Source organism: Eurypyga helias, unplaced genomic scaffold (assembly GCF_000690775.1).
Source record: "Eurypyga helias isolate BGI_N326 unplaced genomic scaffold, ASM69077v1 scaffold28697, whole genome shotgun sequence".
Classification (NCBI taxonomy): domain Eukaryota; kingdom Metazoa; phylum Chordata; class Aves; order Eurypygiformes; family Eurypygidae; genus Eurypyga; species Eurypyga helias.
Genome location: NW_010261552.1, coordinates 1 through 58,650, shown reverse-complemented (window position 1 = coordinate 58,650; position 58,650 = coordinate 1). Strand labels below are relative to the sequence as shown.

General features: G+C 41.6%; 2 protein-coding genes across 4 annotated transcripts; one reads left to right on the top strand and one right to left on the bottom strand.

Annotated features, from left to right (window-relative positions):
• The first annotated feature begins 480 nt into the window (after positions 1 to 480).
• LOC104512442 (NAD-dependent protein deacetylase sirtuin-1-like) lies at positions 481 to 16,860 on the top strand. Its single transcript, XM_010155419.1, is given in 11 exon segments — positions 481 to 486; positions 1,697 to 1,815; positions 2,149 to 2,321; positions 3,670 to 3,911; positions 5,181 to 5,333; positions 6,094 to 6,241; positions 9,469 to 9,548; positions 13,145 to 13,160; positions 13,163 to 13,315; positions 14,881 to 15,441; positions 16,359 to 16,860. Coding segments are annotated over 11 exon segments (1,974 nt in total). The 3' UTR covers positions 16,682 to 16,860.
• Positions 16,861 to 25,254: 8,394 nt separating this feature from the next.
• HERC4 (HECT and RLD domain containing E3 ubiquitin protein ligase 4) lies at positions 25,255 to 56,741 on the bottom strand. Of its 3 annotated transcripts, XM_010155416.1 has the most exons (24): positions 56,516 to 56,741; positions 53,600 to 53,759; positions 52,549 to 52,625; positions 50,058 to 50,279; positions 48,496 to 48,587; positions 44,981 to 45,111; positions 43,822 to 43,982; positions 43,372 to 43,448; positions 41,361 to 41,485; positions 40,778 to 40,837; positions 40,401 to 40,512; positions 39,899 to 40,088; positions 38,618 to 38,790; positions 37,160 to 37,276; positions 34,552 to 34,575; positions 33,938 to 34,036; positions 32,107 to 32,274; positions 31,840 to 31,983; positions 30,733 to 30,899; positions 29,750 to 29,816; positions 29,454 to 29,536; positions 27,105 to 27,288; positions 26,433 to 26,535; positions 25,255 to 25,615 (listed from the first exon to the last, which is right to left on the bottom strand). In XM_010155416.1, exons 1-24 carry the CDS (start codon positions 56,739 to 56,741, stop codon positions 25,407 to 25,409), a joined length of 3,171 nt encoding a protein of 1,056 aa, XP_010153718.1. In that variant the 3' UTR covers positions 25,255 to 25,406. The 3 variants fall into 3 exon arrangements, with proteins under 3 accessions (XP_010153718.1, XP_010153719.1, XP_010153720.1); XM_010155417.1 differs by lacking the exon at positions 34,552 to 34,575; XM_010155418.1 differs by lacking the exons at positions 29,750 to 29,816; positions 30,733 to 30,899.
• Between the last annotated feature and the right edge of the window lie 1,909 nt (positions 56,742 to 58,650).

Sequence of the window (58,650 nt, the reverse complement as noted above, 5' to 3'; positions counted from 1 at the left end):
CAACCGGTCAGCTCCAGGCGGCCCTCGCCGGAGCCTCCCGGTTCCTGTGCTGGGCTTCCGAGAGGGACGTGGGCGCTTATTTCGCTGCTGCTGGCCACGCGTTATTAAAAACGAGAGACCGTAAGCCCTGTCTCCTTTTCACGATTCCTGCCGCGATAATTCCTGTTTCTGCTTCTTGGCAACTGGCAGAGACAGCAGAGGCGCAGCGGTCTCGAACAGCTCCTCAGATAACCCCGGGTCTCCGAGGAGCGCGCTCACTGAGCACAAGCCCCTCACCTCCCCAGGAGTCTCTCCAGGCCGTGTTGGAGCCTGTGCTTGGGATGTCTCGGCGCAGACGTGCCTCGCGTTGCCTTGCTGAAGCCGTTAGCTTGGGAGAGTCTCGATTGTTTCCGTTAGGTTTTGAATGTAGTGCTTGGGAAAGACTTTAAAAGGTGTAAGATTCTGTGTTCTGCCAGTAAAACCTGTATGTTTTATCCCGGAATGCCGGTACTGATACTTTGTCTTTAACCTAAAGACATTTTAACGCCATAGTAAAATTCGACGGAAGCCTTCCGCCCGTGCCCAGAAGGCAGCAGGGCTTTATGATGCGCTTGGAACCGCCTCAGCACTTTAAAACAGCCTCGCGACAGCACAAGAGTAAACTGATGGTCTCTCAGCAGCGTGCAACGCGGAGCCTTTTTGCTCGTTACTCGGGCCTCAGGCACGTTTTGCTGTAGATCGCTGAGTTGTGGCAAGTGTTCCCCGTAGTCCTTGCCGAATCCAGTGATAGCCAGGGGGTGATACAGTTTGAACTGTTCCTTCGGCCTGTTTGTGTCTGTCGCGGTGTTTCCGGAACACGAGAGGATGACCTGTCCGTGATCGGCGCTTAACGATGCGAAGCTTTGATTCTCCCCACAGCAGAAATAAGGTGGTTTTAGTAAAACGCACGCTTCTCGCTCGCCGATGCGTGCTAAGCCGCGTTTTCCTTCTTCGCCACGCTTTTCGCCTGGTACGTTGGCTGACCTCGTGCACAGCGAGACGGGAGCGAGAGGCTGCAAGTGCGTAGGTCCGTAGTGTCAGTGAGCACCTCTGCTCTGGGAGGAGCAAGGCAGCAAGGACAAACAGCGCATTCCTCTTCCCATTCTAATCAGAATAAAGGGTTTGCGCCAATGAGGGGAAGTGCAGGAGGACACAATCTGAATAAAAAAATAATGCTGTTTTGTGGCATTCTTTATTTAAGAGTGAAGTAGCTAGAATGTTGCAGGGGTCTGTGCAAGTAGAGACTGAAAACAGAGCGATTCCTCGCTTCCGAGAGCATGACTGAGATTTGTTGTGTTTGCAGTCTTAGATTTTTAAGAAGCTCAGCTCAGTTGCTGTGGCTATTTCTAATACAGCCAGCAAAAAAATAGATTGAGTAGTCTAAACTCCAGAAAGCTGCTGAGGTTCAAATGTAGATTTCCACTTAGTACTGCACGCTGTGGGAGGAGGATCGCGCTCTCTTTTGGGCTCCCTCGCCTGGATGTGCCGCGAGGTTGGGTTGAGTTTCTCTGGCTTCAGGGCCCAGGCTGAGCTGAAGCAACTGCGTGGTGCTGTAAGCCAAACCCTGCCGCAGGGCCAGGGGGGTGGGAGATGCTCGGAGAAGGGGGTTCGAAGGAGCACGTTTGGTGTCACAACTGAAATACCATAAAGTGTGTGTGTGTGTGGTCACCTGTTGCAGCTCAGCTGCCGGGAACAGCCGAACAGAATCCTGGAACTCGGTTGTATCCGCGTGTGTATTTGTGGGAGTCTTCGAAAGTGCCGTGCTCTCAGCACCCAGTCAAAGGGCTTTGGCCAGCGGTGACTCGTCGTCATTTTACCCGGGTTCTCAGGGAGCTGAATGAAGTGAGAGTTCTGAGAGGAATTTTTAGTTGTACTTTTAAAACATTTGGGTTTGGTTTCTAAGATTCGAAATCCTTAATGCCCAGCTTGTTACAGAATGAAAACGTCACCGAGGTCAACATCCAGCCCACTGGAGCCCAGTATTAAGGTAGCAAAGCCTGCAGGAAATCTGCTGGAGGCTGGAAAGCACACCTATAAACTCAAAAAATGGGATTTTTCTGTGTCTGGCTTTGTAATTCATTGCAATCAAGTCAAAGAGCATGCAGCTTTAGCTTTTATGATCTATTTCAGTAGGTTTCTGTGCGTTTGGCTGGAGTGTAACCTGTCACTGTTGTGCTGTCTTGCAGATAACTTCCTTCTTAGTGATGAAATCATAGCCAATGGCTTTCACTCCTGTGACAGTGACGAAGATGACAGAGCCTCCCACGCGAGTTCTAGTGACTGGACACCAAGACCACGTATAGGTAGAAGCCTGTGAAATGTTCTTGGATGCTGTTTGCCTTTCAACAGTCAATTCTTCCCCATCTTCAGATGACTTCTTTTGCAAAAAAAATGGGCAGTGGCTGCTGTTGAGCAGCCTAGAGTTGTTCACGGTATACTGTGTCTTGTTTAAGGAGTTTAAAAATGAACCTCTTTAAACTTGCTGTATTCTGATTAAAATTGTTCACGCTTTTTTTGTGTAGAAATGCTGCCCTGGTCCATATTAAAAGCGTACGCAGAGGCTCACTAAATGGGACAGATCTGTGGCATGTTTCTAGCCTGAAGGAGATGATTCGTGTATGATTTTAGGCAGTCTGCAGGGCTGACTGTCCTAAGTGTTACGTCCGTTTAGGAATTACTAGTCTGCGCATGTATCTATGTAGCACACTGGCAACAGCACGGCAGTTAGGGTCTCGGTAGAAAGTCCTGGCCTCGCGCAGAGGCAAGATAACGGCTGAGGTCACTGGTGATTTGTGTGGGACCGTGGCTTCTAGGGCACAGTGGGGCTGGGACTTGAGCTCTTTTGTCTTCCACAGGTGTGGAATACCACAGCATTCGTTTCTTGCTGCTATTCTTAGCACAGCTGGGAAAACCCCATTATGATAACACAGTATTCCACTGAAAATCTGTCCATACGTTGTCTTTGCAGATGCCTGGTTAAGAGGATCGCTGTTGGCACCTTTTGGGTAAATGTGCCTAAGAGCAGCTAGCCCTCAGCAATAGCTGTTTGGGTCCTTTCGGTCAGTCTAGCTTCGTAAGGCATACCTGGTTTTCTTCTACTGCTCTAAGCTTGTGTGTTTCTGGGAAGATTGATTTGAGGGCTTTAGGAGGTTATGTCCAAAATCGTTAAGAGTTAGGTGGCTAAAAGCAAACAAAAATCCATGGATCGGTGGGCCCTGTTTGTCTTTAGAGCGATGGCTTTTCAGACGTTTTTTTTATATTTGTTGTGTCTTGGCCTCACTACTGTAAACACCTTGGAAAACGTTGGAAACATACCAGCGAAGCCATAAAATGGAGATGGGTGGTGAAAATCTTGTTGCTGAGTAAGTGCACTGTTCAGAGCCATCAAGTTTGCTGTGATCTGGGATTTCTGCCTTGACTAACTTGCTGGGAAATCCTTCATGGGTTGCCATAAAGTAGTAAGAAATAAGTAAAAACCCCTGGCTACACTGTCACTTCAGAATTTAGACCGGAACATACAGGGGGCTTGATGAGTGTAGAATTACATGGATTAATATAATTGTAGCAGCAAGCATGAATGATGGGGTGGGGATTGTAACCATCTGAAATACTCAATTTTCTTTTCTTTTTTTTTTTTTTGTCATTCCCTAGGTCCCTACACTTTTGTTCAGCAGCATCTCATGTTAGGTACAGACCCACGGACAATTCTGAAAGACCTGCTACCAGAAACCATCCCTCCGCCAGAACTGGATGATATGACGCTGTGGCAAATCGTTATAAACATTCTTTCAGAACCACCAAAAAGAAAAAAACGGAAAGATATTAATACTATTGACGACGCTGTGAAACTTCTACAGGAATGCAAAAAAGTCATGGTCTTGACCGGAGCTGGGGTACGTACTGCCGCACGGCAGCGGGAGAACGTACGGGCGGGTGGGTGAAGGCTTCCCCAGTGCTTCGCAGCACGGGGCGATGGGACCCTCGCAGCCAGATAACCCCGCTGGGTGGGAAGAGGAGGCCCCGCTGCCCACTAGAGCGTTGCGTGCCGCGAGACTGGAGCTTAAGGTAGAAATCACGAGGTCTCTCTTGCTCCAGAACATTTTCTTACAAGATCTAAACTCTTAAACGGTTGCTTCCGTGCAAAAGAGTTGTGGAATAAGATCGCATCTGCCTGCTCCAGAACATCTTCTATCCTAGCCATTTTTTTCATTTGAAGAAAAGGTAATGATTTTTTAAGTCAGCGTCTCTTAAAACGCCTGGTGGAGCTAGAGGGCCTAGAAGAGTATGGCTCAAACAAGAGTGTGTGTGGGGAAGGATTCTAAGGAGAGTTTAATTAGATCTCCGTAGACTGACCCTGACTTCCACCATGTGTAAGACTGCTCTCTGTTTTACTAAGGGACGCTTTGAACCTGTTGTACGTTTCCAGCTTTGTACCTGCCTACCGCACGGCGGTACAGAATCCAACCGGTTCTTTGCTCCTGTTGCTCACAGGCAGAGGGTGACACCGCTTGCAAAGGATGAGGAATTCCAAGCAGCTTGCTAGAAAAGCACTGCTACTTCCATTACCGGCCTTACTGTCTAAAAGTGCTCTCAAACACCTGTTTCTCCTCCCCTTCCCACAGTATTTTGGGGTAGCCTGAGACAGTACGTCTGTGCCTTTACTGACTAGTGCAGTGTTTTGATGAACAGTGCTTGTTTATCAAAAGGGGTTTATTCATCCAAACTAAGGATCTGTTCTGCTCCTGTGTTAGCCTGGGGCAAAAAAATCAACCACCTTGCCCAAGCTGAAGTTGGCAGATAAATGAACATGCTGATCAAATCTAATGCAACAGGGTTTTTTTGTGTCTTACAAAACTTCCAGCAGGAAAAGTAAGTTCTGGTGTCCTTTTGCGGCCTGTACAGATTGGACTAAAGGGTTTCTTGTCCAGTCGTCAGACTGTGGTGCTGTGCTGCTTCTCCTGCTTGTGATTTGGGAATGGTTATGTTGGTCAAAAAAAAAGGAAAAGCGTAATAAATGCGGCGAACCCAGAGTGATTTTGTTCTTAATGTCTCTGAGTGCTGTGAGCACACGGAAATGCCGTTTCCCACGTGGTTTGTATCCCAGCAGCTCCTATAGCCGATTACGTAGCTTTGCTGATTCCCGGTGCACACATGTGTTTCAGGTGTCAGTGTCCTGCGGAATACCCGACTTCAGATCGAGGGACGGCATCTATGCGCGCCTTGCTGTAGACTTCCCAGACCTTCCGGATCCTCAGGCAATGTTTGATATAGAATACTTCAGAAAGGATCCCAGGCCGTTCTTTAAGTTTGCAAAGGTACGGTTTTCCAACAGTTCTTTCCTTGGTCAGTAAAGACAGGTAACAATATTGAAATGCTTGAATCGGATAGAGCACTGTTCTGTTAACAGTACATAAAAAAGGGTCCTTGTTTATAAACAAGATAGAAAAGTATGTTAATAAACTGAATTTACTTGAATGAAAGCCCTCAATTCAGTGGCACAGCAACTCCTTCCTTGGGCAGGTCTTCACATGTATCCGTTCTATATCCTCAGCTACTCCAGTCGTCTATGCAACCACATATTCACCTTATTAGAAATACTTAGCAACGTTCTCTTTTAAGCTCGGTTTTACTGTTTTTGTTACAAGTTCATTATAAACACAGCCACTCTGGACAGTGTCTCTAATTGCAGGGAGGATAAATAAAACTTGCAGTTATTTGGTCAAATCTCGGTAACCTCAGCTGCTGTTACTGTCCCTGAAAAATGGAAGTACAGGCAAAACCGTTGGCCAGCACATGAGTAATGTGGAAAGCTTTCCTGTGTCAGAATTCTCTAAACCTTGCTTTTCTGCTGTGTGAAGAACCAAGGACCGGTTTGCATGGAGCAATTCATGCCGATGTGATCAGAAGCTGAGCTGCTGGAAGAAGAGTTGGATCTAGAGAAATGGCAGAACGCAAAGGGCTCGCCAGCGTTAACTGCTGACGTTATCGTTACTGCTAACGTTTAGCTCAGTGTGAACTGGCATGAAGACACGGTGTATCCGTTTACGCTTTCTAATGCAGTTCTGAATTCCCTAGGAAATCTACCCAGGACAATTCCAGCCATCTCTCTGTCACAAGTTCATTGCCTTGATGGATAAGGAAGGAAAACTACTGCGCAACTACACTCAGAACATAGACACGTTGGAGCAGGTTGCAGGGATCCAAAGGATAATACAGTGCCACGGTGAGTGGGTTTGGTTTCACTTTTCTCGATTCACGTGTAGGAACGGTGTTTACTGGTGCATGTGACAAGGTAACTGCTGGTGGAGTTAAATTTCCTTCTATCTCTTGGCAACAGATATTCTGCTTTTAAAATGCTGATTTGGTTTGGTTTTTTTAAGGTAGTTTAAGTATTTAAGTAGTTTAAGTTTAAGTATTTAAATCTTTCAAGTGGAAATACTGCTTTTCAGAAATTAGGCTTGATATACGGTGGGTTTTGTGTATCAGTGAAAATCCACACCCTGTTTGCCCAAGCTTAGACTTCTAAAATGTATTTGGTGATGATTTTTTTTTTTTTTTTTTAAATATTAATGTCTGAGACCAGTATGGAAATCGGCCTTTCCATCAATCCCTCTCTCCGGCTGTAATGAAATGGAATTTGGCTGTTACTGATTCTTTATTTAGGGTATATTCCATGGAAATCTTAACGCATCCTGGCACTTCAGTGACTTTACCTCACATAAAAAATAACGTGGATTAATCACCAGTTCAGTTGAACTGAAGATCATCTTGCTACACCTTCAGTGTCATACACGTTCTGTAATTATGATGCCAAATGAAATGGAATCTCTTAATTAGTTGCTTGATAGGCTTTCCATTTCCCAAAGACTTGCTTACATCAAGCAAAAAGTCCAAGGATTCATTTTTAAGGAAAGGATGCAGAAAATTAGTTCTTGAAGTCCACGTCTGGACTATTTAGTAGCCTTCTGGCAAAGAAACAGGAATGTCGGCATGTTTGTAAGCTCTGTCTGTCCAATTCCCCCTTTTCCAGGGACCAAACTTACTTGGTTTCCTTCCCTAGAAAGTTCAGCTCAGTGCCACATTTGTCCATTCTCTCTTTCTCAGACAGAGCAAACACGGTGCTCTGTCGGGGTGACCAAGCAGTGCACGGTAGAATCCTGCCTGCCGGCTAACCCAGCCCTGGTGCCGGTTTCCACTTGCACGTGGCGTGTCGTGTTTTCTGTTGGTTGTCATTCTGCATGCGGTATTTATCATGGGCCTCTCGCATCGTTGTGTCTTTGTGCATCGCTGCCGCGCTCAAGCTTCCCGGTTTTTCAGCTGCACGCCGCAGCAGGTCGACTTCAGACCATCGTTAGTGTATGTCCTGTGTAAGTTGGTTTTAAATTAGTAAGATTCTTTAAAAACATGCTATCTGCGACTGTAAGGCCTCTGGAAGTTAGCAAGGGTTGTTCTGAGCACATCGAGCTTTACCTGACCTGCAGTTACGCTGCTCTGTAACACCGACACTGGTAGTAGCTAAAGAGAAACCGAAACTCCGTTACGTAAGGGCTCGGGCTGTGTATTTGTTCTGCCTTCGTTGTCCAGCTGTGGCGATGGCAATTTAGTCATGGGTGTGCCAAATGACAGGGAACCTTGTCATGATTCAGGGAGCGAGTATGAACCTCTGAACCCATTTCATGCTGCAGACCTACAGGGAAGTTGCTGCTGTGAAAAATACTGTATCTTGGATGCATTTTCTGAATTTAAAATGCCTTTTGCATTCAACCAGCATGTCTGGAATTGGATCATGGTCCTTGCTGTTGCTGTAGCTGAGTGAGCAGAGGCAGCGGCCTGCTGGCTACGCGTGACGTGCACGGGGCAGCGTAACTTCTTGATGGAGTCCTGTGGACAGCAACAGAGTTTCAGGGAGGTAGCAGCAGATGCCTTGGACAGGGTTAGGTCTGCTAGCCTGACAGACATGTCCCTAACACAGTGTGTAACAGACCACATTACTGCTATTAACAAATTACAATGAGCAGATGATAACTGGCATACTTCCTGTAGTCTCTGGGATCCCTCAAGTTCTGGGAGCTGCAGTGCTGAGCAAGCATTTCGGAAGTGGGGCGCTTTCCAGGCCAGCAGTGGTTAGCAGACCTGGACTGCTGTCATGGAATCATAAATTACCTCCTCCAAGGTCTGCTGGGCTTTCGCTCTGGTTTGCCCAGATAACAGTATCCCCAAAGCATATTTTGATACTGTACTTTGTCCCAGGATCCCTTCTCTCCGAGTGCTGGCTGTCCGCTGCGCGGAGGTGACGAGCAGAAAATACCTTTGGTTCGAGTGGCTTAAAATATTACTCCAGATAGAGTTTTGGTACTAGAGGCTTTTAGCTGTTCCTACGTTCTTCAAAGCTTTCAGCATCTTAATGGTTACCTTTCTAAAAGCTTCCTTTTGTGAGATACTTCTGCACCCCATGCACATTACTCGGTCACAGGGCTGTCTTTCTGCCCTCACGTAGCCATTACGGAGCTTCAGACTTCTAGCGTGTGACTGGCACGTTCCAATGCAGGGTCAAAAAAACCTCCAAATTATTATTGTTGTTACCCTTTTTTCATGGTTATGAGAAAATATGTCAGTTTTTCACTTCGTTCTTCAGCGTTCTGTCAACTTCCGGCATTATTTCTTCTGCAGAGAAAAGGCCTTGTGGGCCTGAACCTGTGTCTATCAACAGGCCACTCTAGTTTGCACAAAGGCTTCACACCCTGTATTTTTATGTGCGCCTGAGCCACCTGATAAGCTTTCCCTTTAGACAGGCAGAGACACAAATGCTCTACCAGATACTCGGGCATCACCTTCAGCTGCTGCAGAAACAGGCCAGTTGGAGCTACCACGTGGCTGGCGGGAGCAGCCAGCTTAACACCGCCTTGCCAAACAGCCAGCGGGGTGGCGAAGCTGGATACCAAGTTCAGAGCAGTATTTCAGTTTGAATCATGCAGCTGTAACAGCACTGCCATTCAGCTGCCTGTAGTGAAGTCTTTACTAATGTGTTTTCTTCCTTATTTTGCCCTTTGATAACTACAGTTTCTTGAGTTCGCGTGGGTTCGTGTCCTGCCGCCGCTGTTTGCGGAGCTGTCGGCACCACTCTTGGTTGTGTGAAGAGGGAAAGGGAAGGTCCTGTTCTCCCCTCCTTGTGTGTGCTGGCACAGGTTGGGGGAATGAGAGGATACAGTGTAATTGTTGTTGGCATGCGTGTGATGTATCCTACTCCTAAACCAAATTTCTGCTAACATCTAGAAGCACTACTTCTTGTACTACAAATATCTTAATTTAAAATGACTTTCTAATGACTGATTTTTATAGCGCTGCAACGTAACAGCCTGGGCTGTTTTGTGTCCAAACAGCCTGGGCAAAAAGAGCAACTCTGAAACGAATGAAAATCCTTATTTCTACCATACGGGTTTTTCCCCTCAGGTTCCTTTGCAACAGCTTCCTGCCTGATCTGTAAATACAAAGTTGATTGTGAAGTTGTTCGAGGAGATATTTTCAATCAGGTAAAAATTTACTTTTAACTCATTGCAGCTTTCTAATAAGTAACTCTCAAAAGAACCCCAAAACGCCACCCTCGGATTGCTTGAAATACCTGCTTTTAAAAGGCTCCGTATTGTTGCATGTATGTCATAAAAGTGCCTATCTGTATTTTAGCATTAAAAGTACGCTCGATTACTATACTGCAAAAAATAGGCAATGGGACAAAGCAGAACAAAACCCCAAGAGTCTGTTTTTAGTGGCACCTCCAAAAAAAAAGCCGAGGTTAAAATGGTAAGTAGAAGGTTGGATTTATACCTCTTTTCAGTTACTCTCACGGTCACACTGAGAAAGCAGGGTTAGCCCTTTATAACTTTGGTTACTCTTTGAGCGTCTACCTATGTTAAAAATATGTTGAAAGAGGAGGCGGTGCATGGAGAAATTGCTAACTGCAGAGCAGCCTCTGAGGAAGGAAGGGGATCAGTGGAAACGAGAAGTCTGACGTGTGCTTTCTAGGATTTTGGAACTATTCCATATTCCGAACTCCCCACATCTGGGTGGGAAGTTGCCCAGGGAACTCTTGCCCAGGGCCAAGGCAAGAGTTAGTTCTGCTCTGTCAGAGCAGATGAACCTTTGGCTTGGTGAGAGCCTCTTTGCTCTCCTTCCCTTCCTTTTGAATGAGCAGAAACGACTGTTCTCTGATCAAGAGGATATTGTTTATACAAAGGGAAGGGGACTCTCTGCAGGCTCAGGTGGTTTTGATGAATTTTCAGAGTCCACAGTTGCAACTTTCGATAAGAAATGTGGAGGGGATGTAAATTTTGTGGTATTACATTTGAAATGAAACTCGATGAAAGCCTTTCAGATGAGATATTTGAGTGAAAGATTTAAGAAGTGTGAACCTCGTAGGCCTGAGCTTTGTAACACTGACATGTTGTATGTGAAATCTGATTTACTTTGCTTGTAAGAATATTATTTGTGAGAACTCTTTATCGTACAGATGTTTGCTGCTCCTTTGCCCTCAAAGCTTCTCTAGAGACATAAGAAGCCTTTACCTTCTGTTGCCTCTCTAGAATGCAGAATTTGGTTCCTTAGACACCTTTTCTGTACTTAGGAAACAGAATGCTGTCTGTTTCAAACCTGTCTTCCCTAAGAAATCCTCCTTCCCAAACACGGTTTGGCACCTGGGTCCATCCCAGTTTCTAGTCCCTGCTGTCCTCCACTACTTGAAACCTCAGTTATACGTGGCCCCAGGTCCTTAGTTCTCCCTAAAAACACTACCTTTACTTTGCTGTGGTCCATCCCCTGATGGATGTAAGTGCTTCACAAGGAACTGAGTCCAGCTAGCATCTCTCTGCCAGGATTTCCTTTCAACACATTGTAGACAGAATTATCTGAGATCATCTGTTTAGAAAACTACCAATTTCTTGCTGCTCTTCATTCTTTCACCACTTCAAAGGTGACCAGTTCCCTGTAGCATGATTCTTTCTCTTGGTCACTGTACACAACCATCCTCCTGGACAAGGAGCAGCGGCAGTTATAAATCACCCATGGAACTTGAGTAAAATAATTGTCAGTCACTTCCAAAAATGCCACTTTTACTTTGCTTTTGACTATTTTAAGGTAGCTTGAAGAAACAGTGAAAGGGTCTCAGATTTAGGAAGAAAAGACCCAGGAATTGGAAAATGTGCACCAGTTCTTGGATATTCTTAAGCCAAGGTAATCTTTACTAATCTTGTTTTTTATATACCAATAACATCAGTAGTCAATGAGAAACTCCATTTCTCTCTCACTGGACAAATACATCAGCAGAGGCGGTGGGGTTTTGGAGGAGTGCTACTTCTGGAAGGAAAGAGGACCCTAGGCAATTGAGTGGCCAATTACCTAGCTTTAACTTCTTGGTATCAATTTCAGCTCTTGGAATAGATCTTCCCCCTTACTGATGACCTTTCTGAGGATTAGCAGAGAAGCTGGTGAGTAATGTAGCATTGAAACACATTTATGGGCCCTTTACAGTGGCCCAGATCATTTGGATAGGGACATCTGTTGCTCTACAGAGATTCATTCAGGCACAAGTCGTTGGACTTCCTGCGGGAGATGATGGAAACAGAGTTAATATTAGTCTCTTCAAATCCGAAGTGAGAGGTCTTCATTTCATCTTCCACTTAACGCAGAGCAAATCATCTCGTTAAGCTTCCAGCTGAAAGTGCAAAGGCATCACTAACGCTAACGGAAGTGACAGCAGGGCACAAAGCTTCAGAAAGGTTGAAGCTGTTTCTGTGTTCTGAGCTCTCTTGCTAGTCTGTAAAGATCCAAGGGCAAAATTCAAGATCCATTCTATCCATCTGCTCCATTTTCAGGAATTCTTTAGCTGGTTTCCCTTTAGCACGGGGTTACTAGATGCTCATTAGCATGGGTACGTGGTTAAGGTTTTCCCCATACCAGCTCCTAGTTCTTGTGCCATATTGCCTCTTACACATCCCTCCCACAAGGTTTTCTTCAAAGAAGGGCTGGATTCTTTGTCTAAAGACGTACATTTTTGGGAAAGATGCTTTGACATGAGAGGAAAGCCTTTTACCTGTGATTTTTTCTCTTTGGAAATCATTGTCTTTCACTCTACTGCAGGCAAGAACTGGTCCTTTGAGTTAAACTTTCTAATCTCTGTATTATTTTTTCTGCGTACGTCCTCTGTACAGGAGGGAGTTATATGAAAATTACATTTAAATGCATATTTTTCCTATTACAGTAGGTAATAGACCTCTCTTACACCTTTACGTAGCACTGATTTACTTGGGATGACTGTGGTAGGATTGCAGCTACATTTAGCTCCTTAGATTGATTCTGGGATATTGTATTTTAACACTGCAGCTGAGACAACCTGAAGTATTTGAAAGAAAAATTGCTCAGAAGTAATTGAAATATCGTTTGTACACGTATTGCTCACCTTCTTGCTTTTCTTCTGACTGAAAAGTCTTAATGTAGGAAAGAGTTGAAAGGTCCCAAAGATCAGAAAAAACCCTGCTTTGAGGAGGAAAGGGAGCCTACTTCTCCACAAATGTATCTCGTGCCCGCTTTTTTTAGCGAACAAGGTCTCTGCTCTGGTTTTGGAGGAACTGGAAGAGTTTCAAATGGGGACCAAACAAAAGTTCTTGCCTAGGTTCCTGTCCTGTATGCTTTTTGCTAGCCACCTGCTATGGTGCCACGCTGCTTTACGTATGTGACACAGATACCCCTTGGAAGGAGAGGAGAAAGCAGAGGGGTAAAGCTCTACAACATGCTCTTTGATTAGGAAGGGGTTTATGGATCCTATAATGGAAACTGCCAGCAAAATCTGAAGTTTTTGCTTTGCTGTCAGATAAGGACTGTGGTGCACATCTGCACAATTTCTCCCTTTCGACGTTGAGGACTCCCTCTTTATTCATGCTGTAGTTCCATTTCTGTGTGCAGTTGCTGCAGGCCAGAGTAAGAAATGTGCTTGTCTGCATATCCACAGAAAAATGAAATGAGGAAATGTCACCGCAACTTCCTTTTCTTTATGCCAGAATAAGTCACTGTGAATTGCTAAAAACAGGCTTTTGGGGCGCAGCCTTGAGCTGCAGTGATGGAAGCTGTTCTCGTGCAGGTCGTGCCTCGATGTCCCTACCGCTCGCTATCATGAAGCCAGACATAGTGTTCTTTGGGGAGAACTTACCCGAGCAGTTCCATCGTGCCATGAAGTACGACAAAAATGAAGTTGATCTCCTTATTGTCATTGGGTCTTCACTGAAAGTAAGACCAGTAGCATTGATTCCAAGTAAGTGACTCTCTCCGGTAATATTTTTTTCCAAAACTTTGGATCAAAAGTGAAATTCTCAGTTAAGGGCTCTAAGAAATGCTTTTGGCTTCATTCAGCGAAGAAACTAGATTGAGCAGCTAGTTTCCTAAGGTGAAAAACTGACTGCCGATGTAAAGCTGAAGTGCAAAACAGAGAAAGTAAGTGCTTTTGCTGCACTCAAGATAACGAAATGCTAAGCTGAAAAACTGCTCTCCTAAAACCAGAGTGACTTTGTTCTGAGATTCCATTCAGTTTTCTCTCTGCAGTATCCTTCAGAGTTACTTGGAAGATTTAGAAAGGAATCATCTTGGACCTCATCTGATTTATCTGTTTCATCAGGTGTCCGAGTTGTCGCTCACTTTAAAGGCAGTACCTAACACTCGATGATACGCAGTGGGCGTTACGTAGCATATCTAGGCAGAGCCTGGCGTTTAGGCTGATGGGAGATGCATGAGGACTGGAAAGTTAGGATCCACTACACAAACCACTGCTCCTTCTGTGTCCTAGAACTGGGTTTCATTAGTTGGTTGTCTGAGGAATCAGTGCTAGGCTACCAAACGGGTGGGTTTTGGAACGCTAAGTGTCAGAAATGCATTGAGCAACCCTGTGCGGTGTGGAAGGATGTAGACTGGTTGGAGCGAGTCCAGAGGAGGCCACAAAGATGCTCCGAGGGCTGGAGCCCCTCTGCTCTGGGGACAGGCTGAGAGAGTTGGGCTTGTTCAGCCTGGAGAAGAGAAGGCTCCGGGGAGACCTTATTGCACCTTCCAGTGCCTGAAGGGGCCACAAGGAAGCTGGGGGGGGACTTTTTACGAGGGCCTGTAGTGACAGGACAAGGGGGAATGGGTTTAAATTGAAAGCGGGGAGATTTAGATTGGATTTCAGGAAGAAATTCTTCCCAGAGAGGGTGGGGAGGCACTGGAACAGGTTGCCCAGAGGAGCTGTGGATGCCCCATCCCTGGAAGTGTTCAAGGCCAGGCTGGATGAGGCTTGGAGCAACCGGGTCTAGTGGAAGGTGTCCCTGCCCATGGCAGGGGGTTGGAACTGGATGATCTTTAAGGTCCCTTCCAACCCCAACCATTCTGGGATTCTATGATTGTGCCTGCAAATATTTTGACCTAATGAAGGGGGTGTCATTTACCAGCAGTTTCATGTGCACGTAAGTACGTAAAACGAATGCACAAAATCAATATAATTCATCTAAGAGGTGATAATACCAATTTTAATCCTCATCTTAACACTTGACAAAACATTGCTGAGGTCAGTATTTCTGTGCACGTATTTCTCAGTGATTGAGTAGAGGAATGCCTTCTTACTGGAAAAAAAATGGGGGGAGGGGAGCCTAGATAGATAGGACACAGGAGGCCCAGCAGCTCAACTGCGGCTGTCAAACTTGGGATTTGCTTGCTGCCTTCCTGTTCTGTCTGTCTGGGTTTTGTTGCAAGGGGAGGGAGGAAGAGAAGTCTGAGGAATTGGACTTTGTAAGCAGCTCTCTGCTGAAGGTAAAACTGAAGTGACTACCCTTACATTCTCTTTTCTGTATATAGGTTCCATCCCCCATGAAGTGCCTCAGATCTTAATTAATAGGGAACCTTTGCCTCATCTACACTTTGACGTGGAGCTGCTTGGAGACTGTGACGTTATAATTAATGAATTATGTCAAAGGCTAGGGAGCGAATATACAAAACTTTGCTACAACTCGGTAAAACTTTCCGAAATAACAGAAAAGCCTCCGCGAACGCACAAGGAGCTCGAAATGCACTCCTCTGAGCTACCGCCTACCCCCTTAAACATTTCCGAAGGCTCTAGTTCGCCAGAAGGAATGACTCCACCAGATGCATCGGAGGTGGCTTCCGAACACCCAGCTGAATGTAAGGTAGGAAACTCTGATCCTGCCTCCGAGACTAAAGGGACCTGCACGGAGGAGAAGCTTCAGGACACACAGACATCGTCAGAAAACCTTGAAAATACTACTAGTGAACTAATGAACTCTGAAACCATGAAGGAAAATGGCTCTAACAATGGAGAAAATAAAGAAAAAAATGAAATACTGAAGAAGTGCTGGGTAAACAGATCTGCAAAAGAACAGATTAGCAAGAGGCTGGATGGTAAGTGGTAACTCACTTCAGTACTTTGCATTTATTGGCCGAGATGTTTATGCTAGACTTACTTTAAAGCAGTTAGTAAGTTACCCTTGAGGGAATCGGTGGGTTTTGGGGGTTATTTTTGTTCAGACAAGTGGCTACATAACTCATCATTGTATCATTTCTTTCTTTTGAAGAACCTGATGGAAATATTTTTGTAATTTTATAATAGGGCTTGTAATCAGTGATCACACATTCCCTAAAATGTTTAGGAGGTTGGAGGGGGAGGAAATCAGTTTCTAACATTTTCAAATGCATTTTCAGAAAAACTAGTTTTTCTCGCAGCTGGTCACACTAGGCTGTGATTTGGTGTGGTAGTAGAACTGACAGACGAAGTCATGGTAGGAGTTGAAAAGCAAATCTCACAGCTGGAGCCAGGCATGGTTTGAAGGAGACTTTAGACTTTCCAAGGAGGTGTTCCAGTATGCAGTCTGCTTACTGATGTAAGGAGTTACCACACTAGGAAATCGGTGTGGATGAAGAACCAGGTATCAAATTGCCACTTTCCAGAGCAAAGGCTGTTTTTAAACCTTGGCAAATACTCTGTGCAGCAGGTTCCAGTTCTTTACAAGTAATGGAAATCTAGCTGTGAATATATGTACCCATGAAAAAACGCTGCAAAACGTTAAAGTTTAAATGCTCTTTAGTGTGAAAGGGACAGGGGAGAAGGAATGCTGAGCTTCCCAGTGACGTATTTGGTTTCTGCTTCATAATAAACACACAGATATTGCAATGAATGCGTTTCTATGTAATCCGATTTGTCAGTTAAGTTCCACTGTTGAAAACACATGTATGCAGGTACCTTCTAACCACAAGTCTGCAAGACCTTGTATGAATCACTTATTTTAGCCTTTTACTGACTCTTTAAAATTCCGTTTCAGGTACTCAGTATCTGTTTTTACCACCAAATCGCTATATTTTCCATGGTGCTGAGGTGTACTCAGATTCTGAAGATGATGTCATATCTTCTAGCTCTTGTGGGAGTAGTAGTGAAAGTGGTTCGTGTCGTAGTCAGAGCTTAGATGTGGAGGACGAGAGTGAGATGGAAGAGTTTTACAACGGCATAGAGGATGAAGATGCACCTGAAAGGGAAGGGGAACCCGGATTCGGGGAAGATGGGGCGGAACAGGATGAATTGGCAGCTGATGAACCAGCTTACGCGAATGAAGCTGCAGGGACTGATCATCCAGGCGACAAGTTCTAAGGTGATGGCTGACTGGTTACAGGAACTTTCCACCAGCATTAGGGGGCTTTGGCATGTCAGAATGAATGTTTACGTCTGAATTTAGAGCAACAAAAGCATAAGGATGTAGTGTTTATAAATAACTAAAACAGATTTTCATGCTTAGTTTTTTACCTTTTTCAATAAAATTCTATTACTGCACACTCAACACTAACTCATTTTTTTTTTAAGGTACTAGGAATATCTGAACAACTGTCACTCTGTTCACTTTTACGTTCATCGGTCTGATCAGGCATCCATGTATATAATACATAGTTTTGCTTAATGAATTTCAGCCTATATTATTTTTAAACAGTTTTGAAAAAGCCATTGGAATGTTAAACTAATATAAAGGGAACAGCTAATTTAGACCAAAGAATGGTATTTTCACACCTCTTGCTTTGTAACAGTTTATTTCAAACCTTCTTACGCTTCCGCTCAACCTTTCGTTCTCGCCTAGTCTGTCATTAAACACTGGCATTTTCTAAGACCTACTGTGGCAGCTAATTTTTTTTGCTTTAACAGTAACTTTGTATGTTTGAGACATACTTAAATGTGAGTAGATAGTTAAACGGAAACAAGACAGCGAGCACTGGAGAAAGGCGCTGTTTGAGGCTGGTCGAGAAGCGCTGTGACAGTGCTTAGATGACGGAGTTCAACACTTCCTGGTGGCAGTGATTACACTGGTGTTTCAAACAGAAGGGATCCCCCACAGTAGAAACTTGTTCATGTTGTACACAAAAGTCAAACACGGCGCAGCTTGCATTAAAACCAGCACTGGCCGAGCGGCCAGGGCCGCAGTGTGGAAGCTAGGCTGAGGTTAGAGAAACGTTGCTACCAGCATGGGAGACGGCACAAATACGTAAGCTCTTCCTTTATACTTTTTGATGCAACAGAACCAGGAAAACCAAACCGAAGTAGCCAGAGCCTGAGCAGTGGCCAAAAGCCACACCACCACCTAGCCTGGAAGCAGGCCGTTCCAAGGCTGCAGCTACACTTGGGAAAATAGTTGTCCACATGCTAGCTCCACCTTGCATAGTAAAAACAAAGCAGCTACTACATTGTGTTTCAAGTGCTGGGCTGCCTTAAAACTGGGTGTTGCACGTTTTCCAAGTGTGGGTCATTTCCAAGCCTTCGGAACAATTTTGTAAAATCGCACAGTGCAGTAGTAAGCGAAAGCGTGTTGTTCTAGAAACCACTTTTTCAACCTTGGCCCAAGTGAACTCTACAAGGTAGGTTATTCACATACTTTGCTTTAATATTTATTACAGTTTGGAAGATGTATAGTAGCTGTTCTTTGAACATAAGATACATAACTCTGAGTATTTAAGAACAGCCTCCTGTTTTCATCAGAAAATGCTGGCATGTTGTCTCATTGTCCAAATTCAATATAGCAATTATTTGGCTACACTAAAGACTGCAGTATGTTTAGTTTTCACTTGCATGTCACAATGTATTAGTTTGTGCTATAGGAGATATTTTAAATTGAAATACTTTGTTTTAAATTATTTTTACAGTGAGGATTGTTTTCTGCTCTTTTATATTGTATATAGTGTCTTTTATGTAATCTACTGGCCTATGTTTTGTAGAAGACTGTTTAAAATGACTGGCTATCTTCCTGCAACTTTTGAAATACAAAACCAGTGTTTTATACTCGTACACTCTGTTCTAAAGTCTATTAAAATTGTCATTTGAATTCTGGCTTCTGTTAATTTCTAGTTACATCTTAAAAACTTCCCAAAAGATGCCTTATAAAGTCAAGGCACGCCCTAGCTAACATCAGGCAGTAAGTAAATCACGTGGCGTCCTCACACCCCGGCCCAGCCACGGGCAAAGCCCAACAGCTGAAAGCCCTGTGCGGGTCGGCCCTTGGTGTGTCCCGTGGCTTCCTGGGGACTGCACGGACACCACCACACTGCAGACCCACTCCTGTGGGCCCTCGAAGGCCAGGGCCCAGGTTCATTGGTTGTCCACTATGTAACACCTTACTGTTTTGGTGACTGCACTCTACTTCCAAACAACCATCCCTCAAATATGTTACACTTAGGCAAAAAAAATTTGTTTATAAAACTCACACACTTGAGAGATGAAATAAAGTACTAAAAACACAAAGAATTTTTTACACAGATAATGCTTCCCTATCAATTACTATTGCTCTGAAAGGACTTGGAAACATTTTTCTTCCGGAATAAAGGAGTTGCACGTTTCTCTACACCTAGATAAAGCAGCTCTGCTTTTTGTTCTTGTATCTGCCAATGTTACCTGATCAGAACACCACCAGACTACAGTGTGTTGCCTTATTCCTCCATTTCACACACTGTCCTCTCCCCACACCAAAGCTGTCCACTTCAAAAACCGTTTAAAACAATCACATTAGAGGTATCACAGCTCCCTGTTATCCCCAAGCATTCAGCATCTTATATCAAAGTCATCTGGATGCGTGGGAGAGCGTGTTCTGTTCCGCCTGTGATATGTAAATCTCCCTAAGGGAGATACCTTCTTTTTCTCATCGTTTGCATCACTACCCTATGAACGCATCTTCACCCTCTTGGGATTTATATTAAACAGACGCACCGAAACACGCAAAGAACAAGCATTTGTTTCACAAGCCGGTGGCGTTCCTCAGCCCCCTTCGGCCTATCTCGATGCGTGAGACACAGCGATGACTTCGGAGAAGCATTTCAAGTGAGGTACAAAGTCCGCGTTTAAAAGCGCTGTCACGAGTTGTTCGTAATGGCCGTGTACTCTCTGTGGGTCTGTCTCGAATCCAGTGTATTTGTAATTCGTGAGTTTGATTGTGGAAAATACATGACATTTTTTAAATGCATGACAGCAGTGTCAAACAACATCCCATTGGGAGAGGCTGCAAGAGTACAAAGCCTGAATGAAACCAGCATTCACAATCAATCTGAAACGCCGAACAAAGTCAGGAAGATGCAGTTCAGTACCTCCGGTTCAATATCTGTGCTTACCTTGCGAACCAGAATGGTCAAATCTAAAGGCAGCTGCAATTATTTGCCTAATACACTTATCCACAGAGTGACTGGAGAATAAAATCCAGTTCAAAATGCAGAATTTCAGGCTAAACCAAGTGGCTGTATCTGTGTAACAACGGGTTCTAAACTAGCTACAGCTCATCAAGAGAAGTCACGGAGGCAGAACAGCACCCTCAGTACAGTCACTCTGCTTAGCAGTGTTGAGACGACGCACGGGCTGCTAAGACTCAGTAGGAAAAGTAATAGTATACTACTAATGGTGCCTGAAGGGAAAAGAGTTGCTCTTTACTCTCCCAACATGAGGCCCAAGGCCTATTCAGCTGAAGATGCAGAAAAGCAAAGGCAACAAGTAAACCATCGCACACCAACCATGGGACTCTCTGCCGCAGGATGCTGGGAGCTCAAAGCAGCCTCAAAAAAGAATTGGGCAAGTTGAGGTGGGACAGGACTACCAAAGCTCCCTGAGGAGGATTCCAAGAAAAGAGTATTTTCCTCTCCCTATGCTCCCCTCTAAGCACCTGGGTTAGCTACAGCGGGCGAGTTTGTACCTCAGATTAACGCAGAACGGCAGTTCTCCCGTGAAACAGAGGAGTGCTTCCGAGTGCTCTGTACAGCTGATTATACCGGCGCTTTTAAACAACAGGCTGAGCAACCCCTTGCAAGGTGCACCCTGAGCGTCTACTCACCCTGCCTTGGAGGCGGTGGAGGCAGATACGTGACCGCAGGCCTTTAAACGACTATGGCTCCTAAGAGGCAGAAACCAGAGTGCTCTGTGACTACGGGCCTGTTGTTCGTACGCTCTCAGAGCTAGAGATGCACTGCCGCCCCTGCAAATTAAGTTATAGATTCTTGATATTCCTAGCAAGTGAGCATGTTTTTGAAAGCCACAAAGAAAACACAATTCCAAAGGCCTGAAAACCAACATACAAACACATTCCAATGAGTTTCTGTTGGTTTTTTACTCTGTGCAATTATTCTTTCCAACAGCAAAACACCGCTGCCGCGCTCATGCCTCGGCTGACGGAACCCCTCTCCCCAGCAGCAGGTGGATGGCTTACGTGGAGCCCCGATACCTGGATCGCACCTGCAGCTGGTGTATTTGCCCAAAAAAGGGAAGGAAACTTAACTTTTGAACTCTACTCAAACCAAAGTCTTCATTTAATAGTATTCTCTTTCTTTACTGAAAATCAGGCATGTGGGGGGAAACAGTGAATACCTGTAGACATCCACAGCCCCCCCAGTGTAGGATTCACATGCTCTGGCCATGACCCGTTGACAAGACCAGGCTGGAGCCTTGGTGAGATAAAGATCGCCACTAGCACCATACACACCAACCATGCTGAATAATGTAATAGCTCCATAGTTCCTACTTGGAACACTATTCAAAACTTCATTTTTTCCTTTCTAAGGATCTGAGACTGATGCATATGCCTTTGGCTGGAGAAAAAAAATAACGCTGACTCCTACCCCAGCCCACCCAAGTTCTGTGATCACACTCCTGGCATCAGCACCACCTTACTGCGTTGTTTTGCAAAGATCAGTAATGTATGTTCAGACCCAAGGGATAGGCAGCAACTCAGACTGTTCAGTCTACTGGTAACGCAGACCAGTAGGTCCGTACACAGGTTACTTTGGCACAGTTCTAGCACGCCTATGGCACTGCCTCAGTTGGGTTTAGGTGACTTTTTTTTTTTTACATTATTTTTCCCCTTTAGTTTTCTTGTGGTCAGAAGACAAAAAGGCATCTTTCCCCTTCAACAGATCTGCATCAGTACAGAAACAGGGAAGCAAAGGTTTGCAGTTAGAAAGTTTAGCGCACTCCACTTGCAGAAAGGAAGTCAGCGTATGAACAGGCTCCTTATGAAAAAAAAATTGAGGACTCAGTCACACAGTCAGGAAACTCAAGTGTACAGAAGTTATGGCTGGTGGTGTTACTTATTGATTAAATGTGCATGTATTCCAGGAAATCAGTCAAGGGGATTTCTTGGGGGCTCTAAGGTGTAGTATTAAATCTGGCTAGGGCAGGTGATAGAAGATGGTCTAAGCAAGGTTTTGAAAGCTACTGCTCCAAACTTGATCAAAGCTGAACAGCACACTGAGAGACAGACATAGTAGCCTGATGATTAGCTGACCCAAACCCCACACTGACCTACCAATTAAGCAATACCCACGTGGTAAGTAATAATAACTGTCACTTACCAGGCAAAACAAATTTTGTTCCTCCTCTTTGTTTTCCTCGCCTCAACAACTGAGTAAGTTGCAAGCAGCACACAGAGACACATGGTTCTGGTTGCACAAAGGAGAAAGTGAGTGCAGCCATTCTTGTGGTGCTCACTATATGCCAGTTTATCGTGCTGAAAACTACATGAAAAGAAAGCTTTCATTCTATGTTTATCTTAACTGCATAACCTCACGTGCCTTTAAGTAAAGTGCTCTCTTCTGTAGTCGTTTATATTTGATTACACTAAGCCTCGTTTATTCCTGATCAAGCTTATCGCAGCAGAGAGCAGCGCAAAGAATTACAATTTAATTACTTTTTAAAGCAGCATATAAACCTTCTTGAAGGGAATAATGTGGCTCTACATTAATAACCACCTCACACGTAGTAACTCCCATGCAGTGCCAAAGGAGAAAGTCATTATCCTTAAGCAGGGCTCATGGCTTCAGTGGTTCTACACTGGCACAGAGCAACAGGGTTCAGATCACCCCGGGAAAACAAGGGACAAACCTCTGCTATACACAGAGGTGAAACAGCCTGTGTAGTTCTGTCACACAAATTCCATTTTCAGCCCTGTACTAACAGGACAGGTGCAATAAAGCCAGTACAACTGCACTGCTGTGACAAGTCCTCCTTCAGTATCCGTGATGGGAGACAGCTACAAGTTTGACACAAAACCAGCATTCTCCAGTGGTAGTTGTGAATCTTTATCGAAGAGCTAATCTAATTATCAAGTAAAAACACTTTCTTTAAAGATTTTTCATTATTGTAAAATGTTCCCACTGAAGCCCCAACTACTACTATCTCCCAATTGCTTCTATCATCCTTCTTCAAAAAGTGGTATGCAAGCTTTCCTGATCAGCTGGAGATTTGACCAGGAGGAAGGCCCTAGGTTCCATTAACACCACGGCTGTTTTAGTGAAGCATAGAATGGGGTTCTCACATGACACACATCATCAAATGTTGTATGCAAAGTGATATTTGATTGAGGAAAGAGAAAGCAGTTCCTGCTGCCCACCTTTTTCCAGCCAGAAGAAACACTTAAGAGTACAGCTCCTGCAGAGATCACTGACAGGGCCGCCATGGCTGTTGTGAACAGAACTAGTGGCAACATAAATATAGCAGGAAGCATAGAACTGCTTGACAGAAGTAACATAATGACTAGTAATTGTTCTAGTTACTACATAAAAGTCTTTTACCTTCTTATGTAGATGTCTGTTTTGCACAGGGCACCTGCCTCGCTGGACAGAATGAGCTAACACCTGTAAGATAATCAGGAGCATTTAGCAAACACCATCATGGCCTGTAGGCCCCAACGCCACTTCTTGCAGAGGTGGATAAAACCAAGGCCAAAATGGCAGAAAGAAGTGAATGCTGTCCTGAGGGAAGCGTCACTAGCCCTGCTCTGCCAGTGGGTTCTTAACGTGGCATTTAACCAACCATTCAACACCCCTCACCCTCCCAGTGCTTAGTAATGTCCACTAATGTTCCAAGAGAGTAAGAAACATGTTTTGCTGATGCCAGAAAAACTTTTGCAGCCACATGAAGTAGTTGCCACAGCAGTTTTAGTCAATGATAACCGCACTTCAGGGATAAAGAACATTTAAGTTCTCTGGCACATCCTAAATTGGGCACCAAAAATATTTGGACCTGTGCTACGGAGCATAAAACCTCCCTATTATTCAGTGAACACCATCAACTGTGTACACTGAATGAAGCAAGAGTCCCATAGGAAAAACCCCAGCACTTGATTATGTAATAATACACAAGGGAAAAGTAAGAAGACAGCTTTACATTAGCCACTTCCTAATTTTTGAGTATTTGCCTTTGCAATCTTGGGGTTTCATATAACTTAAAAATACTCTTTGACTACTACCTGGTAGAATGAAGGCATAATATTTCTTTTTTCCCCCCCTTCCTTTTCTCCTTTTCTTTCTTGCGTGTATAGTAAACTTAAGCTGCTTTAGCATTTGTTGGTTTCTTGCTTTGCACAAGAGGGAAAATTTCCCAGCCAGGGAACAAATGTTGGAAAAGGTGGCATGCAGGCTGCACACAAAGAAATTACTGAAGGTTACGCTGCATGAGAAAGCTGTGAGAAGCTGTGTTAAGGAAAACAGAATGGTTGCAATTGTGGTGACTGCTTTGTATTATCCCCAACTACCGCCAGCACAGAGATTGCATGTTATACAGCGTATTACAACGAATGGATTTCCCCCCTTTTCAATAGAGATCCTTGTATCCCAGCTATGCTCTCGATTTAATGCGTGCAACAGTTGCCCTCCAGCTGAAGAAACAGGCACGATGCAAGCATCCATACACATCACCCAACAAAGCTTTTCATTCAAGTCTTTTATTATAGCTTGAATTTTTTTTCACTGCATTTAAAAATCTAAAAAAAATAAATATTTGTTTCACAGCTGCAAGTCACATATGCATTAACACCACAAAATCTGGAATTTAACCAGAGAAGGAAAGTCAAATCCAAAAGTGTCCAGCTAAGCACAATCGTCTCAGGGCAATTATACTAAAAATAAAATCTTAAGAAAAGGGGAAAGGGGTGTTAAAGAGTTATTTCAAATGCATTTATCTGGAAAAAAGTGAAAATTCTATTAGAAACCATAAACTACGCTTTCAGCATTTAAAAATAAATGTTTAACCTCTTGACAGCAACAATTGTCTGGTGCATCTTTTCCTTTTAAGCTGTATTCTTGACACATGGCTGCAGAGGTTTCAAATGATAAATTAACCTCTTTTATAATTGTGTCCACTTAATTGCAGAATCAGTCCTTAAAAATAAAACAGTGTATTAAGTCAGCTTGTCCATCCACACATTAAAAATGCCATTGTATGCTGTTTAGTATCGGCACTAAGTGACTGCTCCATGGATTGTACATTGTGAAGACAAGAGTCTCAAACAATCACTTTTGTTATTAAGGTTCTTAAAACAAACCAGAAAAATATATATCTTCAGAAATCAGAGTAGTCACTTTTTTTTGTTAAAAGCCATAAAATAAGCTCATATTCAATTACAAGCAATAGAAACCATACTGCTATTGGAACATAATTATTTTATCACAAAAATTTATTATTTACAAAATGAAAAGTTACCAAGTGAATTTATCAGGGGAAAAGTTAAATGTTCTAAGTGACTTGGAAAACTTAAGCGAGTCTCTCATGCACTCACACGCCAAATCATTCGCATATTGTGGAACGTTAATTCATGTCAGTGACACTTGACTCCCAATCACAATACTCCCGTTTTTATTGTAAGATGGCAAAATCCACATGTTTCTGTACAAGAAAGTATGTATTAAGACAGTTCCTCACTTCTGTAAATGGGGTTTTTTTTGGCTCCCATGAATATCCGTACCACTGAACATTTTTGAAAGTAATCTGTTATATTATCAACTCCATCATTTAATCCACTGAATTTACCACCACAAGACACAAAAAGTTAATGATCCCACGTTACACAGAACTCTCATTTCTGAAGTTATACTAAACTGAAGCCTTCATAGTGATCTATAGCCTGGATGAGCTTAGATTTTAGGGTTTCTTTATCTGTGTATTTTGGAAGATCAAGAAGATTAAAGCAAGTGTGAGCTACCGGAAGGTAACCTTCTCCACCTCCTGTTGGTTGGATGACTAGTTTAAGACACTTCATTCCAAGAATTGGGATGCGATCACTGCCTGTCAGAAACACTGCCAAGAAAAAACAAATGAAAAAGATCTTGAAAGTAGTTTAAGACTACCACTGTATGTGTCATCTATGCAGCTCCAATCTGAAAAACAGGGAACAATGACTTAAGCCCATCTCCAGTTTGCACATATGGACTCTTAACTGTAACACAGCAAGTGCTATACAAAGGAAAAAAAATTCATTTTAGCATATATGAGAGAGAATTTCTTCATGCATCAGAATTTGTTATTTAAAATCCATTTGCTCTATCTTTATCGAGCATTTGCAAACATCTTTTAAAGACAGAGAATGAGTTTGTTCAATAAGAAATGTATCTGAATTGGAAACTACTTGTAAATGAGCTTTTGTTGAGTTTAGATCACAAGAAGCTTCGATAACTTGGATTTTTCCCTGTACATCTCCACTAATAGCATTACCCTGAGTATTTACAATGAGTTATAACTCCAAAATTCCATCTGTGTGCAATGAAAATAGCAGACATGAACCTTAGGTCAAAACACAGAAAAAGCCATCCTAGTCATCAGCTAAATGACATTAGCAATTCAGGCAGTTGGGGTTTTGTTTTTTTTTTTTTTTTTTTTAATGCTGCTCTGGTCCACTGTGATGTTGTAACTGCTCACGACCCAGAATTATCAGGGCAACTCCAGCAAAACCAGAGACAAATAATCAGTTTCTTCTGCTACAATTATTTTCTTCCAAATGAAGTTAATCACATTGTTATAGACAAATACTTAACATCTGTCCTCTTACAGCAAAAGCCTGAAATCACAGTGCTCCTGTTCAGTTAGCAACCTCTGCAAAGTAGCTTCAAATACTTACACAAAAACTGTTTTTTCTTCTCCAAAGACAACTCATGAAAAACCTCCCAGAATATTTTAATTGTAGGATGGTCCGCCCAGTATTCTCCTTTGTACTCTGTATTCTAAAATGAGCAGGAAATTAGGTTACTGTCTGCACACAGAACTAGCAGGATAACCTGATATTCAAGTAGAACAAAGTCAGCTGGTGTAAAGGGACACTGCAAGTGACCTATTACTGTTTTCCTTGGTCAATATCCTTCAGCAGATCAGTCTGACTTCAACTCCATAGACAGATGCATGTACTCCAAAGCATTTTCAATCCCAATAAAGTAGTGACAAAGCCTCATAGTTGAGTTTTGGCAAATCAAGAATACTGTCATTAACTGTGTGCATCGTTGTTCACTTCCCCCTTCTACCATAACATAGTGTACACAGCTGCCTTTTGGTTCCGTATGGGTTTTTTTCCTCTCCAAGTCTGATTTCCTTTAGAAATTAGATGGAAAAATTTTAAGCAAGAAGGTAACTAATGTTTTAGTGTCTTTATTCACTGACATTTTAAAAAAAACAGTTAGTCCAAACAAGGGTGGAAGTCACATGAATAAAAACAGAGCTCAAAATGAGACTTTAAGATCTTGTTTTTCCATCTTGAAATGTAAAAATGTATGTAACAAGTAGCAAAGTATGGTCTTACCTTCTCCAATTCTTTCCAATCATAATTTGTGTTCCCAATCACCATTGCCTGCAACTCGCTGGGTTGGAAGAGCTGAAGAACTTTACCCCCACATACTTTGTGGAAGCCTGCATGGAATGCACTGAATAAGGAAGCCACAGATTTATTGAAGATGTAATCCACATATGCATCTACGAAGTCTTGCCTACACGAAGAAAGAGAATTATGCTGAGGGGGGGGGGGAAAAAACCCCAACCAACCACCCAACATGTGTCACCCTTCACCAATAAGAGAGTAGCCATTTCTGTAGAGAACACACAAAGTTAAGCAAAAAGAATCATAATATGTTATATTCTCTGCTTCACGTTACAACCACAGTGAAGGTAACCTCAATGAAAATGGCACATAAATGTATTTCCTCACCACGCCCCCCAAGACAGAGTCCCTAATGTGCAACAGAAAACACTAAAGTTCAGCGTTATTTATGTCAGGCACTATAAACACATCTCTTATTTGTATGTGCTGCAGGGAATTGGACTGAATGGCAACAAGCTTCAAGGCTTGAACTCCACTGCAGTGCCAGGAAACCAACTGGTCAAACTCGCTGCTGTATTTTTTGAAATAAAAGGGATTACCATATTTGTGCTAAAAATGCAAATCAACTTCAAACAGACATTTGAGTCCTGTACAGTAGAAAGATCAGTGCATAGGAGCCGGGATACTGAAAAGCAGATGGCCTGTTATCTGTGCTTCAGTACAAGGAGTTCTCATACGATATTTACAGTTATAATCTTGGGTTTGTTCTTTTTTTTTTGGTAATTACCATTTTAATCAATCCTAGTTAACACTGTTCTTTTCTACACTGGCAGAGTGACTTCAGTCACAGATTAGTTATCCTCCAACATACATTTCCTGGTGGAAACCCACCGCTTTTCAACAACACCCACAGTATTTGAATGACACCACCAATCACTTAAAGAATCATCTAAACACATTCTAACAACAGATTTATTAAAGTTGTTGAACTGAAAATCCTGGAGTGGTAAATCACTCTCCTCCTCTTCCAGCACGCAATGAGACGTGCATTTTATGCATGCTACGGAATTAGCAGAGAAGCAGCTAACTTGCGTAATACCAACAGCGGAAGGAAAGGCTGCTCCAGAGAAAATTCACAGCAATAAAATAATTAGCGTTATTATACTCCATATTACTGTTTTTAAAACTGAACTAAAGCATCATGGAATATTTGGATCTTGAGAAACAGGAATACTTCACTGCTGCAAGACACCAGGTGACAACAGTACAACATATATTCCATGTTTAATACGAAGTATCACCACACCCCAGTATGAGTCAATGATTAAAAAAGCACAAGAGGTATAGGAGGTGATTGCAGTTGCTAATGGTAGGTCAGTCAGGAGGATAAAAATCACTTCGCTGTGGGAGGTACTGCGACTGCACATGGCTACATGTGGTTTATAACACCCTTGGGATCTTGTATCATCACTCTTCAACAGAGCAAGTTAGTTAGAGAAACGTTGCTCAAAACATCTGCCTTCTAGGAAACATGCCTACATGTTTCTCCCTCGTTCCTACCATGGACAGCATAAGCTCTTTCCATTCGATTCTCCCTTTACTGTGGGAGAAGTAAAAGCACGGAGAATTCATGAAGATTCAGGAACAGACAGGAATACATCAGAGGAATGGACAGAGAGAGCTAGGAAAATGGTAGTATTCTGCAAGAAGGGACAAAAGCACTACCAGTTACATTCTGCCTATCCTCCAGGAACAGAAAGAGAACTAAGTGTGGGAGAGCTGCTTTTATAAACAGAAGTAACAGAACCCATGACCAAGGGAAACCCCCCCCAACCCTCACACACTCTTCTGACAATAACACTCGATAACATTCAATTATCTGCTCTACAAAGGGTAGAATTCTCTGAAATAGTATTTCCTATATGAACAGTTGCCACACAACGGCATCGAGGTTGAAGTTTTCATCAATACTCACTAAATCCCAATAATATATAACTCCTGTAGAACCACAACCATTTTTAATCTTACAAAAAGTCAACCACTGTAGTAAAAAATGAGCCCCAAAGACCTTCAAAATACTTCCAAGTTCAAAGTGAAAAAAAGTATTACACATTCTGCATGGAGTTAGATACTCTCCACAGCTGAAAAATCCCTAAATACAATACCTACTTTAACAATATACACAAGAACAACTTGGAAAAACAACCCAAGACATAGTAGTAGTTTGGCCTCCACTGTTAGTGTAACAGCTTGGCAAAGGATATTTATAGTGGCCCAATTAGATTCCCAGGGCAGATAGTAACATCAAACTACCCTGTAATCCGTAACACTCACCTATTTTGTTTGACTACAGGAATGTCAGCACCGTTAGGAACAAGCTCTTTAATTTCTGTTGTACCAAAGTTTTCCACAGTGATCTATTTAAAACAAACAAAAATAGCACAAGTCTTATTTACTGTGCAGAGTACTTCTTCCCACCACTTAGCTAACAGCGACATGAATGGCAGACACAGATGCTAGAATTCAAGGGAATCGGCAGCTGATGCTTTTGCACAAACACTCCACAGGCAGTTATGGTACATGGCATGGGCTTGGTAAAGAAAACACTTGGAACACTATACAAAACTTACAGTAAAATTAAGACAAAATGCTTCTTCTATGTCATCCTCTGGATAGTCCAGTAACTGTTGCATTCCCCTGAAAAATAAGTTACAAAGTACGTGTACCATTTGGAGAGAAAGATAAACTTGTTTTCCTGAAGTATTCTTTATGCTTCCGTAATTCAAGTTTAAAAAACCAAAATGAAGTAACACTAGAAAGATTTATTAGCTCGCTGACTTGCACCTTGTGCGGTGTTGGGAATTCTCAAGCCATTGCTTGTAGTGGTATTTCCTTTTGATTATCGCCAGGTGTGAAGAGAAGATTCATACCTCACTCTTCAGCTACAGGGTTGCCAAACCAGAGGTGGCAAGTACTTAATAACCACTGATGGGCTCTTCCATTAACTGGTCTGACTTCTCCTTGAATCTATGAAAACTTCAGCATTCACAACCCTGAGACAATCAACCAGCCACCTCCGCTCGTTTGAACCTCCTACCTGCTAACCACTGATGGGCTCTTCCATTAACTGATCTGATTTCTCCTTGAATCTATGAAAGCTTCAGCATTCACAACACCAAGACAATCGACCAGCCACCTCCACTCGTTTGAACCTCCTACCTGCTAGTGCTATTCAAATCCCTACTCAATGGCAGTTATTTAGCATGTATTTGTGCCCAAAATGAGCAAAAACATTTCCTTGATAGACTAAACAACTAAAACTATGTTCACACTTAAATTAATGGCTAAAACTCAAAGGTTTTTCAATTTCAAATAGTATTTTCCTTTAAAATTCTTGTAGGACAATAAACCAGAAGAAAGATACTAAAACTAAGCCTTGAGAAGCAGGTGTCTAACAAGAGCACGTATCCTTTCTCAAGTGACAATGATGGCTGCAAGTTACTCTGAGCTGTTCATCCTGCTGATGTGAAAATAACACTTTTTCTTTATGCTCTTAAAGAAAAAGGCTGAATTAAAAATTTCCTAGTAACACTTGTTTTTCTTTCTTGCTTACCTGCCAACATCTGGCATCAACTCTTTTAAGTCCTCCAGGGATGGTTTCTTATTCAGTAACTTTTTGTACAAAGCCAAGGGGAAATGAAGGTCTACAATAGTAAAATTATATATTGCTAGCCCACAGACAACACCAATCAAATGAAACAAGTCACTGTCTTCAAAGGTCTAAGAACAGAAAACAGACAAGATGGTTTAAAATAAAAGAGTTACTTTAATCTCAGAGTCCAGAAAAGTGTACAGTGCAGAATAATGTGAGTTTCATTTACATTTTCTTTAAATATGCATGTTTCCATAAGTACTGAGGAAAACAAGATAAAGTTTTAACCAACTGAGGGAGACTGAAATCCAAGGACATAGAGCTCTTTCTACTTAAAAAAAAAGCTGAGCTACACCGTATGTTGTGTTACAAGTGATGCATACTGCTGGAACTACTGCAGGAAGGTTGTGGTGTTGTCAGTGACTTACTACATCACTACTCAGTGCCTAAATACATGTCTACTTATTTTAAGTTATTTGGAGGAGGAGGAGGGAGGAGCTCACTATTGACTTTAGGTGCTGAAAGACATGGTTCAGGGGCGGTATTATTGATGATCTTAAAGGTCTTTTCCCACCTAAAGATTCTATGATATTTGGATTCCCTGGGAGTTAATGCCAGGGCTTAAAACAGAACTGTGGAATTGTTAACATTCCTGTGCATGTGTTATAGCCACCCTAGTCAGTGTTTGCCTCTGAAAGACAACTATCTGATTTGAATGAAAAGTTCTCCTTTTTGAAAACTGAACACAGAAAGACTTGTCCAACATGCCACTTCAAGGATTTTTCTCTGCCACCTGGATTTACTGATTCTGCTCATGGAATCAGTTTACTCTGGATGGCACTTCTTCCTACCAAACTTGTCTGGAGTGGGGACAACTGGTAAGGAGGGAGGAAATGAAAAAAACAGAGGGGGAAAGTTTTGATCTAACAATGACAAAAATAAATGTTCTTTGAAAATTCGTTAGCTTCTCCTCTTGAAATATAACTACCACAAACTACAGCGTTCATACATTCTTAACATAAATATTGTAAGTTAAAAGAAAATCAATTACTAGAGATCACACCCTACCTTATCAGAGAACCAGATCAGCCTGGACTCTTCATAATACCTGAACATTCCATATTTCGGATCTAGCAACTCCCTCATGATGAGCAAAAAAAATTCTTTGCGAACACCTCCAGCATCAACAGCCTCTTCCCCTACAAAAATAACCTGAAACACACAGTCAGTTAGCACTGGATTAAAAAGTGATTGTCAAACAAGATTTGTCCAAAAACACTCTCAAGTACTTGCACGGCAGTGAAAGACACTTTGAGCAACATGTACTGATAATACCTTGAGTGGCTTCTTGTAGTCCACGTTCTTGGTTTTCCTTAGGACTTCCACAGCATCTCCTACAATATTGTCTCTCCGTACCATTAATATCAGGCATGGGTTGACCGATTCAAATACTGGCAGAAAGAGAGAAGACAAATTCTGCCTGTGAGCCTGATCAACAGCCATCTGGAAAAAAACAAAAGTGAAAGTGTCAGTAGGGAACACAAGAGCCCTGTCAACATTAAATATTCATCACTCTTGTTTTAAGTGCAGAAGCCCAGAATGGGAATAGCTACCATGAGAGCTACTGAACTTGCCCAGATTTTCTTCCTATTCCTTTTACCTCAGGAAATATTTTTCCTTTAACCATTAGCCTCATCAATGCTCTTGTGTGCAGAAGACTTAGAATACAGTTTTTGACATTCCAGTCAAAATACTTTGGATAACAAAAGGAAGCAAATATCCACTGCACTTGATCTAATGAAGAGTAAGCTGTTTTATAAAAACCTGGCACAAAAACATCCATTAAGAACTAATTCACAGAGGGAAAAGCAATTTGTTCCTCTATTTTATTTGTATTATAGTTTTTGTGTGACAATTGTTCAAAACCAAAATACTGCTGCAAATGTTACTAATATGGAGCAGAACTCTTGAAAGTTTGCGTGGTTTAATACTACTTAATATTGCTAGCAGAAACATTCAACATGAACATTTCCCCAAGTTCAAACATTTGTATTGACTCTGCACAGACATTTTAAAAGGCCTAACAAAGTATGTTTATTACTAACTACGGAAGAAAACTGGTATTTCTCTACAATCCCATTACTTGAGCATGACTTCTCTCTTCCGTTTAATTTCAGACTCAGAACAACAGCTTTTATTATGTTAAACATTAGAAACATGGGGAGGGGGGCTGGTGCTCTTACTGCTGTTACTTTTGCAGTAGCCCCCATTCTTCCCTTCTTTAAGAATGAGATTTATTATACCCTTACCGCAACTGAACAGGTATGCATTTTATGTACAAAAAGAACTGAAACCAGTGTGAATTTATCTAGAGAATCATGAAAACACTCAAGATCCTCTCAGCTACTTTAGGGTTGTCTAGTGTATCTCCAGACAAGAGATAGGGGTCAAGATACACAAGTGTTTGTATCAAGTACTTAATTTCTAGGAAAGTGTCTAGTTAAACCAGAAGGGAACAAATTAGGAGTAGCAGATAATTGCATATAACAGGAAAAAAGCCAAAAAACTACTGCAGACTGTAAGCTCAGGAAACCTACTCCCACTATCCCTAGCAGGTGCTAGATTGTCAAGACAAGCTTCTTTTCTACTGCCTTGCAGACACTGACCAGACCTCGGAGTCTAGCAGCATTTTGAAGGAGGTGTGACAGATGGGATGAGAAATTAGGCGTGCACTAGATATTCACATGGTGGCGAGATGTTTGCCTCTCTGATACCACCAATCTTAAGAACAACACTACCTCCTAAGATCCATCAAGGTACGAAATTAAAAGTAACTGTCACCGACTACTACTTCTAACAAGACAGATGATATCACTTCAAGTGTGCTCCTATGCAAGCGAGGGTTGTTTTTTTGGAGAGGGTTGGTGATTAGATTTGTGGTTTGGCTTGGGGTTCTTATCTCAAAAAAGTCATCTCGTTCACAGAAAGAAAATAAGTTCCCTAGAAATGTACGCAATTATTAAACAACCTAATTACAATGAGACCACAAATGCACAAAGCCACTAGATTCTATCATGTACATACCCTGAGATTAAAACTAGATCACTGAATCTTATGGAGGTTACACAGAGTAAAGATGCACAACATTAAAAACTGAGACTCTTACCTGCATCTGTATGACTGCATCTGTTTGTAGGAGAGTTGTCTTTGCCTGGGCATCAAATACAAAGGGGTATGTGCAAATTGTAACAGGAATATCTGTTATCTAGAATGGAAAGAACCACGTCATATGTCTGCTTATTTGAAAAATGCAGTCATGGTTATAGAAGCCACTGCAATAGCACTTATTTAATACATCTATTTCATTGGAAAAAGAAAGACATCTTTACTCATTGTCAATGCAGGACCAAAGCATCTTAGGAAAACTAAGTAGATTTTCAATTGTTTAGTAACTTCAGGAAGAAAAACAAACAAACAAAAAAAATCAAACAAGCCAACCCCAAACCAACCAAAACACACAAAAACCACACTCACTCAGTACATTTTGATTTCAGAACTTTTATTACAGCTAGTGGATAACATCAAAGCAGTCTTTCTCAAATGCTGCTCTGAATTTGCAATACAAGAATTATGTGCTTTTGCCCCACAGAAGCCTTTTCAGATTACAGCCATGCTAACTTAAAGCTTTACTCCCAACAGAACACATCAGACAACCCTTGATATTCATATTTCTGATTTCCTTACATTCTGCAAAAGAAATCAGATTGCAACCCATCTTACCTCAGTTAATCCATGGTTGACATCCTATGACAGCATTTGCACAAAGGTAGCAATAATTAAGATGAAAAAGCAGCATTAGTGTCTGCATTAAATATTCATCTCTAATGCAGAATTAAAAATACTTATCTACAGCTTCTCCCCTAAAGGGATGTTTACTGAAAAATTAATATCAACCATAAACATTCTAATAGCACCATACCTTTCAACACCCTATACATCAGCCTTTAAAAAAAGGACTATTAAAGTAACGTTTTCTCCAGTGCAAAAAAATTAAATGTTTTAAATGTTTACTTTCATACAATAATGACATCTGCTCTTACCTATGTATTTTCATTCTCAAATTACTGTAGCATGTCAAATTAAATGCAAAACATTTTTAATGAGTAAGAATTGAAAAATACAAAGGAACTCCATCGCTTTACATACAATATCATAGACCCAAATGATTCTTGAGAAGATACGACATGAGAAAAGCAGTTGACTCTTGAAATTTGAGACAGACCAATACATATGGCTGGGGCTGTGCGGAGAGTTGCCCAACAAGCTAGATTAACTTTGCTAAGAAACTAAGTTATCCATCTGGTGCTGTGTTACACTCCTTACCCTCTGCTGAAAGCTAAATTTATTTCCACCTAGCAGGCAGAAAACAAAAAAACAATAAAAAGTAATGACACGCTAATGAATTTTAAATTTGAATATATATATATTTGAATATATATAGATAGATGTAGGATGTCCATGGCTCACAGAAAGCCATGGTCAGAATACTTTGCTTTCTATCTGTATCCCTAATTCCTACAGGAAACATCAGATTTACCTCTCCCATTTGTCACAGGTAGTTTTATGTAATTTTTTATTGCTGCTCTATCTACAATTATTTATTCCTAATTCAAATGGTTTTCCTCAGCTCATTTAAGCCATGTCTCAGGAACACCTCTTCAAATCAACAGTTTGTTATTTAGTACATTCAGTTTTTCTACCACTCATTTTGTTGTTGTTAGAACATTTTTTCTTCCAAGTTTCTTTCTAAGAATACCCTGAATACTTCTGAGATTCAACTTTCTTCTGTATTTTCCCCTGCATGTTTTAATCAAGGAACTGAGCAAACAGTTCTACCCTAAGATATAACAATAAAAGTTATACTAGCAACAGAAATTTTGATTTATCATTATGGATTCAATAGGCAAGTAGGGTTTTTTCTTTTAAAAGCAAGAGCACTGGCAACCAGTGCATATGACGGCAGGAAAAGGCCATCAAAATAATTTACAAAGGAGATCTGACTAAGGCCATGGAGTTTCTTTCAGTCCTGTAATAAATCAAAATAACTTTTTCTGCTGAACTTGAAAACTGCACAGATGCATGACAAAATAATGATGATTAAAGGGAAACCCACTATCTAGTATTTTCTCAGTAATGTCAAGCTACTGCTCAATCTTACAATTTAATTAACAAATGGAGCTTAAGACTTTCATTACAAAGCCTTTTTCCAGTTCATTTTTCCATATTTAGTTTTGTTTTCTCTGATCATGACATAGGCAATCTGGGTTTGTTTACATCCATTTAAAGCAGTTGCAACGGTCATAATCTTCTAAATTCCACCTCTTCTGTACCCCTCACAGGCATACCCCTCTCTGTTTCAAACATACAGACCTGTCTCTAATTCCAAGGCCGTGCAATGCTTATCCCTACCTTCTACACCTCATTTAGCATGCCGCCCCACTCAGCTACCAGCACCAGCCTACATCACACCCCGGTTATCTTTTCAGACAAGCTTGGCTGAAACGACGTCTGTCACGACTGCGAAGACTGACTCATCATTTCTCTACGCCACCCCATCTCACTACTGTTGTTCTGCATCGCAAATTTAATTCTTTAGTAGACAGCATTGCTTGTTCTGTGTTCATAAAACACAGCAACAGTAGGGTTCGGGACCTTCCAGACACTGCTGCAGAAAAACACAGTCTAGGTGGCTAGAGAAAGCATATTCCTTTACTCAATATTCTTTCAAGGCATAAGTCAAAGAACTGCGTGGCAAAACCTGATCCAGCTCACTAATTCTCTGCACAGCCATGAATTTACTCCCACTTACCACTCTTCTGTTTACAGACCCATGAATTAATTACCTCAGTTCTTGTAGCTACACTCAAAGCAGAAAATTATCTTAATTATCTCTCCCCTGCAACTCCCTATTATGCTTCTAGGTGTAGTTTTCTGAAACAGTTCTAGCTTTATTTTCTGCACCTATCTTACATAGCAATTCAGGTTGTTTTCCTACACTAAATTATCATTTTCCTAACTTTTTTGGCATGGCAAGTCTCAAGTGACCACATTCTAAATCACTTTACAATTGATGGACTAGAATGTTGAACAGTGCCAGCCCTAAGAATACCTCCACACCCTACAAGAAGCACACCTATTTAACAATCCTACCTTAATTAATACCTAACATGAGCCTGTTCAGTGATCTGTGAGGGTATTTTTATGAAACAAAAGTGCCCATATTTAGAGAATCTACAGGCTTCTCTAAAGGGACAAAACCAAAACAAAATTAGGGGGAGGGGAGGAGTGTGGAACCCACAGAAATCAAATTAAATCCAACACAACTTACCATTCCAAATACCTGCTGCTGGACCCAGTTGACATAGTCATTTCTGATATCTATCAAATCTTGTATCTCATGAATGTAAAACTTGTCATACTGTATAACTTGTCCTCTTTCATTTACCTGAAGTGCAATTTATTTTTTATTAGCACTTTGTATAACAGTTTTCAAATGGCTATTTTCCATAATGTTCAAGCATTTGATACATCAGCCACAGATACCCAGCTACTAAAAAAAAGTCTAGAAAAACAACAGTGCCCACAAGAAGGTAAAAAAATCAACGTTAAAGATATGGACACATGGATTATTCACAATCCCACAAGATTAACTGAGCATGTATTATCACACAACACAGTGCTGCCACTTTGAAACATCGTATGATCTCAGAGGGACAATGACAAATATCCATGTTCATGTATGTAATGGAACAAATACTTGTTTCTGTACACTTGTATTCCCGGAATATCCAATCTAAACCGTGTCTGGTGCAACTTTAGGCTGCTTCCTCTTATCCTATCACTTTTTACTGAGAGAAGAGACCAACCCCTACCCCTCTGCATCCTCACTCTCCTGGCTGTAGACAGCGATAAGGTCTCCCTCAGCCTCCTCTTCTCCAGGCTGAACACGCCCAGATCCCTCAGCCGCTCCTCACAGGACTTGTGCTCCAGACCCTTCCCTGGACACACTCCAGCCCCTCAGTGTCTTTCTTGCAGCGAGGGGCCCAAAACAGAACACAGGATTTGAAATGTGGCCTCACCAGTACTCAGTGCAGGGGGACCATAGAATCACAGACTGATTTGGGTTGGAAGGGACCTTAAAGCTCATCTAGTTCCAACCCCCCTGCCATGGGCAGGGACACCTTGCACTAGACCAGGTTGCTCCAAGCCTCATCCAGCCTGGCCTTGTTGGCCACACTGTTCCCGATGCTGGCCAGGATGCCCTCAGCCTTCTTGGCCACACTGCTGACTCACTCAGCTGCTGTCAATCAACACCCTCGGGTCCTTTTCCGACCGGCAGCCTTCCAGCCCCTCGTCCCCAGGCCTGTAGTGCTGCCTGGCGTTGTTGTCGCCCAAGGACAGGACCTGGCATTTGGCCTTGTTGAACCTCACACAGTGGCCTCGGCCCACTGATCCAGCCTGTCCTGATCCCTCTGCAGAGCTGTCCTGCCCTCCAGGGCAAGGTATCATTTCAAGCCTAAGAGTCAATTATTTCCAACTCACAGATGCAATTGACTGGGCCAGCCTTTGTTCCCAAGAAAATAGGGAATTCCACCACCATGTCAGATTGGAACCCAAAATTCCAATGGTTCATAGGTCCAGATGGAACAACTAAAGATAACTCTGTAGATGTTAAGTCTAAGTATTTAAAACTCTCAAGTAACATCTTCTTTTAACAACTACACAGCACACTGACACTGACAAAAACAAACAGGTAAGTGATTGGTTAAAATTGGCGTAAACATACTCTATGAAGTATTTCCAGAACTCTGAAAGCCGTGTGTAGAAAATTGGTAAGTATTCTTCTTTCAGAAGCCGGAACACCCATCTTACACAGCTTCAAAAGGTGGACTACGACATCCTTGTAGAGTTCTACTATCTTGAGGAACAAGGGAGGTTCAAGTACAGACCACCAGTTTTCTGCCAACAAAGAGTGAACGCACAAACTTAGCACTTGCCACTACAATATTATTTTATGCTATCCTTTCAACTAAAAAACCCCATGGTTTTCTAGAGAGCATACTTCTCCATTACCAAAGGCTCTCAAAAAAACCCCAAACAAACCAACACGAACACAGCAAGAGTGGTGCAGACTTTTAAACAGCAAAATAGACTCTGTATAAATACATAATGAAACCTCTATTCAAACGCTCTATTGTTACACACCAACTCCTTAATAAAATCTGTTCATCCAGAGAACATGACAGCATCACAATGTAACATCTGACATAAAACCAGATGGCTCAAACCCTGAAACCCTGATTTAAGCAAACAGTCCTGAGAGCAATGGCAAAGAACAGGATCTACAGTTCAAAGAAATTATCAGTTTGTTTTTCTCTACAGCAGACAAAGCTCTTCACTCTCACCAAAACTACAGAAAACACAGACATAGGTTATAAGGAAAAAAAAAAAAGACTAAGAAGAAAGCACCCTCTCAAAAAGATATCAATTAAAAAGGAAATAATCTAAAATCTCAATTCTTTAAGCTGAATTTCAGGTGACAGGAGTCACAATAAGAAGGTATAAGTCAGTAGAGCTAAAAAAGCCAGAGCTATTCTCAGCAGCATATTTGAAGACCACATCTTAGGATCAGTGAGTAAAGATGAACTGCTCAGAAGCAACAAGACAGGTGTTGTAGTCAAAACAAAGATAATGTCACATCTGCTCTGCAACACTTGTTTAAATTGCTTAGAGCTTGTCAGCTGTCTGACCACGTAATTTTCACTTTAAAGTGCGAAGACACCTATCAAATACACTGAGCTACAGGGTGTAATTCCTCCCAAACGGAGTCAGTCCAAAAATTACAATACCAGGTGAATTCATAAGGACAGCCAGTTAACTCAACCCGAGGAAACAGAGTAGGTGTTTTCTTGCACATCAAGCCATGTTAACCCTTAACTTCCCCACCGAGGAAGTCTACAGAACAGTAAATACACAGCAGGTGCTGAGGTCATGTCTACACTGATGGAATTTCTATATATTCATCTGGAGATCCTTAGTTTTAACAGTAAAGAATTCAATTTCTTACCAAGAACTTTCAGAGGAGCTTTTTCTAGATTCAGAATAGCTGTTCCAAAAGGAATAGCTAACGTTGTGAAATTGTTTGCATCGCTCATCAGTGGGCATTCTGGTAGAGTGAGATAGAGCCTCAAAGCTTCAACATCTGGTAAGGAGCTGGTCAATTTGGGAATAAGGTACTTTTCCAAACTAGCTGCCACCTACAGTACATCATAAAACTCTGTTTATTTTAATGCAACTGTGAATTTAAACAAATACCCACCTAGATGAAAAATAATCTAGGAAACAATCACAAAGAGTTTGAATTAGACTGTTTTACATTCATTAACAAGACTGTATATTAAATATTAGAGCACAATATGCTGACGTACTACCTAACTGTCACAACACAATAGAGTTTTACATGTTTTCATTTGATATATTATTGAGTAAAGCAAGCTAATAATAGTATTTCTGCATAGCTGTAACGCAGAAAGATAATCATAAACATCAGGAAAACATGCAGCACAAACCTGTTGTGATATATGAGTGTGGTCAGGCTGTATAAGTTTGTGAAATAGTAGTCTAGCAGCATTCATATCAACCCCTGAGAATCTAGTGCTGGTTTTGTAATGATCATCATTGCTGCAGAAAGAAAACAAACCAAACATACAGAGAGAAAGACTGAATCCTGTATTCTCAGCAACTCAAGCAGGGGATGTGCTGCATTTGGGCCAGCTGGTAAACCATATGGCAGTGAAGTAGTCAGAAGTTTAAAGTGTGGGTATCATAGTAACAGGAAGATAGGGAAATACTAGGAAGGTGTTACAGTCAAAACAAGAGACACTAGGAAGGTAGCACCCATTAATTCTGTTCACAGGAATACCTGTTTAAAAGTCTGACCACTTACCTCAAAGCCAAAAAGCTCCCATTCAGGCACCCCGCTGAGGAGAACGTTCCATCAATTTCACTGAAATTGTTCACATGAAGTTACATTCATTTTGTTTTCTTCTTACAAATTAGCATTTACAATAAACAACTGTATTTAACCCCTACAGAATTACACTGTACACAGGATGGAACTCTGCCTTTAATATGACTAAACGACACTAGCTAGAACCTCCATTCAAGATCCAATGCTTTAGGCAGCTCAAATCTTGCAATCTGCTCTTAATTTCTTTACATCCACCTTTATTAAAGTAGAAGCAATAATCTTTGAGTTGTTCTCAGAATCCTTTACACATACTGTTATTTTTCAACATGCAGCTAGATACCTAATTTAATACTCTGTAGTAATCTGAACTGTGTCAGAGATGACAGACTAAGGGATCTAAACTGCCTGACAAGCATGACAATGAAAGCACACCAAAAGCTCTGCATGTAATAAAATCAGTATTTAAAAACCAGCTTTGCTATGTATGTACACAGCCCCATTAAAGCCTTATTCATAAGTGAAATTATGAAAGACAGCTTCTTCCTTCAATATCACTTACTTGGCTACCTCTACAGGAAGTCTTCCAGCTGGGAAAGTCAGCAATCTTTGAATAAATGTTTCATTCACAGTCCAGATCTGCTTCAAGAAGTCAGGATACCTAAAATCATCTGGCGGCACCATGCTCTAAATTTTAAAGAAAGCATAAGAAATCAGGCCCTTAAAACTGATTTCCAGAAAAATCAATCCTGTGGTTGAGCTCTTGATCTCTTCAATGCCTGACAATTTGCCTACCCAGACTACTGCTGGGAAAAAAGCCCAAGGATAAATTTACTGTACTCTAACAGCTCTGCACTCGCTATGAAAGCAGTGTACGCTAAAAACTACTAGATGAGCGTGTTAATTCCACACGTGTTAACAGCACAGCTTACTTAAGGGTAAACTCCCTAAACATACAGTGCTTTTCTTTATGATGAACACTACACAAGCCTTAGACAAGAGTAGCACGAATCTCCCTAGTCACTCAGAGACATTTAGCTCACTGCCAAGCTGTGAGCATGCAGAAAAGCAGGCATTCAATTTTTTGGACAGCTGCTCTCCCACCCCACTTCCATCAGACTCCTCTGAGAATGAGTCATGTTTCTCTGAACATTTACTGCATCATCAGGGAGCTGCACTTTGATGTGCTGCTCATACCAAATGAACCCCAGTACCATTTCTAATCGTAAACAGGAGCAGAACCAAGACCACCATTTGGAGTGGGAGCATTGGTTCAAAAAGAGAGGGCCAACAGCACCAAATAAAGGTTAAACTAGTAAAAGGAAACTTATTTCTCCTGAGGGTGCAGTCTGAACACATAGCCGACTGAGTATAATGATGGCTGGCTGTTTCCAAAAAATCAGTATTTTTGATGCCATCCTACAGGATGAGGATGAGAAACCCTCCTGCCACTTCCCTTGTGTCCAGCCAAAGCGTCATTTAAACCCACAATGAAACCAGTCAAGGAACTGAGCTGCCCAAAAACGCATTTGAGAAAACCGATTTCGGCTGAGAATCCTTAAGCGGCAAGGGCACGCAAGCCAGACACGCAGGAGTACAGTGCTCACGTAACTCCGAAAGAATTCAATACAATTACCAAACCAAAGGGTACTGAAGAGGAACTTTTTACAGCAAAGTTCATCTATTGCTCATACTTTTTGTACAGAACAAGCCACAAAAATCACAGTCATCAGTCTCCAGTTCACCTGAGTTAGAATCTACTTCAACAACTATAAAAACCCCGCAGAAGAAACTTTAAGCAAGGAGTTTTAATAGAGAACTTTTGAGACTGCATTACCAGTAACTTTTCCAGTCTACGCCTGCTAAACAAGCTTCTCTGAAATACAGCAACAGCTACCACAACCCAATCAGAATTCAGAAAAACACCACCTAGAAAAACTGTTGATTCTGTACAACCAGAACAGGCTGTCGGAGCAAAGGCCTGACAATAAACATGTTTCCCACATATGTCAGTTTTCCTTCGGGTCCAAATGAGTGTTCATCCCACATACTCAACTCTTGATGCCCCATTAATCCCTGTGGTCTAGTATGTGCTGGGCTATATTGTGAACAGCCCCATCTAATTGCATCTTGTGTCCTCCTCTTAACTTGCCCTCTTACAGCATTTCCCACATACTCCCACATATTTAAACAGATCAATTCTTGTCCTTTTAAAACTTAAGTTTAACAAAACCCTCAAAGCTGCAGTCAGGAGTTACTGAGGAGAACTGGACAGGGGTGAAGAGCTCAAATATTCAAGCACCTTTTCCTTTATGAAAGGAAAAGTGCATGCACCCATCACCGAGGGGAAAAAAACCTTAGACCAAAAAGCCTCCAGAGCTTACTGACAGCTAACACACAATAACGGGATGCAAGTCCTCCCATTGCTAAATTGGCTTAGTGTCTTGTGTTCTGTACTGCTCTAATGAAGTTTACAATTTAGGCACCTTCAACATGCAGATCTTCTAAAACTCATCAGAAAAAAAAAATTAACTTTGATAGACCTTGGAACCAAAGTATATTTAATTTGTTACCTGTGGATAAAAGTAGTGTGCAAAACTTTGGTCCCCGCCAGAGAAAATTCTCTTTACACAGTAACACTCCTCGCTGTCTGCAATAGGAATAAACAACAGGCAAGCGTGAAAACGTGAACTTGAGAAAGCATTAAGACACTGCAACCAACACTCCGTGAGAAAAGGCACCTTCATTACGTAACCTCGCTGGAGCAGAACTTTGCAATACAGTGGCTAAGAGTATCTTTAACCGAGGTCAGTGCCAACAGCTCTAAATTTCAGTGCTAACAAAGGGCCTAAGCCAAGAGCACAAGTAAGCATGTACCAGAAATGGACTTCAGGGAACAGAGCACACTGAAAATGAACTGTATAGAAGAAAGTGATCATAGCCCATATTTAGTGTAAACTGCAAGATTTGTAAGACACTATAAAAGAACAAGAATCCAAGTAAATACGCCAGATGCTGCTTACCTGAGGTTATCGGGCACTGAGTACTATAAGGAAGCCAGTTTCCTTTCACTGTGAAGGGACTTTTCCTGTTACTCGTTGTTCCTGTACCTAATTGCCCGTTACCTCCGAGTCCAAAAGAATAAATTCTTCCAGATGAAGGAACAAATGCAGTAGTGTGCTGCCTAGGGCAAACAAAATTCAGTAACAAAAACTTAAGCATTACAATACGCTTTGTCCGGGTCAGCCTAAGAACTGTGTTAAACAGTGTGTTAAAGGCTCTGTAGGATCAAACACTCCCCTGCCCCAGCAACACTCCATTTATACTCCAGTAGGCAATATTCCATTTTCATGGGCAAGCTCACAGAATGGAGATGCCAGGTTCTGCCTTGAACCCTGCTTAGCCACAGTCTGACCCCGGGAGCCTACTTCTAGACATTCAGAACTTTGAAGGTTCCAACAAATTGGCTGCATCTCCTTTCCCCTCCCATACCTCTCACCTCCAGATATCCTTTCTCTTGTCATGAGTCTGGGAAGAACTAGTGTTGAATTTATGTAAACTAGTAACAGGGAGTGGGTCTACTCAATGTTGACCAAACTGCTACAAAGATAGGTTTGCATTTCCATATCCTTTAACCCAAATAACAGTGTGCCCATCTCAGAAAAATTACATTGCCTCCATCATTTTGTCTTCTTCACATGCAAATCTTTGGACAAGAGCATTTTCACGTGTGCTGGGACTTTTTCCAATTTCTTGGGTGCTATTATAATACGCACAATAAAAGCCCATTAGGAACCAACGTGTCGGACAGTACCACAGGCATTTCACAAAACAAGTTGTGTTCCCAATATCCTCAGTGATGCTCAGGCACCTCCCCAGACACACTTGCTCTTTAACAGGAGATGACAAAGTGACAGCAATAAAGGACACCTTCACACCGATTAGTCACACTTTCAGTCTGGAAGCTCAGAGCCTCTCAAATAGTGTAAATTCCTTTAGATCTTCTTGTGAATGTTTTTAAAACTCCCAGTAAGGTCTCTAAATATCTTTTGTTAGAGACCATCTTGTCTTCCCTAACCTCAAAGAGTAAGGAAAAACCCCTTCATATTGCAATGTATGTGAAGTTTTACACAAAACAAGCTGTTTGCAAGATTCATAGTGCTAGCACTGACGAGACCTTACCTGCCACACGTGATCTGCGTGACAACACTTCCCATAAGTTCAAAAACTTTCCTTGGGTTTATCTCATGGCTGGTGGAGTTATGACCCAACTGACCATAGCCTCCAGCTCCAAATGTAAAAACCCCACCTTCCTAAACAAATAAATTACTTGCGTTAAAATGACAATAAATCTCAGAACGAGAAACTTCACAGAAAGAGGGGTTTAATAAATGTCCTTGTCTGATGATTTTGGAACTGTGGGGAAACAAGACAAAAACATACATGCACAAGACGACCCTCAGAAGGGCCACAAGTTAATTGCAGTTATGAAGATGTGGCACAGCTATCAAGTACTACCTTATTTGTGTTAAATCGCCTCTTGTAATTTCCATATTATTATACAACAGTCCTGCCATTAACCTGTGTCATTGAAAGATACTAATCCTCGTTCTCCCTCTTGTCCAGTTTTCTTGATGAACCACAACAGTATATACTATTACAAAGGTACACACCTTCAGCTTTTAAATTCTGAACGTAAGTTGAAAAGCCATTACCAAACAGGAAGCTCTCCCTCCTCAGGCAGATGATGCAGAGTATGATTGAAATAGTCAGCTTCATTGTTCAAAAGGGTAAGAAACCAGAAAATTTCAACACTGTCGTAAGGCAAGTAATTTTTAAGTGTTTCTGATTAATTTAATCAAGAAATTAACCAAAAACTTCCATGAAAGAATGTCGAATCAGAAATATTTTCAGGAGTTACACAACTTACAACAACTTTGAAACTTCCCGTTTTCAAACTCTTTGAAACTGTAAAGCTGGTTTTTTTCAATTCTACTCTGCATTAGACTGGACCTCTGCTGGAAACCACTTAAAATGGCAGCGTCGGCTGAGAAAAACCAACAGCCTGATTCACTGAATCGGGGTAACAAACAGTGACAGGTTTTCTGATTTTCAGAAGGACGTGAAGCATGCTGGCACACTCACACAGTACTGCCTACGAAAGAGAGAAATCAAGACCCCTCACTCTGCAAGGCGGGTCGTGCAAGGGAAAATGCAGCTATCCAAATGGGTGACAAACAATTTCTAGGAACAATGACAGTAAATTCAGTATCTGGTTCGAGTCCATTCAGCTTGTAAGCAAGTCTGCAGTTAACTTCTATACCGTAAAAAGGGAAAAACACTTGGAATGCCAGTTACAGATTGGTGGTTTCTTTACACTCTATTTCCCTAACCTCGCACAGTAAGTCAATATCAGGATGACAAAGTTGCCACATATTTTTCAGTCAAAGCAAAAGATGATTTTGGGACAAATATGAAGTACTTGTGAACAGTGTTTCCCTTTCACTGTAGAAACGTAAGTGTGTATAAACAACAAAAGTATGACGACATTCAAAACAACTTTTCACCCAAGTGTAAAAATTCAAATTAACACATAAAAATTCCCACACACATTTTCCAAAGGTAAGAAAACACAGATTTTTCTTCTTCAGAAATAAGCCATTTAAAATAGTTTACTTCCAAAACTCTAATGCCTTCTAGAACCACATTCTAAATTCAACAGATTCAGATATGAACTGGATAATCTGTCACTTGCCCAAATCCTGACTGGCCAGAATTGTTTCTACTGCTATCAGCAGTAAGCTCAAAATAGTCTGTTTATAAACTGATACATTTTCTTGAGAGTGATGAACAACAGGAAACATCAGAATGTTAATACATACTGATCCATACCTAAATGTTGAAGTCTAATCCAACTATCGAAATACAGAAAAGTACAGGAGTCAATCATTTTAAGTGAGACACGCACGTATCATTTTTCCCACCACAAAATAAAGGTATTTGTCATCAACTGATGCTTGAAATACTCTATTCCAAATAACCCTATCACTAAAACGAACATAAGAAAAAACACCAGCATTATACAGTCTATGTTGCTCCTGAAAGTTTCCAAGTAACTTTAAAAATAAGACTCCAAATAATGTATTCAGCCAACAGGTGCATATAAAGCCATCTGACACACTTCAGCTGTTTTAATCAATGTCTACATCTCTGTACAAATGTCCTGCACTGATGCTAAATACATGCTTTTTTTCCCAAATCAACCTTGAAATCGATGACCAACCTTCCATAGAACCTCACACTATAATAGTTACTAATGGGTTACGTAAATCTTCACTTTCTTCTACTGGTTTGCCAACAGTATGCCAACTAGCTGCTGCACAACAGCAGCCAGGAGAGCAGAGCAAGAATGTGCAAGAGGAACAGCCCTGCAGCCACTCAGCTCAGTGGAGAAGGAGAGGCAGGAGGTGCTCCAAGTGCCAGAACAAAGATTCCTCAGCAGCCCGCAGTGCAGCCATCTGTGCCCTGCAGTCATGGAGGGTCACGGGGGAGCAAAGACCCCCCCTGCACCCCAGAGAGGACCCCACACTGGAGCAGGGGGATGCTGGAAGGAGGCTGTGACCCCGTGGGCAGCCCACGCTGGAGCAGGCTCCTGGCAGGAGCTGTGGCCCTGTGGAGAGAGGATCCCAGGCTGAAGCAGGTTTGCTGGCAGGATTGGTGACCCCAGGGGGGTCCAGGCTGGGGCAGGCTGCTCCTGAAAGGCTGCACCCCATGGTGGGGGACCTGTGCTGAAGAAGAACTGCAGCCATAGGAAGGACTCACGTTGGAGAAGTTGGTGGAGGACTGATTCCAGTGGGAGGGACCCCAGGCTGGAGCAGGGGCAGCATGTGAGGATCCTTCCCTGAGGAGGAAGGAGTGGCAGAGACAACCTGTGCTGGGCTGACCCCAACCCCCATTCCCCATCCCCTGTGCTGCTGGGAAAGGGGAGATGGAAAAATGGAGAGCAGAACTGAGGCTGGGAAGAAGGGAGGAGTTTTGAGATTGAGTTTCATTCCTCATTACCCTACTCTGGCTTTTGGTTGGCAGTAAATTAATTTCCCCAAGTCAAGCCCGTTTTGCCCGCGGCAGTAATCGGTGAGTGATCTCTCCCTGTCCTTATCTCGACCCAGGAGCCTTTCATCATATTCTCTCTCCCCTGCCCAGCTGAGGAGAGCAGTGACAGAGCAGCTTTGGTGGGCACCCGGCATCCAGCCTGGGCCAACCCACCACAACAGCAAGTAACTGTTCACAAAGTAAAACAACCACACACCCCAATGCCCCCAGCATTTCATTTACAGTCAAAATTAACGTGGTCTGATGAGTGATAGCAGCAATGCTAGAGGCACTGCAGCCAGAGAACAGCTCATCTCCTTAGGATACATTAATGTAAACTTCAGTATCTGCATCATTTTAATAATACAACATGCAGTCATATAAAAGATACTCTATTATGGTGAAATTGAGCATACAAATCTGACAAGAATTTAGAACTACTGCAAGATTACTTATACTTGTTACGTGTTTTCAAATATTTAACCCTCCTTCCAATACACTTTGAAGAAATTTTATGCAGAGTTGTTTATTATCCTATTCAGGCAGCATCTTCTCCTAAAAACATTACAAAAAACAAGGCATAAACATCTCTTTAAATATTGTACCTTTGTAAGGGCAGCAGTGTGATCTTCTCCACAACATATGTGAACAACCTTCTGAGTTCTCAGTGACTTCAGCAGCGTAGGAACATACCTGTCTGAAAGGTGCAATACAGCAGTTGACAGCTTATTTTGAAAAGAGAAATCAGAAAACAGTTTTTTCTCATTTATTCTAATTCAGTTCCAGTCAAACAAGTACTTTAAATTTGTTAGCATAATGCACTCATTGTGTCTGAGCTTATATATCTTTGAGAGGGAAGTGTTACTCCAGAAAAAAGAGTACAGTAGTAAGACACTGTGTATTGAAGTCTCATTTTCACTAGCATAGGGTCATAAGTACATACAAATATGGAACAGAATGTTACACCTCCCATTGCCCATGAGAAAAGAAAACAAGTGACAGCTGGTTTTGAGCTGTTAACGTGCTCCATGTTTCTAAAGTGTTCCTGTAAGCTGTATCAGTTGGTCATAGCTCGGTATCACTACATGTGTAATAGAATGGAACAGAGCATTATTACGACGCACAACTAAGTTCCCTCCATCACTAGAACAGACCAACTCTGTCCTCCAGTCACACAAAGGCAATCTTTTTAAATGTTAATGCTATTTTGTGTTAAAGTCTTATTGTGCTATCAAGACACAGAAAAGGAATTTTACTGAGAAGTGATGTCATATAAAAAACCTGGGGTCATTTATATTCCAAAGAATATGTAGAAGCAACTGAAGTCTCCCATGAATTTCTGGTAATTATGTGTAATTTTCTTATTACATGAGTGCAACCAGATTTAACGCGTTAAATTCAGATATGCATTGTAACTACAACACTTTTTTACTTTAAATGGTGTCGAGAACAATGAAGCAGTGAGAAAATTTGAATTCATGAAACTAGCTATAGACTATTCTACCCTAAAATGTGTGTTACAGGAACCTGATGGCATATATCCCCATCTGGGAACCTTGTGCGCGTATAGTGCACATGTAATGTAATACAAGTAGCGAAGGAACAATTTTTGGTCTAATCTAACCACTCTAACCATTAATTAAAACCATTAATACATATTAACGCCATAGTAAACTTTGGAATTGGCCAGCTGAAAATTGTGAATGACTATCAAAAATAGCTCGAGACAGGCAGATACCCACGTGGCAGTAAAACAATGAAGATGCCTTAAATATGTCTTCTAAGGACAATCCAATAGTTTTCATACATTACTGGTTTTGTCAGGCAATTTCATCTACCTAAAATGCAGTTCAAACTGTAACTACCGCACAGTATCTTAAATTTAATCCCATTCAGAATAAGTCACAGAAGCAGCTAGAACAGGGAAAGAAACCAAGTCAGGCAGGGTAGAATTTCAGCATAACGCAGTCCGAATTTTCACTACAAAACAGCTGAGGAAAAAAACCCTCTACGTGTTCCTTATGCAACCTCACGGGACAGCAGCGCTCTCCGACAACATTCAACACCGGTTTGTCCTGCCTGCTCCTTTTCGAGGAACGCTGCTGCCTTCAGATTCACGAACCAAAAACCTCCCGCATGAATTTCTACTGAAGTGATGCTCACTTACCATTGTCATCATTAAGACCCAGCTGCCCAAATTTGTTGCGGCCCCATCCAAAAATGGCTCCAGAAAGAGTTAGTACAAAACTATGAGCTCCTCCTGCTGCAATCTGTGCAAAAGGGATTCCCAGCAGAGATTTAATCACATGGGGTGAGTTTTGTTTTTTGTACTCGTAACCTAAGCCCAGCTGGCCGTATTTGTTTTGTCCCCAGGAAAACACTTCACTTCCTGTTTAAAGGGAAAAAACACCACACTAAGAAATACAATCAATATAGTTTAATTATACAGTTTATTTACTGTAAATAAATGCTAGAAGACAGTTACTTTTCCAATATTTTTGAGTTTGAAAATGCATGCATATTAACGACTTCTTATGCTAAGCATTCTCGTGCAGTATAATTCAACTCAAATACTTAAATCAGACTGAAAATATTTACATCTCATTCAAAACTGCTTTTAACATCCCTGTTTCAACAGCACTAGATGAGTTTGGTCATTATAAAGCAAGATGCTGTTGCACTGGGAGTTCCACAACGGCATATGTTTTTATGCAGACACCTTGTTGAAGCTGCATATTCAACATGCAAAATTTTCCAATTTCCTCGTTTAAGCTTTTATATGGCAACATCCTCAATTTTCATACAATTTAAGTAAATTTTAAGTTTTAAAATATTGTATTAATGACATGATGAACAAAGCACAAATTTTATAGTGACATCTGATGCCTTATAAAGAAAACCACATTTTAAAGAATCACCAATCAGAGCTATTTATGTTAACCCTGACGCCAAACTACAGTGCTCTGCTGAACAACCAACATTTTGCCAAGGTATTTGCTATCCTAAAGATCAACACCTAATCACAGAGCTAATTTGCTTTTGAGGATGCGACATGTTTCAAACAGTAACGTTACTTTTTTCCTGTGGCTCTCCTACCTCTATCTTTCCAGCAACAGTTTTACCAAGATGGAAAATAATGAAACCCATCCCCTGGGGTACATGTTTCTCAGGTTTTATTTATTTATTTAAATGACAATCACCACCATCCAAAACAGACCAAAACCCAACCAGACAAAACACCCCCACCACAACCCAAACCACCACTTTTATGCAAAACAATCTTCTAACACCAAAGAAATCCTATGCCAATCATTTATAATCATATGAACTAATCCACCTGATAAATATCCCATATATAGATCTAAAAATACTAGAACGCATTTTCCTCCCTGTGTTGGCCTATTTTTTAGGGCCATGATGTTGCTACATTGCAACTATTTCTGCAAATTCTCTTACAAACAGAAAAAAACAACCCAACCATCAAAACCAACACCCTACTATGGACGTGAAGAACAGAGAGCTGTAAATCCACAAATCGGCAATAGAATAGTGACGCTGTACTTGAATTTTGTAGCTGTTCAAAACACCAAGTGAATTTTAAATTACAAACTCCTATTATATTCTTGCACCTTTGAGCAACAGAACACGAAACACCACATTTCTGATACTCCCTCGCCACATTCTACTGCCGATCATAACCCAGGCAACAGGTTATTTGTAGATGGTTGTCTGCCTGTCCTGAAAACAAAGAAATCCTGCCAGGTTATAATGGTAAAGATGCTTGGGAATACATAATGGCACAGAAAACGCTCGATATGAGCCCATGAAAAGTCACGTACAGAATCAAGGCACATACAGTCAGTATAAACTAATATACTTCAAGAAAAAGAAAAAAAACCTCTGCATGCAAAAATCCCCACAGCTTATTTAGTTTGCATTTTAACCACATATTGTTAAACAACATTGTCTAACTACAATCTTTCTGGACTTGCTGCATTTATAAGTTCCTATTAACCTTGTCCAGCAGTCACTTCTTCCAAATGGAAGTTTTGGCCACAACTCTCCTTTGTCACAAAGAAACAAACAAGGAGCAAACTTTAATTCCTGTTCATTTCTGGAGCACTATACTAACTCCTACACGAGTGAGGCCAACTAAGCACCTTCCCATGGCCCCAGGGAAGCTTTGAAATGGATGTTTAAACCTTTCAAGAGGTGGGTTATAACGTGACATCACACTTTAACTACAGGAGCACCAACAGAGGAGAAGCTTGGCAGTAGAAAAGCAGACAAGGAAGTCCTTGCCTGCAAGCCTCAGTAACAGGTTAGAACAGACAAGGCAGCATGCTAGCAGGAAATGGGACCAAAGCAGGAGAGAAACAAAAATTAATTTAAAAAGGAAGTTACATGAAAGCAAGATGATAAAAAGCCAAAAAAGCATAAGAAAGAAAAGCAGAACACAATGTCTGTAACATTTACTTTCAAATTCAAGCTTCCATCATTAAATTACACTTCCCCTACCAACCTGAAATTCCATCTGTGTTAAGTGGTAGCATGTTTTAAAAAAAACATTTCCTTTTTATAAAAGACAAAATAGATGTTGAAACCTTTAGAATCACCAGGTAAGAAACTACCCACACCTGCAGAACAATTCAGCTTACCTTTTGAGAGTGCTAGCGAGTGATAATAACCACAAGCAACTTGAACAATCTGGATCTCTGATAAGCTTTTAATATTTCTAGTGGGTAAGAAAACAGAGACAGAATTAAGCTGCTAGGTCATGGTATGAAATACAAAGTCATGCCACAGGGCAATACAGAAAAGTGAATCTTTTTCACTTCAGTTTACAGAGCTATTAAGTACTGCACAATATTATAAAGAAGTTGTAAGTAGATACAAGGGGACATTAAACTCGGGATGCTTTCAACTTTTGATGAGAAAAAGAGTTTCTGAAAGGCCTGGGGCTTTTAAATCTGATACAGATACAAAAAAACCTTAATATTAGTTATTTGTATCTTTCATACTTATACATATGTCACAGACAGTAATTTCTAACTTTATCATGGCTACTGTTCCAAGGAATTGTCACCTTCCTGTGCCTTTTTCCTATGTAAAAAAGACAGAACCAGAAAAGAGAACCTCCAGCTTGCAAACACACAATCTTACTGCTATGAACAGTTCCACTTATTTCAGTGAACCCATTCATTGCAGTAAAAACGTGGACTTCAGCCAGCTAGAATGCTTATGGCATTCTGAAAACAAGCAAGTGAATCTGGCTAGCATTCATTTTCATAACTAGAAGGCGTACTATTTGATCACAGCTAAAAATCTTCAGGGTGAAAACTGAAGTCTGAAGATCAAATAGCAACTGTACCTTCATCAAATGTACTCCCTAACTGGTTTTCAAAGTCTAACACTCTACTTCTCTAACTTCTCTTAAGTGACAGTTATCAATCCCCATTTACATTCTTGAAATACCCATCCTACTTTTCCAACATAACTCTCATTCTTAGATTACTTGAAATAAACAAAAAAAAACAAACCAGCCAAACCCGTAAAACACTTCCCACAAACTGACTTTTTGAGAAACTGCCTGCAGCATTCAAGTACCACAGCTAATCTTCACTTTCTAACGTGCGCTTAAAACAGAACAGCTTAAACCAATGTGATTTAATCACTTAAAAAAAAAATTATACACTAATTATTTTGAACCTGGGCACTCTGATGCATTCCTCTGTTCCAGGCAAGCCAAGCTGTCCATCAGTAGCCAGACCCCAAGCATAGACCTGACCCTTGTCATTTAAGGCAAGAGTGTGGGCTTCTCCACATGACACAGCTACAATATTTTGGGCATCCAGTGCACCAACATGCTCTGGAGAAAAAAAAAAAAAAAAAGAGATTAGTTGTTTAAAAAAACCAGCTACTAGCAAGCTTGCGTCATTCAAGACAGTTACACTCACTACTAAGCTATCAACTGAAATGAAAGAGAAGTGAGCCCCGAAGTCTGCCAAACATCCTTTATGTAAAATCACAGCCATGCTATTCTAGGGGAGATAAGTTAAATCTGACACCCAGAGTAACCGAACAACAACTGTATCTGGAGCAATGTACAGAGGTGCACAGAAACCGCAGCTTGATCATAGTGGTTCCTTCTAATCTTGCCATCTGAAAAGGAGTGCAGAAACTCAATTAACATTAAGGTCAAACAGATTATTGTCAAATCAGTACACGTGTAGACATTACGTAAGAGGAAAACATTCCACCACAGCAAATTAAATTCACCTATTCATTATGAACAAAAAAAGCCTGCAAAACAAGGCAGGGCAAATTACAGACTAAAGCTACTGATTTTGCAGTGAGCTACACAATGTCCTCTTTATCATGCAAAATACCGTAGAAACAGATCCTAAAGAGTCATTTTTCTAGATACAGAGTGCATGCCTCTGAACAGCAAAACCTGAAACACCTGTGATTTTTTTCCAGTAGCCTGCATCACTACCTTTAAATACGTTTGGAAAAACTCGAAGCTTGTTTTGGTGCTTAGCATTTGAGCTCAGAAGCGTAACATTTTCATTTCCGCCACGGTAAAGTGGAGAAATAGTATCAGGGCCTGTCGTTAAAGCTGGAATTTTCAACAGTCCCCTTAAGTAAGAGCCTGCTTGGACACCGTGTGATGAGTTTTCAAACACATACGTTCCGTTCCTGCCTAGGAACGGCACACGGCTGAAAAAGCCTGTGTATCATCAATGTAAGATGTAGGGTAAACACAGCCTAGCAGGGCACAAGTAATTTTCCAAAGAGCTGCTAGCAGTATCTGCAACAGGACAGGCACTCTGCCTCCAAAATAAAGGAACATAGGCAGCAGACATGAGTTCTGTGGTTTGTGGGGTTTTTTTTAAACAGATGGTCTGATTAAAGGGGTTACCACCCCAATTCAGCCCACTCCGGCCTCCACAGCTCTGCCAGTGGAAGAGGTCAGGCAACAGCATGCAGATTAGCTTCTGCTGTCTCCACCAGCTGCTAAACCAGCCAGCCTGACTTTGCCTCACATGGATTAAGGAACATTTACACAATCCCTATGGCAGGCAGAGCTCTGTGAGGAGGAAAGGGGCAAGGCACAGTTAAACAGAGCCACTGGTGACATGGGGGTGGCAAAGACATGCAGTCAGCAACAAAATTATCTTCAGTTTGCAGAAATACATTCAAAAGAGCATCCACCCATTGGTAAAGGCACTCAGCCTCTTTAGACTGTGCATTCACTTCACATTAGAACATTCAACAGTATCTCCAGTAAGCTCTCGCTCAAAGAAAAATTGACATTACAATCCTCATGAGTACTATGCCTGAGCATGTTAAAAAAAAGTTACAGCAGGTGTTTGTCCATTACACATGAAAGCTCACACAAGGCTCTTCGAGAAAACCCGTCAGGTGTTTTTACTGTAGTTTTTAGATTTAAAAGACATGTCAGCATCACTTTCAAAGCAGGTTACAAGTATTCAGAGTAAGTTTGACAAGCTGAGTTCCCACTGGTGATCATGAAGCAGGTGTTTGCACAGGATTGAAGTTTATCAGTTTTAATCCATTTACTGTTTCCCAATGGAAGTCCAAATTAGCTGTTTTAAAACTATATTATCAACGACAAAAAAAACTCAACCAGGCACCATATCCAAAATTCTGAATAAAGGAGAACTACTAAAATACTGCATAATGCCTTATTTTCCACCCGAAATATTTGTATCAATCATTGTGCCAAGTAACTTGTAAAACTCCTGTCACGGTGATTAGAATAAACCCTTACTAAGCCTTCTCCCTGCCTAGGCTATGCCAGGAGGACTGTTCCATATGCCAGCAGCACGCAGACATGACTCACATACACACAGCTCTGAAGGGAGCCCATGTGCACACTCCTCTGCAGTCCCTGCAAGATGTTTACCCACTCCTGCTATAGAACTGCACTAGCAGGAAGCAGAAACATGCATAAAACATAGATAGGAAGAAAAAAGCCCCCAAAAAGTTCTACATTGCATCCTTTAGGCTTTTCCAAATCCTCTTCCTGTAGCATTCCATATGCTGAAGTCTTACCAAGAGTTTTGAGTTCATAAAAAAAAAAAAAACATTAACAACATGGTTGAATCAGACCTGCTCTACATCACATATTAGACAAAAACACACAGCACGTTTCCTAACTATGGCACACCAAATATTCATTTTTACCACACCCCAGCAGTCAAACGCATACATACAGTACGATGCTACCCCATGTACTGAAGCAGGTCACCTCCCCTTGAGGTTAAAAACAGCCACTCAAGTCTCCCACGGCCTTAGGGAAAGTGACTGCATGCCGGAAATAAAAAAGTGGCTGTGTCCAGCTGCACGGCAGGCAAAGATACAGGGGGTCTGTCGTGTTTCAGTTGGTTGTTTCCAACGGTCAGAAGATGCAATCCAAGCAAAGGAATGCTTTACAAGTTAAAAACGTGCCCGTTCTTGGAAGAACTGCTGTGCACACGATTCAGCACAGGCACAGACGCTGGCAATCTTGGGTCCAGTGTAGCATAATGCAACAAAAAAGCCCCCAAAATACACACACAACCACACGTACTCTCCACAGTTCATTACTTCTAGACTTACCTGGTCTTTTCCTGGCTTTTTCATGCCCTAGTTGGCCTAGATCATTGCATCCACATGTGTAAACTGTTCCATCATCCAGGACAAAAACAGTGTGTCTCAGTCCACATCCTACATCTCTGACCCTTTTGTTTAAGAAAAAGTCACTTCTTCTGGGTTCTAAAACAACCTCTTCATCAATTCCACCCAATCCAAGCTGTCCAAAAGATGCATTTCCCCAGCACAACATGTTTATGCTTCTCTTGATGACAGAGATCTTCCAACTTCACTTTTCTAGAATATCCCTTCTGTATAGCTGTTCAAAACAAAGGAAAACATATGGGTTTTCAGCACTATCCATACCACTTATGTTCTATGTAGCATGTAATCCACAAATTCACTGTCTATATACCAATATATTGAGACAGTGAACAATTTTTAAGTGTGTGATTTACTTTCTTGGACAGTATTTACATTAACTCTGCAGTAAAATGCTTTCTTTCCCATTCAGATACATCTTTTAAGATGTGCAGGTCCTCACTTTTATAAACCTTTGTTCCAAAAACTTAAAATATCGTTCTTTGTAAAACTTCTCTAATCCCTAATCCAGACCTATACAAATGGAGGTCACAACCAATTCTAGCTGGTGGAAATAACCTCAAACATCCTTTAAAGAGACAGTACAGGCTAGCTGCTCTACACAAGGAGCTGCATGACTCCAGAACGCACTGCTTACAGCCTCAGGATCATCCCCCCCACCCAAAAAAACTTGACTCATAGCTTGGAAAAAATTGGTCAGCTCTGATCAATCCAGTTATGCAACACACAGAATAATATGAGGTGTCAATCGTTACATTTAAACAACTATGAGTCAACTGAATTTACAATTTAAAAGAAAGTAAATAGCTGAAACTCAAGCCCCCACTCTTACACTGCATCAGCAGAGGCTACAGCTTCACAGTTACTCTGAAGTAACAGGAGACCACACATACAAACTCCCCCACGCAACCCCCATACCCATTCCCTAAATTACAACTACCAGTGTTGATGCTAACAGACTCTGCACCCATCTGGAAAGGATCCAAAGCTACGCTTCTCTTTTCAGCATTGCAGATGACAAAGAATTTATGATGTTTTCCCTATTATTTATACTACACTTCTCTAACAGTAAGTTTCCCCCTATTTTCAGAGCAATTTAAAAGCCAGTGCAATGCACCGTGAAATCGCTATAAATTTTCACCTGTGACGATTATTTGGAAGACCGCACGAATAACAGAACGTGGAATACAATGTACAACAAAGGCGTTCAGTCTTATGTTCTGCTGGGTCACAATATGTATAAACCACCCAAATACAAAACTGCCATCGGTTAGCACCTCAGCGTTACATAAACCAAAGAAGAGCAGAATTCTTGCCAGCACAACTGGATGAACCGTTTTTCTCTGTAATGGTCGAAATGTAGTAAGCAAGATGCTTATTTCTGTGATCTCATTAGAAAAAAAAAAAATACCCAAAGCAGCCAAAAATATATTGCATTCTGTTTACCTATCTCAGGAGGTGACGCATGATCAAATATTTCCCTAGCTATCACTCGCTATATCCTACCACGTTCAGAAGGGGACATCAAAATGAAGACTTCTTGGGTTAAGACATAGCTATGCAACAGCAAATTCCACACATCTGTAGCAGCGACTGCAACGCAAGCTCCAACCTGCAACACAAGAATTTGGAAAGACGTATGATTACACTGCTTCGAGGTTTTCATAGCCAAGATTTACCTCCATCTCCAGGGGAGGCAAAAAGAAGCAAAGTTCTCCGTTCCATTGAAAGGGATACGTATTTCCATAGAAAAGGGCGTTGTTTGCTGTTTTCCTTTTAAGAGTCGGTAGCCGAGGAGGTTCCGTACTTTGCTCTCGATCAGGGCGGTATTTTACCCCCGTCCGTCGCCCCCAAAGGCAGCTCACGCCGCCAGCTGCTGGGTACTACCGTGCGTGAGGCCAGAAGCAGCCCAACGCCGCCACCCAAGCCCGAACGCGAGGGGAACCTCCCAGCTCATCCCCTGCTAGCAGAGAGCGGGTAACGGCGCCACAGGAAGGGTCTGGATGTTTCCCCAGGCTGTGTCATCTCCCCGTGCACCGGCACCGCCGCGCGCTTAAAGC

What these genes read in the sequence shown, in the direction of transcription:
- HERC4 (XM_010155416.1), bottom strand. Translation starts at nt 56,741, where the DNA reads ATGTTGTGCTGGGGAAATGCATCTTTTGGACAGCTTGGATTGGGTGGA. An exon ending in CCTGTAGTCAAACAAAATAG is followed by an intron (nt 27,289 to 29,453) that starts GTGAGTGTTACG and finishes TTCTTCGTGTAG; the next exon opens with GCAAGACTTCGTAGATGCAT. An exon ending in ATTGGAAAGAATTGGAGAAG is followed by an intron (nt 26,536 to 27,104) that starts GTAAGACCATAC and finishes TGCTCATTTTAG; the next exon opens with AATACAGAGTACAAAGGAGA.